Source organism: Arachis ipaensis, chromosome B9, assembly GCF_059453495.1.
Source record: "Arachis ipaensis isolate K30076 ecotype BB chromosome B9, ASM5945349v1, whole genome shotgun sequence".
Taxonomy (NCBI): domain Eukaryota; kingdom Viridiplantae; phylum Streptophyta; class Magnoliopsida; order Fabales; family Fabaceae; genus Arachis; species Arachis ipaensis.
Genome location: NC_142444.1, coordinates 21,977,067 through 22,049,155, shown reverse-complemented (window position 1 = coordinate 22,049,155; position 72,089 = coordinate 21,977,067). Strand labels below are relative to the sequence as shown.

The 72,089-nt window shown below is 36.4% G+C and overlaps 5 protein-coding genes across 5 annotated transcripts; 3 read left to right on the top strand and 2 right to left on the bottom strand.

The window, feature by feature from the left end:
* Positions 1-20,702: 20,702 nt before the first annotated feature.
* Positions 20,703-24,592, top strand: LOC148543994 (uncharacterized). Its single transcript, XM_088498811.1, has 5 exons — positions 20,703-21,473; positions 21,912-22,034; positions 22,364-22,981; positions 23,700-24,088; positions 24,346-24,592. The coding sequence occupies exons 1-5, from the start codon at positions 20,703-20,705 to the stop codon at positions 24,590-24,592; spliced, it is 2,148 nt and encodes a 715-aa protein (XP_088354937.1).
* Positions 24,593-25,311: 719 nt separating this feature from the next.
* On the top strand, positions 25,312-28,243 carry LOC107616759 (uncharacterized). The gene is made up of 2 exons (XM_016318689.3): positions 25,312-25,516; positions 27,622-28,243. Exons 1-2 carry the CDS (start codon positions 25,426-25,428, stop codon positions 28,203-28,205), a joined length of 675 nt encoding a protein of 224 aa, XP_016174175.1. The 5' UTR covers positions 25,312-25,425; the 3' UTR covers positions 28,206-28,243.
* A 15,361-nt stretch (positions 28,244-43,604) lies between these two features.
* LOC148543993 (uncharacterized) lies at positions 43,605-46,268 on the bottom strand. Its single transcript, XM_088500428.1, has one exon. It carries the CDS (start codon positions 46,266-46,268, stop codon positions 43,605-43,607), a length of 2,664 nt encoding a protein of 887 aa, XP_088356554.1.
* Positions 46,269-46,922: 654 nt separating this feature from the next.
* On the top strand, positions 46,923-51,354 carry LOC107618965 (10 kDa chaperonin 1, chloroplastic). Its single transcript, XM_016321161.3, has 7 exons — positions 46,923-47,212; positions 47,299-47,360; positions 47,453-47,503; positions 48,291-48,356; positions 48,466-48,516; positions 49,364-49,393; positions 51,096-51,354. The coding sequence occupies exons 1-7, from the start codon at positions 47,131-47,133 to the stop codon at positions 51,162-51,164; spliced, it is 411 nt and encodes a 136-aa protein (XP_016176647.1). The 5' UTR covers positions 46,923-47,130; the 3' UTR covers positions 51,165-51,354.
* A 1,482-nt stretch (positions 51,355-52,836) lies between these two features.
* LOC107618898 (TRIGALACTOSYLDIACYLGLYCEROL-like protein) lies at positions 52,837-58,211 on the bottom strand. Its single transcript, XM_016321075.3, has 5 exons — positions 57,749-58,211; positions 57,029-57,275; positions 56,303-56,675; positions 53,912-54,195; positions 52,837-53,151 (listed from the first exon to the last, which is right to left on the bottom strand). Exons 1-5 carry the CDS (start codon positions 58,018-58,020, stop codon positions 52,957-52,959), a joined length of 1,371 nt encoding a protein of 456 aa, XP_016176561.1. The 5' UTR covers positions 58,021-58,211; the 3' UTR covers positions 52,837-52,956.
* Positions 58,212-72,089: the final 13,878 nt, after the last annotated feature.

Here is a 72,089-nt window from a genome sequence, read left to right as displayed (position 1 = left end):
CACAAGAAGAACCTACAGAGTTTCTGGCACAGTTTTTACAAATTGCTGACACAGTACATGATAAGGAAGTAGATCAGGATGTCTACAGATTATTACTGTTTTCATTTGCTGTAAAAGACCAAGCCAAGAGGTGGTTAAATAACCAACCTAAGGCTAGCATAAGGACATGGAAACAGCTGACAGAAAAATTCCTGAATCAATACTTCCCTCCAAAACGGATGACACAATTAAGGCTGGACATCCAAGGCTTTAAACAAGGAGATAATGAATCTCTTTATGATGCCTGGGAGAGATACAGAGAGATGCTAAGAAAATGCCCCTCTGAAATGTTTTCAGAGTGGGTTCAGTTAGACATCTTCTATTATGGGCTTACAGAAAGAGCTCAGATCTCTTTAGATTACTCAGCTGGTGGATCTATCCACATGAGAAAGACAATTGAAGAAGCTCAAGAGCTCATTGATACAATTGCTAGAAATCAGCATCTGTACTTAAGCACTGACCCTTCCATGAAAGAAGAGGCTAAAACAGTAACTGATGAACTCAGTCCTGCAGAGCAAGCTGCTGAATTCAATCAGCAATTGGATTTTCTAACAAAGCAGTTAGCTGAATTCAAGGATAAACTACAAGAGACAAGGATGGCTAACAGAAACATGGAAGTACAATTAAAGCAAACAAGGCAGCAGCTGTCAAAACAAATAACAGAAGAATGCCAAGCAGTTCAACTAAGAAGTGGGAAAGCACTAACTACCCCACTTCAAAGCAGCAGGAAACCAAGAAATGAGCAAACCACCCAAAATCCATCTGAGGACAGTAAGAGCCCAGGGAAAAATAATTATAGCGCCAAAACACCAGAAATTTGGTGGAAGGCTGGCGCTGAACGCTCAGACCATGCTCAAGACTGGTGTTCAACGCCAGAAACAAGCAAGGATCTGGCGTTGAATGCCCAAAAGGAGCACAGTTCTGGCGTTCAGACGCCAGGAAGAACTGGAAAGCTGGCGTCTAACGCCACTCCAGCTCCTAACTCTGGCATTCAATTGCCAGTAAGGGATCAGACACACACAAGTGCTGATGACAACCCATCTAAAAAGGCTTCCTCAACCACTTCTGTAGGAAATAAACTTACAGCAACTAAGGTTGAGGAATATAAAGCCAAGATACCTTATCCTCAAAAACTCCGCAAGAGGAGCAGGATAAGCAATTTGCTCGCTTTGCAGATTATCTCAGGACTCTTGAAATAAAGATTCCATTTGCAGAGGCACTTGATCAAATACCTTCTTATGCCAAGTTCATGAAAGAGATCTTGAGTCATAAGAAGGATTGGAGAGAAACTGAAAGAGTTCTCCTCACTGAAGAATGCAGTGCAGTCATTCTGAAAAGCTTTCCTGAAAAGCTTAAAGACCCTGGGAGTTTTCTGATACCATGCACATTAGAAGGTAATTGCACCAAGACAGCTTTATGTGATCTTGGGGCAAGCATCAACCTAATACCTGCATCCACTATCAGAAAGCTTGGTTTAACTGAAGAAGTTAAACCAACCCGGATATGTCTCCAACTTGCTGATGGCTCCATTAAATATCCATCAGGCGTGATTGAAGACATGATTGTCAGAGTTGGGCCATTCGCCTTTCCCACTGACTTTGTAGTGCTGGAAATGGAGGAGCACAAGAGTGCTACTCTCATTCTAGGAAGACCCTTCCTAGCAACTAGACGAACTCTCATTGATATCCAACAGGGGGAAATAACCCTGAGAGTCAATGAGGATGAGTTTAAGTTGAATGCTGTCAAAGCCATGCATCATCTAGACACATCAAAAGACTGCATGAAAGTCGATCTTATTGACTCTTTGGTAGAAGAGATCAACATGGCTGAGAGTCTCGAATCAGAGTTGGAAGACATCCTTAAAGATGTTCAGCCTGATTTGGAGGATTCAAGGGAAATGAAAGAGCCTCTGAAATTTCCTCTGGAAGAGGAAAAACCTCCTAAACCCGAGCACAAACCATTACCACCATCCCTGAAATATGCATTTCTGGGAGAAGGTGACACTTTTCCAGTGATCATAAGCTCTGCTTTAAATCCACAGGAAGAGGAAGCACTTATTCAAGTGCTAAGGACACACAAGACAGCTCTTGGGTGATCCATAGGTGACCTTAAGGGCATAAGCCCAGCCAGATGCATGCACAAAATCTTATTAGAGGATAATGCTAAACCAGTGGTTCAACCACAGAGGCGGCTAAATCCAGCCATGAAGGAAGTGGTGCAGAAAGAGGTCACCAAATTACTGGAGGCTGGGATTATTTATCCTATTTCTGACAGCCCCTGGGTGAGCCCTGTCCAAGTTGTCCCCAAAAAGGGAGAGATGACAGTGGTTCATAATGAAAAGAATGAACTGGTTCCTACAAGAACAGTTACAGGGTGGCGCATGTGTATTGACTACAGAAGGCTCAATACAGCCACCAGAAAGGATCATTTTCCTTTACCATTCATAGACCAGATGCTAGAAAGACTGGCAGGTCATGATTATTACTTCTTTTTGGATGGCTACTCAGGATATAACCAGATTGCAGTAGATCCCCAGGATCAAGAGAAAACAGCATTCACATGTCCATCTGGAGTGTTTGCTTATAGAAGGATGCCATTTGGGCTGTGTAATGCGCCTGCAACCTTCCAGAGATGCATGCTCTCTATTTTCTCTGATATGGTGGAAAAATTTCTGGAAGTCTTCATGGATGACTTCTCAGTATATGGAGACTCATTCAGCTCCTGTCTTGATCACCTGAAACTAGTTCTGAAAAGATGCCAAGAGACCAACCTGGTTTTAAACTAGGAAAAATGTCACTTTATGGTGACTGAAGGGATTGTCCTTGGGCATAAAATTTCAAACAAGGGAATAGAGGTGGATCAAGTAAAAATAGAGGAAATTGAAAAATTACCACCCCCTGCCAATGTCAAGGCAATCAGAAGCTTTCTGGGGCATGCAGGATTCTATAGGAGGTTTATAAAGGATTTTTCAAAAATCGCAAAACCTCTGAGCAATCTGCTAGCTGCTGACACGCCATTTGTGTTTGACACAGAGTGTCTGCAGGCGTTTGAAACGCTGAAAGCCAAGCTGGTCACAGCACCAGTTATTTCTGCACCAGACTGGACATTACCATTTGAGCTAATGTGTGATGCCAGTGATCATGCCATTGGTGCAGTGCTGGGGCAGAGGCATGACAAGCTTCTGCACGTCATTTATTATGCTAGCTGCGTTTTAAATGATGCCCAGAAGAATTACACAACCACAGAAAAAGAATTACTTGCAGTGGTTTATGCCATTGACAAGTTTAGATCTTACTTGGTAGGATCAAAGGTGATTGTGTATACTGACCATGCTGCTCTCAAATATCTACTCACAAAGCAGGATTCAAAACCCAGGCTCATAAGATGGGTGTTGCTTCTGCAAGAGTTTGATATAGAAATAAGAGACAGAAAAGGGACAGAGAACCAAGTGACTGATCATCTGTCCCGGATAGAGCCAGTAGAAGGGACGTCCCTCCCCTCTCCTGAGATCTCTGAGACTTTTCCGAATGAGCATTTATTTGCCATTCAGGAAACACCATGGTTTGCAGACATTGCAAACTATAAAGCTGCAAGGTTCATACCCAAAGAGTACAACAGGAAACAAAAGAAAAAATTAGTTACTGATGCAAAGTACTACTTGTAGGATGAACCCTATCTCTTTAAGAGATGTGCAGACGGAATAATCCGGAGATGTGTACCTAGAGAAGAAGCATAGAGGATCCTATGGCATTGCCATGGATCACAATATGGAGGCCATTTCGGAGGTGAGCGAACAGCCACCAAGATCCTCCAATGTGGCTTCTATTGGCCCACACTCTATAAAGATTCCCGAGAGTTCGTACGTAACTGTGACAGTTGCCAAAGAGCTGGTAATCTGCCTCATGGTTATGGCATGCCTCAACAAGGAATCTTGGAGATTGAGTTGTTTGACGTATGGGGAATTGACTTCATGGGACCTTTTCCACCATCATACTCAAACACTTATATTCTGGTGGCCGTTGACTACGTATCAAAATGGGTAGAGGCCGTTGCCACACCTACCAATGATACTAAAACAGTGCTGAAGTTCCTCTAGAAATATATCTTCAGCAGGTTTAGGGTCCCTAGAGTACTAATCAGTGATGGGGGCACTCACTTCTGCAACAAACAGCTTTACTCTGCCATGGTCCGGTATGGGATTCGCCACAAGGTGGCGACTCCATATCATCCACAGACTAATGGACAAGCTGAAGTCTCTAACAGAGAGCTAAAAAGAATCCTAGAACGGACTGTAAGTACCCGTAGAAAGGATTGGGCAAGAAGCTTGGATGATGCTCTGTGGGCATACAGAACAGCATTCAAGACTCCTATAGGGACCTCTCCATACCAACTTGTGTATGGTAAGGCATGTCACCTGCCCGTGGAACTGGAACATAAAGTCTACCGGGCAACCAGATTCCTAAACTTTGATGCCAAATTAGCTGGAGAAAAAAGATTGCTCCAGCTAAATGAACTAGAGGAATTCAGATGCACTGCTTTCGAAAATGCCAAGCTTTGTAAAGAAAAATAAAAAAAATGGCATGACAGGAAGCTGTCATCTAGAATCTTTGAACCAGGACAAAAGGTTCTGTTGTTTAACTCTAGGCTCAGGCTATTCCCCGGGAAACTAAAGTCCCGGTGGAGGGGACCATATGTGATTACAAGTGCATCACCATATGGTTATGTGGAACTTCAAGATATTGATTCTGATAAGAAGTTCATTGTTAATGGACAGAGAATCAAGCACTATCTTGAAGGCAATGTTGAGCAAGAGTGCTCAAGGCTGAAGCTAGATTAAAAGCTCAGCAAGGTCCAGCTAAAGACAATAAAGAAGCGCTTGCTGGGAGGCAACCCAGCCATGGGGCATCACTTCCTCTAAGCATTTTGCCCTATTCTTGATTTTATTTGTTTATATGAAGTTCATTGATCCTAAGGTAAAGAGTCAATTGTATAAGTTCACAGGGTTACAGAAGGATTCTGCACGCAAAACAGAGAAAAAGAGCTCACTGGCAAGAAAACGCCAGTAAAAGTCTGTTTTGGGCGTTCAACGCCCAACAGAAGCATCCACTGGGCATTGAACGCCAATAAGGATAGCCATCTGGGCGTTGAACGCCAGAAAGAAGCTCTTTCTGGGCATTTAACACCAGATTTACAGCGTTCTGGGCGTTCAGAAAAACGCCCAGTAACAAAGGACTTCCTGGCGTTCAACGCCAGAAATAAGCAGCAGCTGGGCGTTGAACGCCCAGGAGAAGCAGCATTTGGGCGTTGAACGCCCAAAACATGCAGCGTTTGGGTGTTCAAACGCTAAGATGGTGGGGAGGAGGTAAATTCATTTTTTTTTTCATATTTTTCATTTCAATCCTAATTTTCATGTTCCAATTCATGATTTCTCGCATAAACATGTTAAGAACCCTGATTTCTAAAATCCCTAATTTCTAAAAACCATTCTTTAAAAATATTAAATGTATCTTAATCCATAAGCACAAATCCTTTTTTTTCAATCCAACTAACTCTTTTTCAAAATTTTCAAAACAAATCTCTCTCTTTTCATTCAAAAATCTTTCAACTAAGCAATATCTTTTTCAAAATCCCAAATCTATCTTCTTCAGATATCTTTCATATCTTTTCAATTTTAAATCATATCTTTTCTTATCATATTTTTTTTCTAAAAATCATATCTTCTATCTTATCTTTCTCCCTATTTTTCGAAAACCCACCCCCCTCTCCCTTTAAATATGGATTCGGCCTCCCTCCCCTCCCATCCACCATTGCACCTAGCTCTCCTTCTCTCCCTCTCCTTTCTTTTCTTTTTGCTTGAGGACAAGCAAACCTCTAAGTTTGGTGTGCTCATCCGTGATCACTAAGATCATGGCTCCTAAAGGAAAACAACCCACTCTAAGAGGCAAGAAAGAGAGTGTTTCAAAACCACTTTGGAATCAAGGTAGTTCTTAACTAAAGAACATTCAGACCATTATTACAAAATAATAGGTCTAAGATCAGTGATCCCGGAAGTCAGATTCGATCTGAAAGAAGACGAATATCCAGAGATCCAGGAGCAAATTCGAATCAGGAACTGGGAGATCCTAGCCAATCCTGAAACGAAAGTGGGAAGGAATATGGTCCAGGAGTTCTATGCTAATATGTGGCATACAGACAGGCAAAGACTATCTGGATCTGCTATCTATGACTATCAGACTGTGGTCAGAGGAAAGATTGTTCATACCCACCCTGACAAGATCAGGGAGATCTTAAAGCTACCTCAGCTGAAAGATGATCCAGACTCCTTCAATAGGAGAATGATGAGAACAGAAAAGGGCTGGATAAGATTCTAGAGGACATATGCATCCCTGGAGCCAGGTGGACCACCAGCACGAAGGGTGTTCCTAATCAACTCAAAAGAGAAGATCTCAAACCAGTCGCCAGAGGATGGCTGGATTTCATTGGGCATTCTCTGCTGCCCACTAGCAACCGTTCTGAAGTCACTATTAGAAGAGCAGCGATGATCCATTGCATCATGATGAGAAAAGAAGTGGAAGTTCATCAACTGATTTCAACTGAATTTTACAAAATTACAAATAAAAATTCCAAAGATGCCAGGTTGGCTTATCCAAACTTGATTTATATGCTCTGCAAGGACGCTGGAGTAAGGATGGGAATAACTGAATATATCTCAATTGAGCGACCAATCACCAAAGCATCAATAGAAAAACAACAAGCACAGGATGACCCCATCAAGAAGAAAACACAGGAATTTCTCCCAGAAATCCCTCAATCTAAATACTGGGAGTATCTTGAAACATCAGTTACCAAGATGCAAGAAGCTATGGAACAAATAATAAAAGAACAGAAGGAACAAAGTAGCATTCTTTGCTATTTGATTAAAGAACAGGAGGAGCAAGGGTGCGACTTAAGGGAATTGAAGCGCCAGAAATTATCTCTTGAAGGACCAAGCACCCCACAGATTAGAGGAACATCCACTCCCCAGAACAAAGGTTGTTAAATTCCAATCTTAGCCTTAACTCTGTGATAACTGTTCTTATTCTAGTTTTACCTTAGGAGTCATATAGTAGTAATTAGTATCTATATTTTTTATTTTATCTCCAATTAAGCTATAATTTAATTTTCTCATCATCATCAAACATGAATAAAATAGAAGAATTTCTTTAGAATAAGAGGCAATAATTTTCGAGTCTTTAATAAGAACATTCTAATTATTTACATGTGGTGGCAATGCTTTCTGTCTTCTAAATGAATGCTTGAACAGTGCATATGTCTTTTGAATTTGATGTTTAAGACTGTTAAATATGTTGGCTCTTGAAAGAATGATGAACATGATACATGTTATTGATAATCTGAAAAATCATAAAAATGATTCTTGAAGCAAGAAAAAGCAGCAAAGAACAAAAGCTTGCAGAAAAAAAAAGAGCAAGCAGAAAAAGCCTAAGCTCTTAAAACCAAAAGGCAAGAGCAAAAAGCCAATAGCCCTTAAAACCAAAAGGCAAGGGTAATAAAAAGGATTCAAGGCTTTGAGCATCAGTGGATAGGAGGGCTTAAAGGAATAAAATCCTGGTCTAAGCGGCTGAACCAAGCTGTCCCTAACCATGTGCTTGTGGCGTGAAGGTGTCAAATGAAAACTTGAGACTGAGCGGTTAAAGTCAAGGTCCAAAGCAAAAAGAAGAGTGTGCTTAAGAACTCTGGACACCTCTAATTGGGGACTTTAGCAAAGCTGAGTCACAATCTGAAAAGGTTCACCCAATTATGTGTCTGTGGCATTTATGTATCCGGTGGTAATACTGGAAAACAAAGTGCTTAGGGCCACGGCCAAGACTCATAAAGTAGCTGTGTTCAAGAATCATCATACTGAAAAAGGAGAATCAATAACACTATCTGAATTCTAAATTCCTATAGATGCCAATCACTCTGAGCTTCAATGGATAAAGCGAGGTGCCAAAACTGTTCGGAAGCAAAAAGCTACTAGCCCCGCTCATCTAATTAGAATCTGAGCTTCACTCAAAAACTCTGAGATATTATTGTTTCTTGACTCATTTTTATTCTATTTTATTTATCTAGTTGCTTGAGGACAAGCAACAGTTTAAGTTTGGTGTTGTGATGAGCAGGTATTTTATACGCTTTTTGGGGTTAATTTCATATAGATTTTAGTATATTTTAGTTAGTTTTTAGTTTATTCTCATTAGTTTCTGGGCAAAATTCATATTTCTGGACTTTACTATGAGTTTGTGTGTTTTTCTGTAATTTCAGGTATTATCTGGCTGAAATTGAGGGAGCTGAGCAAAAATCTGATTTAGGCTGAAAAAGGACTGCTGATGCTATTGGATTCTGACCTCCCTGCACTCAAAGTAGATTTTCTGGAGCTACAGAACTCTAAATGGCGCGCTTTCAATTGCGTTGGAAAGTAGACATCCAGGGCTTTCCAGAAATATATAATAGTCCATACTTTCCTCAAAGATAGATGACATAAACTGGCGTTCAACGCCAGTTCCATGCTGCTGTCTGGCGTTCAGCGCCAAAAACAAGTTAGGAGTTGGAGTTCAACGCCAGAATTGGATCCAAAGCTGGCGTTGAACGCCCAAAACAGCCTTATGCACGTGAGAAGCTTTAGTCTCAGCCCCAGCACACACCAAGTGGGCCCCAGAAGTGGATTTCTGCACCATCTATCATAGTTTACTCATTTTCTGTAAACCTAGGTTACTAGTTTAGTATTTAAACAACTTTTAGAGATTTATTTTGTATCTCATGACATTTCAGATCTAAACTTTGTACCTTTTTGACGGCATGAGTCTCTAAACTCCATTGTTGGGGGTGAGGAGCTCTGCTGTGCCTCGATGAGTTAATGCCAGTATTTCTGTTTTCTATTCAATCATGTTTGTTCCTATCTAAGATATTCATTTGCACCTTCTTATGATGAATGTGATAATCCGTGACACTCATCACTATTCTCACCTTATGAACGTGTGCCTGACAACCACCTCCGTTCTATATTAGATCGATTGAGTATCTCTTAGATTCCTTAATCGGAATCTCCGTGGTATAAGCTAGAATCCATTGGCAGCATCCTTGAGAATCCGAAAAGTCTAAACCTTGTCTGTGGTATTCCTAGTAGGATTCTGGGATTGGATGACTGTGACGAGCTTCAAACTCACGAGTGCTGGGCGTAATGACAGACGCAAAAGGATGGCGAATCCTATTCCGGTATGATCGAGAACCTACAGATGATTAGCCGTGCGGTGACAGCGCACCTGGACCATTTTCACTGAAAGGAAGGATGGTAGCCATTGACAACGGTGATCCTCCAACACACAGCTTGCCATAGGAGGGACGTTCGTGCGTGAAGAAGAAGATAGAGAGAAAGCAGAGATTCAAAAGGCAAAGCATCTCCAAAACTCCAACATATTCTCATTTACTGCATAACAAGTAACCTTTAATTCATGCTCTCTTGTTCATTTGCAAGTCAATTGATAACCACTAATTAATATCCTGACTAAGAGTTGCAAGATAACCATAGCTTGCTTCAAGCCAACAATCTCCGTGGGATTGACCCTTACTCACGTAAGGTATTACTTGGACGACCCAGTGCACTTGCTGGTTAGTTGTGCGGAATTACATAGTGTGAAGTAACTTTCGTGCACCAGGAGGGACGCCCCTGTTACTGGTTCTATTTGGGACAGGTGATCAGCTACTTGGTTCTCTGTCCCTTTTCTGTCTCTTATTTCTATATCAAACTCTTGCAGAAGCAACACCCATCTTATGAGTCTGGGTTTTGAATCCTGCTTTGTGAGGAGATATTTTAGAGCAGCATGGTCAGTGTACACAATCACTTTTGATCCTACTAAATAAGATCTGAACTTGTCAATTGCATAAACCACTACAAGCAACTCCTTTTCTGTTGTTGTGTAATTCTTCTACGCATCATTTAAAACACGGCTAGCATAATAAATGACATGCAGAAGCTTATTATGCCTCTGTCCCAATACTGCACCAATGGCATGGTCACTGGCATCACACATTAGTTCAAATGGTAATGTCCAGTCTGGTGCAGGAATGACTGGTGCTGTGACCAGCTTAGCTTTCAGAGTCTCAAACGCCTGCAGACACTCTGTGTCAAAGATAAATGGTGTGTCAGCAGCTAGCAGATTACTCAGAGGTTTTGCAATTTTTGAGAAATCCTTTATAAACCTCCTATAGAATCCTACATGCCCCAGAAAGCTTCGGATTGCTTTAACATTGGCAGGTGATGGTAATTTTTCAATTACCTCTACCTTAGCTTGATCCACCTCTATTCCCTTGTTTGAAATTTTGTGCCCAAGGACAATTCCTTCAGTCACCATAAAGTGACATTTTTCCCATTTTAAAACCAGGTTAGTCTCTTGGCACCTTTTCAGAACAAGTGCTAGATGGTCAAAACAGGAGCTGAATGAGTCTCCAAATACTGAGAAGTCATCCATGAAGACTTCCAGAAATTTCTCTACCATATCAGAGAAGATAGAGAGCATGCACCTCTGAAAGGTTGCAGGTTCATTGTACAGACCAAATGGCATCCTTCTGTAGGCAAATACTCCAGAAGGACATGTGAATGTTGTTTTCTCTTGGTCCTGAGGATCTACTGCAATTTGGTAGTAACCTAAATATCCATCCAAAAAGCAGTAGTATTCATGACCTGCTAGTCTCTCTAGCATCTGGTCTATGAATGGTAAAGGAAAATGATCCTTTCTGGTAGCTGTATTGAGTCTTCTGTAGTCAATACACATACGCCACCCTGTAACTGTTCTTGTAGGAACCAGTTCATTTTTTTCATTATGAACCACTGTCATGCCTCCCTTCTTGGGGACAACGTAGACAGGGCTCACCCAAGGGCTATCAGAAATAGGATAAATAATCCCAGCCTCTAGTAACTTAGTAACCTCTTTTTGCACCACCTCCTTCATGGCTGGATTCAGCCGCCTTTGTGGTTGAACCACTAGCTTAGCATCATCCTCCAATAGGATCTTGTGCATGCATCTGGCTGGGCTAATGCCCTTAAGATCACTTATGAACCACCCAAGAGCTGTCTTGTGTGTCCTTAGCACCTGAATTAGTGCTTTCTCTTCCTTTGGTTCTAAAGTAGAGCTTATGATTACTAGAAAAGTGTCATCTTCTCCCAGAAATACATATTTCAGGGATGGTGGTAGTGGTTTGAGCTCAGGTTTAGGAGGCTTCTCCTCTTCCTGAAGAGTTTTCAGAGGTTCTTCTATTTTTTCTGGTTCCTCCAGATCAGGCTGAACATCTTTAAAAATGTCCTCTAGCTCTGATTCAAGACTCTCAGTCATATTGACTTCTTCTACCAGGGAGTCAATAATGTCAGTGCTCATGCAGTCTTTTGATGTGTCTGGATGCTGCATAGCTTTGACAGCATTCAACTTGAACTCATCTTTATTGACTCTCAGAGTTATCTCCCCTTTTTAGACGTCAATGAGGGTTCGTCCAGTTGCTAGGAATGGTCTTCCTAGAATGAGAGTTGCACTCTTGTGCTCCTCCATTTCTAGCACTACAAAGTCAGTGGAAAAGGCAAATGGCCCAACCTTGACAATCATGTCCTCAATTACGCCTGATGAAATCTTAATGGAGACATCAGCAAGTTGAAGGCATATCCGGGTTGGTTTAACTTCATCAGTCAAACCAAGCTTTTTGATAGTGGATGCAGGTATTAGGTTGATACTTACCCCAAGATCACATAGAGCTGTCTTGGTACAAGCACCTTCTAATGTGCATGGTATCATAAAGCTTCCGGGATCTTTAAACTTTTCTGGTAAGCTTTTCAGAATGACTGCGCTGCATTCTTTAGTGAGGAAAAGTTTTTCAGTTTCTCTCCAATCCTTCTTATGACTTAAGATCTCTTTCATGAACTTAGCATAAGAGGGTATTTGCTCAAGTGTCTTTACAAACGAAATCTTTATTTTAAGAGTCCTGAGATTGTCTGCAAAGCGGACAAATTGTTTATCCTGTTCCGCTTGGCGGAGTTTCTGAGGATAAGGCATCTTGGCTTTGTATTCTTCAACCTTAGTTGCTGCAGGTTTATTTTCTACAGAAGTGGTTGGAGAAGCCTGCTTAAGGGGGTTGTTATCAGCACTTGCAGGTATCTGATTCCTTATTGGCGTTTGAACGCCAAAATTGGGTGCTTTTTGGGTGCTTAACGCCAGGTTGCAACCCATTTCTGGCGTTTGAACGCCAAAATTGGCTATCCTTTGGGCGTTTAACGCCAATTCTTCACCCCTTTCTGGCGTTTGAACGCCAGAATCATTCCTTTCTGGGCTCTTACTGCTCAGAGGGATTTTAAGCAGTGGCTTGGTCATTTTCTGTTAGTTGTTCCTTTTTTTGGCTTCCTGCTGCTTTGAATTAAGGCATTCAATGTCTTTCCACTCCTTAATTGAACAGCTTGGCATTCTTCTATTATCTGTTTAGATAGCTGTTGTCTTGTCTGATTCAAGTGTTTTTCCATATTCTCATTAGCATCTTTGGTTTCTTGCAGCATCTCTTTAAATTCTACTAACTGTTTTGTTATAATAAGCAATTGTTGATTGAGTTCAGCAACTTGTTCTTGAGGACTAAGTTCAGTGGATACTGCATTAGCTTCTTCTTTCATGGAGGACCCACTACTTAAGTATAGATATTGATTTCTAGCAACTGTATCATTGAGCTCTTGAGCCTCTTCAATTGTCTTTCTCATATGTATAGATCCACCAGCTGAGTGGTCTAGAGACATTTGGGCCTTTTCTGTAAGCCCATAGTAAAAGATGTCTAACTGTACCCATTCTAAAAATATTTCAGAGGGGCATTTCCTTAGCATCCCTCTGTACCTCTCCCAGGCATTATAAAAGGATTCATTATCCTCTTGTTTAAAGCCTTGGATGTCCAGCCTTAGCTGTGTCATCCTTTTTGGAGGGAAATATTGATTCAGAAATTAGTCTGATAACTGTTTCCATGTTTTTATGCTTGCTGTAGGTTGGTTGTTTAACCACCTCCTAGCTTGATCTTTTACAGCAAATGGAAACATAATAATCTGTAGACATCCTGATCTACTTCCTTATCATGTACTGTGTTAGCAATTTGTAAGAACTGTGCCAGAAACTCAATAGGTTCTTCCTGTGGAAGACCGGAATACTGGCAATTTTACTGCACCATGATAATGAGCTGAGGATTTAGCTCAAAACTGCTTGCTCTGATGGAAAGTATACAAATACTACTCCCATAGGAAGCATTAGTGGGGTTAGCATATGACCCCAGAGTCCTTCTGGACTGTTCATTTCTACTTAGGTCCATGATGGAGAAAATAAAATATTTTTGTTTTTATTTTATTTAATTAAGGATAACCGAATTCAAAAGAAAAAAATAAAATAAATAGATTGAAATAAATAAAAAAATTTGAATACTAAAATGGCTAGTTAATTAAAAAGATTTGAAAAATTTTTTATATGATTTTCGAAAATTGGAGAGAGAGAAAGTGGTTAGGGAGTTTTAAAAAAGATATGTCTTAAAATTAAAGATACTTGTAAAAATAAACAAATAAAAGAAAAGATTTGAAAAAGACATGATTTTAAAACTTGAAGATTGAAACTTTCTCAACAAGGAAACACCAAACTTAAAATTTTTCAATCAAAATAATAAAATAGTATAAGTAATTCAAAAATTATGAATAGGAAAAGAAAAAGATTTTGAAAAAATTTATAAAGGATTTTCGAAAAAATATATAAAAAAAAAGAGAATTGAAAAAGATTTAAAAAGATAAATTTTAAAATTGAAATTCTAACTTGACAAACAAGAAACTACCAAATTTTAAAAAATTTTGACTAAATCAACCTAGGTAATTCGAAAATGATAAGTAAATAAAGGAAAAGATATTTTATTGAATTTTTGAATTTAATGCGGAAAGAGAAAAATAATAAAATGACACCAAACTTAGAATTTTTAGATCAAAACAAAGAAAGCAAACAAGAAAACTTTGAATGTCAAGATGAACACCAAGAACACTTTGAAGATCAAGATGAACACCAAGAGCAAATTTTGGAAATTTTTAAGAAAATAAAAACACAAAGGACACCAAACTAAAAAAAATTTATACTTTGGACACTAATAATTCAAAAATGTACAAGACAAACAAGAAAAGACACAAAACAAGAAGAACTAAAGATCAAACAAGGAAAATAAACAAGAACAACTTGAAGATTAAGAAAGAACTAAGAACATATAATTCGAAAAATTGAAAGAAAAATGAAATCATGCAATTGACACGAAACTTAAAATATGAAACAAAACTCAAACAGAAGACTAAATTATGAGGTTATTGGTTTTTTTTAATTTTCGAAAATAATTTAGAAAAAAAATAAGGATTTTAAAATTTTAACCAAAAACAATAATAGAAGACTCAATTTTAGTGACTCTAAACCAAAAAGATAAATTTTTCCTAATCTAAGCAACAAAATAAACCGTCAGTTGTCCAAACTCGAACAATCCCCGGCAACAGCGCCAAAAACTTGGTGCACGAAATTGTGATTACACTTTTCATAACTCCGCACAACTAACCAGCAAGTGCACTGGGTCGTCCAAGTAATACCTTACGTGAGTAAGGGTCGATCCCACGGAAATTGTCGGCTTGAAGCAAGCTATGGTTATTTTGTAAATCTTAGTCAGGAGATTAATGATGAGAGTTATTGTAACTATGAAAAATAAATAACATGAAATAAAAAGTACTCGTGATTCAGTAATGAGAAACAGGCTGAGGTTCCGGAGATGCTCTGTCGTCTGAATCTCTGCTTTCCTACTGTCTTCTTCTCCAAACACGCATGGCTTCCTTCAATGGCAAGCTTTATGATCCTCTCGGATGAAAAATACCAGGTACGATCTCTGCACGGCTAATCAACTATCGGATTTCTCATCTCGGATGAAAAATACCATGTACAGCTACCGCACGGCTAATCATCTGTCGGTTCCCACTAGCGTCGGAATAGGACCCTTGTCCTTTTGCACACTGTCACTGTGCCCAACATTCACAGGTTTGAAGCTCGTCACAGGCATCTCTTCCCAGATCCTACTCGGAATACCACAGACAAGGTTTAGACTTTTCGGATCCCAGGAATGCTGCCAATTGGTTCTAGCCTATACCACGAAGGTTCTAACCTCCGGACTCGGTCCGTGGATTAGAAACCCAAGAGATACGCACTCAAGTTGTCGCCCAATGACTACGTTGAGCTCAGATAGAACGGAAGTAGTTGTCAGGCACACGTTCATAGAATTGAGAATAATGATGGGTGTCACGGATCATATCATTCTCTAGATTGAAATACGAATGAGTATCTTAGAATAGAATCAAGCGTGATTGAATAGAAAACAGTAGTAAGTGCATTAATCCATTGAAACACAGCAGAGCTCCTTACCCCCACCTATGAGGTTTAGAGACTCATGCCATAGGAAATACAATATGAAGTGTAAAATGTCATAAGTTACAAAATGAATCTTTAAAAGTAGTTTTTATACTAAACTAGTAACTTAGGTTTACAGAAAATGAGTAACTAAGTGCAGATAGTGCAGAAATCCACTTCCGGGACCCACTTGGTGCGTGTCTGGGCTGAGCTTTCAAGCTTTCACGTGCATATACCCAAGGTTGGAGTTAAACGCCACCCTGGGTGCCAAAATGGGTGTTTAACGCCAAGAATTATGCCAATTCTGGCGTTTTACGCCAGAAAGTTTTAAGCTGGCTTTGAACGTCAATTTGAGCCATCAAATCTCGAGCAAAGTATAGACTATTATATATTACTAGAAATCCCAAGATGTCTACTTTCCAACGCAATTGAGAGCGTGCCAATTGGGTCTCTGTAGCTCCAGAAAATCTACTTCGAGTGAAGGAGGATCAGAATCCAATAGCATCTGCAGTCCTTTTTCAGCTTCTGAATCAGATTTTTGCTCAAGTTCCTCAATTTCAGCCAAAAAATACCTGAAATTACAGAAAAACACACAAACTCATAGTAAAGTCCAGAAATATGATTTTTGAATAAAAACTAATAAAAAATATAGTAAAAAGTAATTAAATCATACTAAAAACTATGTAAAAACAATGCCAAAAAGGGTATAAATTATCCGCTCATCACTCACTAACATCAAATCCCAGAGGCACCCTTTGGAAGCAACGGAGCAGGATGCAGAAAAAGAAATGACGCAAAAAATACTCACCCTAGCCCGCTCAAGCAAAAGAAACTACGAAGAGGCAAACATAAATCCAGACAGCAACACTTCTTCACAAAGATAACAAAACAAAAAGAACACAACTTTGATCAAGACGAGGACATGTAGTCTTCCCAGAAAGGTTCAAACTTTTTCAAAAGAAACCCAATAAAGATCGAAACTTTGCGCAAAAAGATAGCATGCAGCAGTTATTAAAAAGCATAAAAAAAGAAAAGGTATGAAGAAAAATACCAACCTAAAAAGAGGAACAAGAAGATAACAACGGATGCGCAGCAAAGAGCACGAACGGTCCAACAGACTCTTTTGAACTCCAAAGAAAGAAAAGCTGGGGGCAAACCGAAAGCAAAGAAGGAGGAGCCAGATGAACAAAAGTCTTTCGCAAACAAGAAAGCAGAAGGAAGAAAAGAAAACGTCTCTAAATTCAAAATTGAAAGGTGGGAAGGAAACGGCAAAAGAAAATTAAAAACCCTATTAATGGGCTATTAAAGCGCTTGCACATTCCAAGGAAGCTAAACGCATCCCAAAAACACAACGCAATTAAAAGACTAGAAACGCTTCGCATTAAAGCAGAAGCAAACCTAGATTCGCCCAAAGAGGAGCTACTCATAACCAACTAAAGCAATGCTCGAGCACGACTTCCTCAAAGGGGTCGAAGTCTAAAAAACATGACCTCAAGCAGGGGCACTGTTCATACGCTGGGTCGAGCTAGGCAATCCGGGTTGGACGAAGACAATAACGACCGACCTCTTATAAAGGTTGGTCGTCACCGACCTCTTCCCAAAGAGCTCGGCTAAATTGCTATAAGGGCCCAAGCAAGCCCAAAGCAGAAGATCACAGCCCACCTAAAGGCGGCTGGCCAAAGATAGGGGGACTCACCCACAAAAGATAAGATAACTAACTTATCTCAAGGGAGGTCACTCCACACTACTATAAATACACTAGAGCACCTAGGTATAACACTCACTCTGATTCTACACAAAAAACCTGCCTAAAGCCCATGCTAACTTAAGCATCGGAGTCTCTTGCAGGTACCACTATCCTCCGGTGATCAAGGATCAGCAGCATCTCAAGATTCAGCAAGTCGGACCCAGCAGCTCTGATCACACCCAAAGATCTCATCCAAGATCGACCTTCAGTTTCAAGTAACCCTCGGAACAAATAGTGATGACGACGTGCTGATCTGTGACGACAATGTGGCTTACCAATGGCGACGGCAACTCCAAGTGGTGGCGGAGCACCCTTCTTCAATGGACCAAAAGGAAAGAGATAAGAGAGATGAGAGAGACAAGAGAGAAGAAGAGAAGAGAAAGATAGGGAGATAAAGAGAGTTTACAGAAGTGAAGGAGACGGGTTTCTTGTTTGAATTTTATTCCAAATTTACTGTCAGATTTACCGGCGGAAAAATCCGACGGTAAGGTGTTCGTCGTTGCCTAAACGACGCATTTTACTAAATCCTGTTACTGCCAAAATTTTTTTACGGTAAAATTGGTGCTAATAAAATTAATTTTTGCACCTCTATTTACCGTCAGATTTAGCAACAAACGGTAACTTATTCGAGGGACAAATTTTTACTCGTAGCTGTCGAAAAATTTACTGCTCAATTCATCGGTATCGTTCGTCGCTAAATCTGACAGTATTCAGCACATTTCTTGTTGTGAGACTAATTTCTTTTATCTCTCACAAATGCTACTCAACATGTACAACTGTTGCACTTTTAAAGTGTGTATTGTGGAGGTATTTTCTAATAAAAGTTATGGCTGAGGAAAGACATAAAAAGATGTACTAAATTGATCAAGTTGGTCCAAAGGATCAAAAGGCTAGTTATTAATCGAATTTCTTGTTAGTTCTGGCAAAAGACTTTCAAAAACATCGTAAGCTATACCAAGTGTTGAGTATGTCGTTATTTAAATGTTTGAGACTAAGCACCAATCTATCTGTTTTCTTATCAAGCTATCTCTAATCTGACTATCTATTACTCCACGTGAACTCTTTACTTTTATATTCCAAATCCATCAATCTTCCTAAGTTGATAAAAATATTAAAGTTGTCTATGGATGATGCATACTTCATTCTTCCTCCTTTTTTTTTTTGTGGTATATCAATGTTGCATTAAAATCTCTTCACACCAGGTAATGGTTTTCCATTGAAGCTAAGATGTTTAATATTGTCTCATATTATGGGTTTTATTATCTTTCTTCATTATGTAGACGACCTGCAATCATTTCCCACTTCCTTTTCTAAATTTGATCTTTCCATTTAAAGTGAATAAAGAACTCACTATAATGTTCCATCATTTTTGGCACATTAGCTCTCTATGCCAATACCAATCCACCTGAAGTCTCTATGGATTTATACATTTTATGGTATACCCTAGTTTATGACCTTGTGTTGTTATTAACAAAAAATTGCTTTTGGTTTCATAGAGAAACATTACTTCGAGAGAATTAAATATATTGATCTATTGTACGTTGTAAACTGTTAGAGATTTTGCAAAGTTCGTCAATTTTATGTCAACATCTTCATGGATCTTAGGGTGCCAATTCTAGGCTGGCACTTTCTCCCTTGTCTGCAAGCTCTTATTATTAATACATTGTTTCTTTAGTAGAGGGTCCTGTTTTCTCTCCATAGTTCTCTTTTTTTTCTATTATACCTACTGTCATTTTTTTCATTCTCTTGGTCAGTTGTTTCATTTTCACAATTTTTTCTATGATTGTATTTTTCAGAATTAAGGTTTTGACTGAAATTAAAACTAGCATTGGTGATTACTTTCACTCCCTCCAATCATTTCTCCACCCTTTCACCAGCACTAACTATTTATGTTTTTTTTTTTTAACTATTTTGATCTTATAGTTTATCTCTTCTATAGAGGTCAATGTGTGGTATTTCTCCCTCTTTCTTCAACTTCTTCTGTCGATTTTTGTTCCTCTTGATCATTCTTTTCACTAGAGTCCTAAACTTGTAAAATTATAAAGCCTTTGAATAGATTCACAAGTAATGAATTGTGTGGTTTCTCTCTTAGGCTTACTTCTATCTTTGGCATATGTTTGGGTTAATATTTTTCTTCTCTTCCTCTATCCGCTAACTAATTTGTTTTGCCTTCAACCAGCTTTCCCATATCTTCCTTTTCACCTAATCTTCCAAATATAAGTTACGGGTCCTCTTCTCATGTCCAATATGTCTTCAGTATTTGCAAATGCATCCAATTCATTCATACTTTGTAGATAATTTGAACACTTTCTTGTTTGGCCCAACAATTTTCACTTTTCAGTGTTCTCAGAGGCTTAGTAGCATTCATTAGAATCTAGACTTTAATGATGTGACTCTCCCCACCCTTTATAGTAAAAAAAAGTCCATATTCAAAATCATTCAATATTTTCTCTATCTTCTTTTCTAGTTCTTTAGTCTTATAACACATTTCTCAATTTGCACTAGATAAACCTCTTTGGAAAAGAAAAATTGAAACAAATTAGCTCCTAAATCTAGAACTTTAAATCCTTCTATCTGGTTATGGTTAGATTGATCTCATGGCTCCTTCAATCATTTTGACATAATGACCAGTGTGTTAGTATTCTTTCAATAAGGCTCTTTGTACACGCTTGTAAACATTCCTCAACAAATTTTTCCTAAAAAAAATTTTACTCTATTATCATCCTCCCTTTCACTATTTTTTATAATCATGAACATCACCAAAATTATTTCTAGCCATAATTCTGTTAAACAAAGCACTATTACTTGATAAGTACTAGGATCTAATTTGAAAATCGGAAGAATTTACTCTATCTAGACAATTCTAATAAAATACTATAAAATTGATAATAATAATAGTAAATATTAAAACACTTTTTAAGAATAAATAAATAAATTAAAGTTTTTTTTATTTAAATAACTAATGTTAATATTAGCATAAGCTAGGTTATTCACTACAGTTAATTAGAGTAATTATATTTAATTAGAATCCACTTACTTTTTTGTGCTTGTATATATACCACTAGCAAGAATTTGACTCAATACAATTAATTCATTTTCTTTTCCCAATTTTTCAATCCCTCTCATCTTCTAACATGGTATCAGAAGACATTTCCTTCTATATTCTTCCGCAAATTTTATTCTCTTCTGGAACTTTCCTTCTCCTTCTTCTTTCTTTTCTCTTCTCATAAACTCACACAACAGAGTTTGATGAGAGCCTGATTACTTCACCGATTTGTGATTGTCTACAGAGAAAGCAAGAAGCTTCGATCAACGAGTTTAAAGAAGACGTTCTGAATCTTTCTACCCTAAGATTCATTGATCCTACAATGGCAGATTCATTTGCACTCTCCGCGGCAGATCAACTGGGTTTGATCCTTGTCACTCAGCAACTCACTGAAAAAAACTACCACTCTTAGAGTCGCGCCATGAAGAAAGCCCTAAATGCCAAGAGAAAGCTTGGATTTATCAGCAGCACAATTCCAAGGCCAGATCCAGTTGCAGATCCTGATCAATTTGAAAATTGGCAATGTGTCAATGATATAGTGAGCACTTGGATCCTCAATTTAGTTTCGAAGGAAATTGCAACCTCACTAGTTTATGTAGATTCTGCTAAGGAACTCTGCCATGATCTCAAAGAAAGGTTCGAACATGGTAATGGACCTAGAATTTTTGAGCTAAAAAGGGAACTCACGAACCTAAAGCAAGGTGCCATGACTGTGTCTCAGTATTTCACCAGGATCAAAATGTTGTGGGAAGAGCTCAGTTCCTATCGTCCAATGCCATGTAATTGCGGTGATTCCCACTCAATGCACGACTTTCTTCAATCTAAATACGTACACTATTTTCTCATGGGTCTTGATGAATCTTTTGCACAAATTTGTGCTCAAATTATGCTTATGGAACCCCTACCAGCCATCAACAAGGTTCTCTCTCTTGTAGTTCAAGAAGAGAGGCACATGTCAATTGACGTTTCCTCCTCCTCAAATCAGGTAGCTTTCTTGGCAAAGAATAATCAACCTCAACAACTGCTCCATGGACGAGGCAGAGGACAGCAGAAGAAGGACAGACCTATGTGCTCCCACTGTGGATTTCTTGGCCACACAGTGGAAAAATACTACAAGATCCATGGCTTCCCTCCTGGGTATGGCAGAGGACGTGGAACCAAGCCATCGGTTCATCATGTTGCAGCCTCAGAGGTACAGTCCACCCTAAACCTGGACTAGAACCAGATACAGCAATTGATTACGTTACTCAACAATCAGTAGATCCAAGATTTACCAGCAGCTGATTCCACTAATGTGGCCATACCTACAGGTATAGTCCTCAACTTATCACTTTCAAGAAATCAAATGCCTCAAAATTGTTGGATCCTTGACAGTGGAGCGACAATTCACATAACTTGTGACTTGAACCTCTTTTCCAATTTTCATACCTCTAAACATTTTTCAGTAACCCTCCCAAATAATTATGTTTTCACAGCAAATTATGTAGGTACCATGATTATCAGTCCTGAAATCACATTGAATAATGTTCTATATGTACCTGAATTTGATGTTAATCTACTATCGATTTTCTCTTTTCTAAGAAACACACAAATCACAATCACATTTGGCCATAACTTCTTTGACATTCAGGACCCCAGTTTACTGAGGAAGATTGGGAAGGGCGACTTAAGCAATGGACTTTACATCTTGAAGCCTGAGCCACCTTCCAAGATCACTGCACTAGTTTTGGTTCCAATACCTGACATTGTTAAAGTCAACTTCTGTCAATCTGAGCTTTGGCATTTTAAATTAGGCCATGCATCTAATAAAATCTTACAAAGTTTATCCTTGTTCAATAAATCCTTTTCCAATTCTGTTTGTTCAGCTTGTCCCTTAGAAAAATTCAAAAAGCTTCCTTTTGAGTCACATAACAACATGTATCCGAATGCATTTGATTTAGTTCATTGTGATGTTTGGAGACCTTACCATGTGCCAACATATAATGGTTACAAATATTTTTTTAGTATTATTGATGACTGCACCAGATTTTGTCGGATTTATTTTTTGTATAACAAAAGTGAAATGCAAGTTACTTCATACAGTTTTATGCATTAATTGAAACCCAATTCAATACCAAAATCAAATGCATTCGATCACACAATGCAAAAGAGTTGGCCATTACTGGCTTCTTGTATGAAAAGGGAGTCCTCCACCAGTTTTCCTGCCCATACAGGCTTCAGCAGAACGTAGTGATTGAAAGAAAGCACCAGCACATCCTTAATGTAGCTAGAGCACTCTATTTCCAATCCAAGGTCCCTATCTGGCTGTGGGGAGAGTGTGTCGCCACGGCAGTATTTCTGATTAATAGGACACCATCGAAACTGCTCAACTTCAAGTCACCATTTGAGATCTTGTTCAACAAACAACCGGCATATGAGAGGTTAAGAGTCTTTGGCTGCCTGGCATATGTAGCTACTAATTCAATTGGAAGACCGAAATTTAATGCTCGAGCTGATCCATCAGTGTTCATTAGCTACCCAATAGGTTATAAGGGATACAAACTGTACAATTTGAAATCAAAGCAATTTTTCGTATCTACAGACATTTTCCATGAATCCATTCTTCCATTCACCAACAAATTAAACCCTGACATTGATTCTAATCTATTCAATAACACAGTACTCCCAAGACCTACTCCGGATCCAGACCCCACCCCTTATGTGCAACCACTCCTCGATAATACAGCTACTGAAACCTTACCACCTCCGTGCCAAAATAGTACCATACCTGAGCCCCCCAACCTCTTAGAAGGTCCACCAAACCCCATCAAACCCTCACTATCTTCGAGACTATGTCCATCACACCAACACTCCATATCCAACTTCCAACTAACTCAGCCACCACAGACTTAACCATGCTTATCAAGTCACCATTGCCAATGTGACCAAAATACCTGAACCACATTTCTATCACCAGGCCGTGAGACATGAGCAGTGTAGACAGGCTGTGACCAAAATACCTGAACCTTGGCAACTAGTCCCTCTACCACCCAATAAACACACTATCGGCTGCAAATGGGTATACAAGGTAAAATTAAAAGCTGATGGCACTCTCGATAGGTATAAGGCCCGTTTGGTTGCAAAAGGCTATACACAATAGGCAGGGATCGATTTCAAACACACCTTTAACTCGGTGGAGAAAATCACCACAGTCAGGATTCTCTTGAGCATAGCAGCCGCCAAGAATTGGAATCTTCTGCAACTGGACATAAACAACGCTTTTCTTAATGGAGAATTATTCGAAGAGGTTTACATGGAAGTCCCGCTTGGGCATCCACAGAGAAATCAGGGTTTAGTATGCAAATTAACCAAATCACTCTATGGTTTGAGGCAAGCCTCACGTCAATGGTTCACTAAATTCTGTACAACACTATTCCAGCATGGATTCACACAGTGTAAAAGTGATTACTCCCTGTTTTCATTTGGTAACGCTCCGTCAACCATTTTTCTCTTGGTCTATGTCGATGACATCATCATAGTTGGACCCGACAATGACAGCATCAAAAGAGTTGAAGCGAAACTGAAGGCAGTCTTCAAGCTCAAAGTTCTCAATGACTTAAAATTCTTCCTTGGTTTGGAGTTGGCAAAATCCAGCAAGGAAATTTTTTTGTCCCAGTGTAAATACACCATTTCACTACTAAAGGACACTAATTTCTTAGGTTGCAAACCTACTTCCTCTCCCATGGATACAAATTTGAAGCTTTGCGTAGGTGAAGGGGAGACCTTGGCTGACCCGTCTGCTTATCACAAACTCATTGGCAAATTGATGTACCTAACAATCTCCTGACCGGACGTAGCCTTTGCTGTCACCAAACTAGCACAGCTCATGTCTAACCCTCGTGTCCCTCATCTTAATGAAGTTCACCAAATTCTTTGGTACCTTAAGTCGGTTCCGGCATAAGGCATTTTATTTCCAGCAACAAACAAGTTTAATCTGTCTGTTTACGCTGATGCTGATTGGGGAAGCTGCCTTGATACAAGGCATTCCACAACTAGTTACTGTACCTTCTTTGGTGATTCTTTAGTGTCCTGGAAGAGCAACAACAAGCAGTAGTCTCCAGAAGTTCCACGGAAGCTGAATACAAGGCTATTGCGAATGCATCTTGTGAAATTGTGTGGCTGCTTGGATTGCTCAGGCTTTTTCACATCGATCTCGATTCAGCCATACTTTTCTGTGATAATATTTCAGCGATTCACATGGCCACTAACCCTGCTCTACATGAGCGGTCTAAGCATATCAAAATGGATTGCCATTTCATTCGTGAAAGGTAGCATCCGGTACAGTGAAGCTCGTGCACATCTCCAGCAAGCACAAAGTAGCAGATATTTTAACAAAGACACTTTCTCCACCTCAGTTTAGATTTTTAATGGCCAAGCTCAGTTTAGATTTTTAATGGCCAAACTGGGCCTACATGATATCTATGCTCCACCTTGAAGGGAGATATTAGCACAAACTAAGTTATTCACTACAGTTAATTACAATAATTATATTTAATTAGAATCCACTTACTGTTTTGTGCTTGTATATATACCACCAGCAAGAATTTGACTCAATACAATTAATTTTTTTTCCAATTTTTCAATCCCTCTCATCTTCTAACAGTTAATGCAGTTGATACACTAAAAATGCTTTTTTTTTTGAATAAAAATTTTTATTTAAATATTCTTAAACCTAACTTTCAACTCTAAAATGTTTGTTTTTATTTCTTTTAAAGTATTTTTTAATTTAATAGATCAAATATTAATTTATTATAAATTTAAATTATATTTAAAAATTTACTATAATCAATAAATTACTATATACATGAAAGAGAATTCGAATTCATAATATGAATTGATTGTTAGAGCAAATGAAGTTGGTTTAGTGGTTGCCTGCATAATCACAGCAATAATCTAGTAAAGTTGGACCCAGCGGACTAAATTCCATTTGCTTGTTGAAAGTGGATGGCATTTCCTGAAAAAATGTGCAAAGTGACAGAGTAGAAAACGGCTATATGGGGACCACCTTCTACTCATCAACTTGTGTGCCTTCACTGCCCTCTCTATCTTCTCCATTTACACCCTCTTTTTCTCTTTCCCTTTCTCCTTAGCTAGGGCTTTGCGAAATGATGGAGATCAAGCTCAGTTGCTGCCACTTCCACTTCTTGTGTTATCTTCTTGCGGCTTCTCTGGTTTTCTCCCACGCCCACAACCATGGTAATGTTTCGTCAATGTGCATTTAATGAGCTTCTTTTCTATGGTTTTGGTGTTCTGATTAGTACCTCCCATATCTCTGGAAAGTGTTGATCTGTTTATTATCCTGGATCATAAGGCCATGTTGTTGAGGGAATTCAGTGATGTTTTGCATAAGTGGCATTATGAGTTCAGTTAGATCTTAATTGCATTCCTTTACTCAGAAACTTGCTCTTGTTCAAATAGGTTTGCCACATTTAAGTGCTTGTTTCTGATGCTAGCTATTAATGAGGATTCCAAGTGAGGGTTTAATATCATGTTTTTTGTAGCATGTACAAGGAAGAAACAGAGAAAATGACGTTCTTTGCTTCTCAATTTCGGACATTGGAAATTTAGCTTTATATTGTTGAACTAGAGCATCCTATGTTTTTTTTGTTTACCAAAGATAGGAGACTTCCGCAACCTCTTAAATGAGTATGGGGAGACTACCATTTGAGCTATAACTCATTGGTTAGAGCATCCTATGTTGGCGTAAACTTTTATGTTTATGCTATTTTTTTTAGGTTTAATTACTCTAATCCCTATAGTTTCGCAAAATTTTCAATTAGGTTTCTATATTTTTTTTTCCTTTTAATTTGGTCCCTGCACCAAATTTTTTTTTCAATTAGGTCCCTGTTAACAGTAATTGGTTTTTAATTATATAAGGACCCAACTAAAAAAAATTTGGTGCAAGAATCCAAATAAAAGCAAAGAAAGGTATAGAGACCCAATTTAAAAAAAAAAATATGGTGCAATGACTCAATTAAAAGAAAAAAAAAATATAGGACCAATAGAGTAATTAAATTTTTTTTTTATCAAGAGAAATCCTAAGTGAAAAAGTTATTTTTGTAACTTAGTTTAACCAAATCTTATTTCTTCTTTTTCTTATGCATGCCCTCCTTCTTCAACTAGTTTTTAACGTGCCAATAAGCTATTGGACTAACTTGGTTGAATTCGATTACCAAAATAATTTGGTCATGTAGCATCACCGTTTTATTAATAATCCATCTGTATCTTCAAAGATTCAGTGCCTTCCTGGTTGTTTATATTTGAAAGGCATAAAAATTAAACCAATGCCAAGTTGTTACATATCTCGTGTTTAATATATTAGCCATTTCCATCTTTTATTGCTTCTTGAAGAAGTAGGTCATTTAAATTCTGAATAATTTTATGAAAATTTTCTTCTATCCAACAAGAGGGTTGGTAATATCCTAAAGTATACTTCAACACAAGGGAAGAAAAAGTTCTTTAACAAGAGGATTAGTAATATTGATCATTTCTATATTTCCCAAGTGCTAATTAATTGATAAATATCAGGCTTCAGCTAGAAAGATCAATAAGTCCTTAAAATTGCAAATGATATCAATTATCATTGCATCTGCTTCAAGGACTGGTATCAAGAACAAAGGAATATGTAGGGAATGTGCTTTATTGGTTGGGAATTCCTGAGCAATGTGCTGAGGAACCTTAAAAAAATTGGGGAAGAATGTGTGTGAAAATCTTGTAGGTACAATGAGGAAGAGTTAAGGCTCTTCAGCTCTCTCAAGTCTTTTACAAAATGGTCAATAACTCTCTAACTAATTCACTTCCTATTTATTCATTTTCCTTCTGTAACTAGCCTTATCGCCAAAATCCTCTGGAATTGTTAGTTAGCGTGAGAGCTCTAACAGAAAATAACTACTCTAACACTGCAGTAACTAACCAGAAACTAATTTTATCAAGACTAGCTAATCCCTCTAGCAATCTAACTGATAAATTAATCATGGCATCTTATTCAGCAATATGGCTCTTAGTAATTAAATTTGAACTCTTAACACATGAACAAAATAATGGCATACACTGAGATAAGGTGAGAAAACAATGATGTTTATATTAGAAATAAGTTTGGTTATTTGCTGTTATAGTATTATTTTGCACAATTTGCTGAAACATTAAGTTGTTTTCTAAGTTATTTGCTGTTATAGTATTATACTGCATTGAAGCTCAGGACTTAATCATGCAGATATAAACATCTCTCTCTGTATGCACTTTGAATTATAGAACCCCGATCTCATATCTGAAATCAGCTAATTGTTTTCACTTACATGCAGGAAATCCGGCGAACGATATTGTCGACATTATAAACAAGAACCGTACAGATCAAAAGCTTCCTCACCTGAATGACAGTCCTGGTCTAGGGTGCATGGCCTTACAATACATTGAATTATGCAAAGGAAATTGCACTGGCAACAATGTAGTGAACTGCAAGCCTTCGGAAGATGACTTCACCGAAGTCTTCGCCCCCAATTGTGGCGTAGAGCTGCCAACTTTCGGCACCATAACCGGACACGTAATTGGTTGTCAAAAGAAGTATGTTGAGCCATCAATAGCATTTTCCCAAGTTCTTGTGAAAGATAAGAGTTCTTTGTCTATTTTGAAGAACAAATCACACACTGAGGTTGGAGTGGGGCTGGTTGGAGTCCATAAAGGACCTTTCTTTTGGTGTGTTTTATTTAGCAATGGACAGACAAACTCTACATTTGTGCTTGAAAATCGTGGTGAAGGTATCAAGCAAAGGAGTGGGTGCTATAGTGGAAGTAGTGCTCCATGCAGTGGAGCACAGAAAAGTGGTTTTGCACCATCTAGCATATTCTCCATGTCTTATGTACTTATTTTGCTTTTTACATTTTTGTGATCGAGGTATCTTCTTGAAATTATTTTGTTTATTCTGTTCATTTTTCTTATTTATAATTTAGTCCTTCTATTTCACTCACTATTATTTTTGTATAAGTCCACTGACCTGATCTCTGACTCCTAAAATATTATTGGTAATATTATTTCTAACTAAAAATATTAGCACAATATGAGTTTATATCTTAGAGTCCTGCATTATACTAAAATATGAGTTGTTATGGAAGTATTGTCCATATTTATAAAACTGTGGGAAAAAACATACTTCTCACAAAAAGCCACAGCATCAAAGCCTTGATCATACACACTTCCTAATTTGGAAGTCTTACGTTTCTTAGACTTCAGCTCGGGAAAAAGGAGGCGCGAGGAAAATTGTTTGGTTACCAGAGTCGGTAGGAAGAGTAAGAAGAGGAGGAGTAGAATCTAGAAGTGTCTTAACTGATAAAGAAGGACCTAAGTCCGACTTGGAGAGAGGGGAAGGTCACCCAATTCATTGACCCCCTTCAGTTGAATAACTCCGACAACAGCATTCTTTTTAGCAAAAGCAATTTATTATTAATTTTGTTCTAACTTGGAGAGAGAGGGAAGGTCACCCAATTTATTTTATTTTAATTTTATTCTAAAAAATTTTTATTTGCATCAAATATATTTTCGGTAGTTAATTTTTTAAAAAATTTAGAATTAATTTAACAACAATTTTACAAAAATAACTTTTAACACATGCAATTTAGACATAGTTATCATGTATTATTGCTGGCTTAATCCTAAATTTTTTAAAAATTTAATTGTTAGAGTATATTTGATGCAAATAAAAAATTGAGGACAAAATTAAAATACAATAAAATATAGGAGTATTTTTAAAATTTTTAATAAATTTCAGAGACTAAAAATATATTTTACTATAAAAACAATAATTTCATATGTAAAAAAATATTGAATATAAAAGCACTAACCACATATAAAATCAAAATTAAAAAAAAAAATACAAGAGCTGCATTGCGACGTATAACAAATCTATTACAAAAGAAATAAAACTCCTATTCTTCTAAAATAAATCTATTCCAGTTGTAACTAACTCCCATGACCAATTTATTGACTCTTTTAGCTAAATTCCTATTATGTGCAAATAACTCAAAAAAAATTTTTATAAAGTCTATAAAAAAAAGCACCCTTTCTATAAGGATATCATCATAGACATCATATAAGGAACTTGAAAAATATTCAACGGTAGATGCATATATAGTGAATAATTTTATCTTTATTTAAAATCTCTATCAACTTACATAAACTTCAGAAGCTAGAGTAAATCTCCAAAATGGTCCCTCAGATTGAGCCCGTGCACCAATGTTACCCCTGACTTTCAAAATGCTCTATTTACACCCTTCAGATTGAGCTCCGTATAAAATCCTGGTCCCTCCACCCAATTCCGACGTGACTCAGCAGCCGGAGCACTGAGCTGGCGGTTTATGGTCCACGTAGGCAGCCTTTAACGGCTAGCTGATGTGGAGTATCAATCAAAGAATCCCCGAATTCCCCGAATTAGTCCCTGGTAGCAATTAGAAACCCTAAATTTGTTCTTTCCTCTTCCTCTGTGAATTAGTTCATCGTCCAGGTCAAGCTCTTCGGCTTCTACCCTGTGCTGGGTCTGAATGTTGTTCGATTTCCCTTTTTCTCTGTGAATTATTTCTTCGTCCTCTCCCGCCATAAGTGACAGTCACGCTTCTCGAAGGTCGAATTGCTCATCTGCAACCGAAAACTGGAAGGGGAACAATGTGCGTAGCCGGCGTTTAGCAGTTCCAGAGTGATGTGGTTGTGGGTGCAGGCCTGTCCTTCGGTGGTCAGGGATGGAGAGTCATCCTAATAAGCCGTTCTTCGGGTGTCCAAATTATAACGTGAGTGCATTTACTCGCTGAAATTTCTAGTGTTGGTTAGTTGAGGTAGTTGTTTGATAAGGTTGATGCATATTTGCAAACCAGTGGAAAGAATTGGTGTGGGTTATTTGTTTAGGCAGATTCTGTACAGGATGAGGTGCCGCTGAAGTCTGATGAAGATGATGAGCATGGTGGGATGAAGATGAACATTGCATGGAAGGTGGGCAAACTAGAAGCAGATCTGAGAAATGTAAAATTGATGGTCCAAGTACTTAGTTTAGGGGTATTCGTGTTATTTGTGTTTGTGTTGATGTTACTGTTAAAGGTTTGATTAGGCTCAGAACTGAAATCCAGAACCAGTGTAATCCAATTTATGAACAATGTAATTGACATTAGATTGTTTTTGATATATTGAATGAGTACTTGGTCTTGTTTTTGTAAACATAATTGAACACTCAATTATCTTATGGATAAGCAAGAATAGCGAAAGCTTACATAAGGCATAATTCATAACTGAATGACAATAACACTAGTTCATATAAAATTCTGCAATAATGCATTGATCACAATAACAAGCAAAAAAATACTGAGCATTGTTACAGCTAGATTCCAGCAACTTAGTTAGTATTTAGAAGTTGCAGAGGTGTCTATGAGTCACAATCACTATGACCAAACAAAAAAGACAAAGATAATTGTTTCACAAAATATCACAAACTATCAGAATTTCAACCTAAAGCTATGAACATAATCACTTTTTTCTTAGTGGTTTGAACCCTGGGGTGGGCACAAACTTGAGGAAGTTGGCCAGTCGTGCTGCAGTTGCCTCACTAGCTCCCTCCATTGGATTGAATGATGCAGGGGCAGTTGGAGTAGGTGAACTTCTTTTAAGTGGCAGTTTCCCAAGTCTTGTAGGTGTATTCCTCTTTTGTTCATGCTCCTGCAATGCAGACAGTAATAAGGCCTAGAAAATAAGATGGTTGTCAAATAATAAAAACACATTACATGAAGCATTATTAAACAAAATACCTTTTGGGAGTTTTCGGCTTCAGAGTATGAGGGTTGAGACAAATCAATCTCAACCTGCTAGACATCCACTTCCACAAGAGTGGCAGGAGCAGGGGCAGATGCAGTAGCAGACGTTGTTGCAGTTCCAGAGCCTGTAGCAGTAGCAGAGGCACTTGCAGTTTGAGGTGCATTAGAAGTAGATGTTGTAGCTGACGCAGAGGCAGTTGCAGTGACATTCTGAGCAGCAGCCTTGGTTTCTGGGTGTTCTTGGCCTTCTTTTTAAGTTTTTGTTCAATCAGCACCTTAACAAATGCTTTAACCCCTTCCTCCCTAGGTCGACTCACATTAGTAGTAGGATTCTTTTCATCATTTGGCCTAGCACCATCGTGTGGGGCAGTTGCAACATTTTCCTTAGCTTGCGTCCCAAGGTCCCTTACTTGATCATCAATGTATACCATAACCTCCTTCCCTTCTATTAGTTCAGGTGACGAAACCTCATGTTCAATGTAGATATCAACAAGAACCGCATTCTATGAACCCATCTCACACATCTCTCTTAGGTCTGCATCACTGTTTAACTTCCTCAATCCCTCCCCTATGCTCTTTCCAGGTACAAGCCACCAAACTTCCTTCATTCTATCATAACCTAGATCCTTATAATAGTTTCTCAGGTAAAATACATCCAGCCTATCCACCTCAACATCACCAAGGCAGTTTCTGTTGTCCAGACAGTAACCAATCTTTCCATCCACACCATTTTCAAAACTTCCTCTAGTACTTCATCCACCTGCGATATAAGTAAACAAATAAATTAAACACATGCAACACTAACTTCTGACCATAAGTAGAGAACCGTATCATTAGAGGAAGCAGCCCTTCTTGGATACATAAAAAAAACAGAGCAACCCAAACCCCATGCTAACATCGTAACCACAAAAAATCTAACAACATAGAAATCTAAACAAAACACCAAACGAAGATGAAATCTCCTTCATCAACACATCACGTGAAGAGCCATCAATGAAAACACAAAAAGAAAAAATTTAAACTTCAACTACACACTGTATTTCTAACCTTGTTGTAGCTGACGATGACGATACCCTCTGCTTCAACAACTTCGTACCTGTAGTGTCCTTCCTTCGCCTTCCAATGAACTCAGTCAAGCACTAAGCAGAAGGTGCCCTAATGTCACAGCATTCTCTGGACGAAACAGAGAAGAAAAGTTTGAAGAGAAGTAGGAGAAAGACTAACGAGTGATCAACTCTCTCCCCAAGCAACCTTTCAATTCCCCTCCATTAGAAAACGACGTCGTCCTGATTCATTAACACCCTCCAAGCAAAACGGCATCATTTAAGGGTGTCTACGTGGACCATAAACCGCCAGCTCAGCGCTCCGGCTGCTGAGTCACGCCGGAATTGGGTGGAGGGACCAGGATTTCGCACGGAGCTCAATCTGAAGGGTGTAAATAGAGCATTTTGAAAGTCAGGAATAACATTGGTGCACGGGCTCAATCTAAGGGACCATTTTAGGGGGATTTACTCTCAGAAGCTATAGCATTAAAAACTACAATATATAGAGTAAACATATACTATTTCTTTACAATACATAAACCAAAACACTCAAAAGCTAACAACAAAAATCTCACTATATACACAAGTGTTATAAAATAAATAAATTAAAAAAAAGAATAAATATAAAATAAAAGGTATAAATAAATAATTCTAGTATTAATGTTTAGTAATATTATAATCTTAATAGAGATGACTAATATATATGAAAGATACAAATTTATTTATTGCATATATTAAAAAGAGAAAGATTAGTATTGACAATATAAATAGAGAAAATTATTGTTATTATTGATTATGTATATTCTGTCTCAACTACGCTACCCTATTTATATACATATAAGGGTCACCTTTTTCAAACTTAATTAATTGTAATCACTCTTAATATCCTAAGTAACATAAAGAAATGGGCATCCACCTCATATCCACCTCACACTTATCACAACACTCCCCTTAGATGACCATTTAAAATTATACATCGTTAAACCTTACTAAAGAAAAACTCAATGAAAAAAATTTTAGTGAAGGAAAAATAGTACAAAATCCTTTAGTGATGGAGATTGGCTCATTAAAAACCTTGTCAAGAAAAATTCAATGAAAAAAAACTTGACCAAGGGAAAAAGAGTACAATCTCCCCCTCTTATCGCCATCATCTAATATCTCAAAATCGGTGCATCCCAATTTGATGTATGAATTTTTCAAAGGATGATTTTGGGAGTGACTTTGTAAATAAATCTGCCAGATTATCACTTGAGCGGATTTGTTGAACATCAATTGTCCCTTGATTTTAAAGATCATAAGTGAAGAAGAATTTGGGAGAAATATGCTTTGTTCTATCACCTTTGATGTATCCACCTTTAAGTTGAGCAATGCATACTGTATTATCTTCAAATAGGACAGTTGGAGCTATCTTATGATCAATTAGTCCACATGATGACAAAATATATTGGATCAAACTCCTGAGCCAAAAACACTCGCGAATTGCTTCATGAATCACTAGTATTTCGGCATGATTAGAGGATGCTGCCGCTATCATCTGTTTCGTGGACTTCCATGATATAGCTGTACCACCATATGTGAATAGGTATCCTGTTTGAGATCTCCCTTTATATGGATCAGATAAGTATCCAGCATATGCATAGCCAACTAATTGTGACTTGGATTCATATGAATAAAACAAACCCATATCAACTGTTGCTTGAAGATATCGAAAGATTTGTTTGATTCTATTCCAATGCCTTCTGGTTGAAGAGGAACTATACATTGCTAGTAAATTCATGGCAAATGATATATCAGGTCATGTATTATTAGCAAGATACATTAGCGCTCTAATGTCACTAAGATATGGTACTTCAGAACCAAGGATATCTTCATTTTTTTTCTTTAGGACGGAATTGATCATTTTTCACATCCAAAGACTTTACGATCATTGGGGTACTTAATGGATGTGACTTATCCATATAAAATCTCTTCAAGATCTTTTCTGTGTATGTTGTTTGATGAATGAAGATCTCATTTTTTGTATGCTCGATCTGCAGGTCGAGACAAAATTTAGTCTTTTCAATATTTTTTATCTCAAACTCTTCTTTTAGAGTTTTTATAATTATTGAAATTTCTTCAAGAGTTCCAATGATATTTAAATCATCAACGTACACATCAATTATAATGAATCCAGATGCAGATTTCTTTATGAAAATACATGGATAGATATTATCATTCTTGAATATGTTTTTGGCCAGATACTCAGTAAGACGATTATACCATATTCGTCTAAATTGCTTTAGACCATATAAAGATCTTTGTAATTTAACTGAGTATAACCCCTGCAAATATTCATTAGATTATTTAGACATCTTTAGTCCTTCAAGGACTTTCATATAGATATCACGATCTAATGATCCGTATAAATAGGTTGTTACCACATTCATTAAATGCACGTGTAGTTTATGATATGCGGATAAACTGACCAAATAACACAATGTTATTGCATTCACTACAAGGAAATATGTTTCTTCATAATCTATACCAAACCTTTGTGAAAAACCTTGTGCCACTAGTCGAGTTTTGTAGGGTACAATTTCATTTTTCTCATTTTGTTTTCTCACAAATACCCATCTGTATCCAACAAGTTTTACATCTTCTGGTGTACGGACTATAGGTCTAAAGACTTCACATTTTGCAAGTGAGTCTAACTCAGCCTTCATAGCTTCTTTCCATTTTGGCCAATCATTCTTTTGTTGACATTCTTCGACTATTCTTGGCTCAAGATCCTTACTTTCATGTGTGATATTTAATGCCACATTATATGCAAATATTTCATTGACAATTGTCTTATTTCGGTCCTATTTTTCCTCCTATAAAAACATAATTTATCGAGATCTGATCATTTTTAAAATTTTCAGGCACCTGAATGTCTTCTGACGTTAAAATTATATTAGAATTTTGGACAACTACAGGTGTTTTTACTATGTCTTTTTCAACAGGAATAGCATTTATCTCTTTTCTTTTTCAAGAATTTTTGTCTTTGGAACTGACAGGTCTTCTACGCTTCTGGCATGAATTTGTTTCGGTGGCTATTTGTCCGATTGGAATATCAATTCGAATTAGAGCATTTTCAGCTGGTATATACGATTTAGTTATCCTTTTCATATCAAAAAATGCATCAGGCAATTTATTTGCTATTCTTTGCAAATGTATAATCTTTTGAACTTCTAGTTCATATTGCGCTGATCGATGATCTAAATGCATTAAGGATGATGCATTCCAATTAAGTTTCTTTTTAGGAAGCTTATTCTCTCCCCTTAATATTGGAAATTTTAATTTATCAAAATGACAGTCTGCAAATCGGGCTTTAAATATATCTCTAGCTTGTATCTCAAGATACCTCACTATAAAGGAAGAATCCTATCCAACATATATCCCCAATTTTCTTTGGAGTGCCATTTTGGTGCGATTAGGTGGTTCAATGGGAACATATATCGCACACCCGAATATTCTTAAATGGAAAACATTTAGTTGCTGGCCAAAAGCTAATTGCATAGGAGAGAACCGATGGTAACTTGTTGGCTTCAAACGAATAAGTGCTGCGGCATGTAAAATAGCATGCCCCCAAGCCGATGTTGGAAGATTTGTTCTCATAAGTAAGGGTCTAGCAATTAATTGGAGGCATTTAATAAGTGATTTTGCTAACTCATTTTGTGTGTGAACATGAGCTATTGGATGTTCAGCGCTTATTCCGTTAGCCATACAATAAGCATCAAAGGCCTGGGAAGTAAATTCACCAGCATTATGAAGACGAATTGCTTTGATTGGATTTTCTAGAAACCGTTCTTTTAATCAAATAATTTGAGCAAGTAATCTCGCAAACGCCATGTTGTGAGAAGACAATAAGCACACATGTGACCATCTCGAAGATACGTCTATTATGACCATAAAATATCTAAAAGATCCATATGGTGGATTAATAGGTCCACATATCGACTTGAATCCTTTCTAGGAATTCAGGAGACTCAAATCCAATCTTTAATGGTAATAGCCTTAAAATTAGCTTTCCTTGAGAACATGCAGCACAACAAAATTCACTAGATTTAAGAATCTTCTGTTTTTTAGTGAATGTCCATAGGAGTTTTCAATAATTCTCTGCATCATGTTTGTTCCTGGATGACCCAATCGATCATGACAAGTTATGAATTCATTTGGGTTAGTAAACTTCTTGTTTATAATGGCATGTGATTCAATTGCACTAATTTTGGTATAATATAACCCAGATGAAAGTGAGGGTAACTTTTCTAATATAACCTTTTTATTTGAATCATGAGTTGTGATATATAAGTACTCATGATTTCCCTCATTCATTGTTTCAATATGATATCTATTTCGGCGAATATCTTTGAAACTTAACAAGTTCCTTAGAGACTTGGTAGATAATAGTGCATTATTTATTATGAATTTTATTCCTCCAGAAAACAAAATTATAACTCTTCTGGAACCTTCTATCATATTTCCTGAGCCAATAATAGTATTAACATAGTATTCTTTTAGTACAAGATGAATAAAATATATATCATTTTTAAGAATGGTGTTTGCACTATCCATAAGGCAAACATCTTTACTATATGTCCTTGCCATTTTCTTCAAAGACAAATAATAATAAAATGAGTAGAAATATTTGCACAGTAAAATTATTTTCTTGACTGAAAATATTTTTTTTAAGAAGTATAGTATATACTAAAAATTTTATTATTATCTTGGCACATTCAGTAATTTTAGAATTCATAAAGATTTTATTATTATTTATATATATCGTACTTGAAATTCAAATGCATAGAAAATAAAACTTAACAAAAAATTTTACATGATTTATTTACATGAATACTTAACAAACCCACATATTAAACTATTTCATCATTGATCAAATGACCAATATTACCTTCAGGATCCTCAAAGAAATCAGATACAACATAATGAGTGGTGTAATTTTTAGCATCATTTGAAACAAAATTCGTTTCCTTTCCTTTGTCGCCCTTTTTCAAAGATACTTCATAAAGATTGACTAGGTGCCTTGAGGTACGACAGGTTCGTGACCAATGGCCCTTTCCACCACAACGGAAATATTTATCCTCTGTTGATTTATTTTGTCCATTGTTTCTTTCTTTATCCCACTTCTGATGAGATCTTTTCTTGTGAACATAATTTTTCTTCCTTCTATAATTTTTTGTTACCAAAACATTGCCATTTACCTCTTTTGTGGTAATGATTTGCTGTATTTGCTTCAGGAAATGGGGCGGCGTCAGCTATGCGCACTTCATGATTTTTTAAGAGCAACTCATTCTTGCGTTCAGCAACAAGAAGGCAAGAAATTAATTCAAAATATTTTTTAAATCCTTTTTCTTGATATTGCTGCTGCAGGAGGATATTCGAGACATAGAAAGTTGAGAAAGTTTTCTCTAACATATCATTATCAGTAATCTTTTTCCCACATAATTTCATTCATGAGGTGATTCGAAACATTGTTGAATTGTATTCATTTATGGATTTAAAATCTTGGAGACGTAAATGCGTCCACTCATATCAGACTTGAGGAAGTATCACCGTCTTTTGATGGTTATACCTTTTTTCAAGGTCTTTTCACAAATCTACAGGATCTTTTAATGTGAGATATTCATTTTTCAATCCTTCATCAAGATGACGACGAAGAAATATCATGTCTTTGGATTTATCCTTTTGGGATGCATTATTTTCTGCCTTAATGGTATCTCCAAGATCCATTGAATTAAGATGGATTTCAGCATCTAGTATCCATGATAAGCAGTTGTTTCTAGATATATCAAGAGCATTAAATTTAAGATGAGAGAGGTTCGACATAATAAAAATTTGTTACTTAAGTTTTCCTAAAAATTTGATTAGAGTCTCGTGCTGATGACGTGTTTTAAAATAAATAAATAAGAAAGATGAATAAATATAAAATAAAAGGTATACATAGATAACTCTAGTATTAGTGTTTACTAATATTATAATCTTAATAGAGATGACTAATATATATGAAAGATACGAATTTATTTGTTGTATATATAAAAAAGAGAGAGATTATTATTGACAATATAAAGAGAGAGAATTATTGTTATTATTGATTGTATGTATTCTGTTTCAACTACGCTATCCTATTATATATATATATATATATATATATATATATATATATATATATATATATATATATAAGGGGTCACCTTTTCAAATTTAATTAATTGTAATCTCTCTTGATATCTTGAGTAACATAAAAAAATGGACATCCACCTAACACTTATCACAACAACAAGTAGAATTCGCCCAACAAATAAAAAATTTATTTGCAGCCTTTGCATTACCCTACTTAATCATTCATAAACTTATATAATTATCGATATAGTCTTATGTCTCCCAAAGAAAAGATCCAAAAGCAACAGCTTCTAATACCAGTTTCTTGAGAGTTGAGAATGAGGTCAAAGTAACATCATCACTCTCAATTTACTGTTAAAAACAAGTTGAAAGGTATTTAATTACTGACAACAGGATAAAAAATAAAAAAATCTCATAATTAACAAATAAAAAATAACAAATAAAATTAAATCAGAAATTAAATTTCATTATTTAAAATTTAAATTCTATTGAATTTTGATTTTATTTCAACAAGTAACAACTTTTTTAATTTGACCAATAAAAATATAATCAAATCTCTAAAATAAGAAAAACCAAAATAAATAAACGTAATGTATTTAAAATAATTCACTGAAAAGAGAGAAGTTAGTGACGCCAAGAAAAGGAGAGTGAAGCGTTATGCAGTGAAGAGAAGAAAGTGAGAAGTGAGGAGTAATGGTGCGATTGAACAAGAGGATAGTGAAGCGTTGCGCCGAGAAAAGAAGAAATCGTGCGATTAAAGAAAAGAAGAGGAATGACGTGATGAAAAAATTGGGTTGGTTCTATTTTAGCGCGTTGTGTATTTATTGTATTCGTATCCGTATGCACTATTTTACTTTATTTGTATATAATGACTAAAATTAGTGGTTGAAATTAATATACAAATAATATTTTTTTATTGTTTTAGTAATTAATCAATTTAAAACAATGAATTAACAAAATCAAAATTTTTTTAAAAAAAATATATGTTCTATACATAAATATATTACTTTATTATAAAGTAATGTTATATGATGAAGTTTTTTTTAATCAAATTCAATCAAATTAATTTAATAATTTATTAATATAATAAAAATTATTTAGATAAATATGTATATGAATTAATGTTTTAAATAAGATAAAAGTTAAAATATATTAAATGTTTATTAAAATATAATAAAATTTGATTGTGAATTTAATTCTAAAAATTTTTAATTACCTAAAATTTTTGTTTATTATATTCAATTCGATCTTAGTTAAACTTAGAAGAATGTTTGAACTTCTGAAATTTTAGATTCAATGACCAAATGTTAGTTTGAATTGGCTTATTTGAGGGCAAAACACTACAATAAGCCAACATCAATCCAAATTTACCTATATGAGCCAAACTGAAAATCGATACAGCAATGAGCCATATCATATTTTTATGTAATTCGAACTAGGGTAGTTCGAACTTCATTCTCAAATAATTCGAACCAGACCAGTTCGAATTTCGAAGAAAAAATTGAATGTAAATCGAACCAGACTGGTTCGAACTACCTATGCAAGTAATTCGAACCACTCCAGTTCGAATTAGGGGGAAATGTGTTCTTCATGTAATTCGAACCACCCTGGTTCGAATTACGCTTAAGCAAGGTTGGTAGTAATTCGAACCACCCTGGTTCGAATTACTAGGGAATTGGCTATATAAGGAGTTCGAATCAGGCTCATTCGAACCATTCTCACCTTCCCCTGCCCCACCAAATCTCAGAGAAAACGACCCAGATTCTGTGCGCGAAAGACCTGAACGCAATATTCTGCTCATGGAAGACGATCCGGCGCGGTTATATCGCTTGGACGGAGTCGCCCATATAGCTGGGGTCATCAACGAAGAGGTTAGTACGGAAATAACTTTGTTTTACCGGTACATGTGAGTTTGTGGTTTGGCATGCGAGTAAGATATTGGTTTAGTTGGTGGTTTATTTTAGTGGTTTATGTTAGTGATTTCTGTAAATGGTTTATGTTAGTGGTTTTTGTAAGTGATTTATGTTGGTGGTTTATCTTAGTAGTTTATCTTAGTGGTTTATCTTAGTGGTTTAGGTATGTGGTTTATGTTAGCGGTTTACGTTAACGGTTTACGTTTGTGGTTTTTGTTAGCGGTTTATGTTGGTGGTTTATGTTAGCGGTTTATCTTAGTGGTTTATGTTAGTGGTTTATGTTAGTGGTTTATGTTAGTGGTTTATGTTAGTGGTTTATGTATGTGGTTTATGTATGTGGTTTATGTAAGCGGTTTACGTTAACGGTTTACGTTAGTGGTTTTTGTTAGTGGTTTATGTTGGTGGTTTATCTTAGTGGTTTATGTTAGTGTTTTATGTTAGTGGATTATGTTACTGGTTTATGTATGTGGTTTATGTAAGCGGTTTACGTTAACGGTTTACGTTAAGGGTTTCTAGTAGTGGTTTATGTAGGCAGTTTAGTTGTGGTTTTATAATGTTAGATCTTTCATGTCAGTAGCCTATGGGGGTTTCTAATTTAAGTTTCTTATGCAAATTGTTCTCGTTCTTGGTATTTTTAAGCGTCTATACATAGTAAGATTTTTTGGTTTATCAATTATCGTGTTGGTTATGTTTGTCACCGGTAATTAAGCTGGTTCTAAGAATGCGGCTCATTTCTTCCGCAGCCTCAGCGATGCATCAGGAGCATGCGGCGGCAGCAGGGCATGGTCCTGGATGACAGATACGTTCCGTACCTGCAGATGGCTGGTCTTTACCATCTTGCAAGGTTGAACGATAGATGGTTCCGGTTGGACGAGGCCCTTGTGAGTGTGTTTGTTGAGCGATGGCGTCCGGAGACTCACACGTTTCACATGCTGTTCGGAGAGTGCACTATCACACTGCAGGACGTGGCATACCAGCTGGGTTTGCCAGTGGACGGGCATTACGTCAGCGGCTGCCTATCAGAGTTCCATATATACATCGAGGGTGGCCGTCCAGCCTGGGTTTGGTTCGAGGAGTTGTTTGGAGTGGTACCTCCTCCTAGCCAGGTTCAGAAGTACGCGGTCAACTGCAGCTGGTTTCAGGAGACGTTTGGTGAGTGCCCGGAGGGAGCTGATGAGGATACGGTGCGTCGTTATGCCCGTGCGTACATCATGATGTTGTTGGGCACGCAGCTTTTTGCGGACAAGTCGGGTAACCGCGTTCACATCAGATGGCTTCCGTTTGTAGCTAGGCTGGAGGAGATGGGGAGCTACAGCTGGGGTTCTGCAGCACTGGCATGGTTGTACCGGTGCATGTGCCGTGTGGCGAACAGAAATGTTATCAAGCTAGCAGGCCCACTTCAGCTACTTCAGTCATGGATTTTCTGGCGATTTCCTCGGTTTAGGCCTGCAGGATTTGAGACGTTTAGCTGGCCACTGGCCTCGAGGTACTTCCCTAATCTTTGTCTATTTCAATTTACTATTGGATACCCTAAGCACACATATAAGTAGCGGTAACACATGTGCATGTTGCAGGTGGTCAGGTTACATCCCTTCCAGTAGCGAGAAGGGCCCTAGAGTTCAGACTTGGAGGCTATGGATAGACCGGTTGCAGGATAGAGAGGTCAGTATGTAACTTAATAAGTTTTTTTCTTTAACCACAATTTACGAGTTGGCATCACGAGTTGCCCTGACATTGTATCGTTCTGCGTGCAGTTTATCTGGATGCCGTATAGTAGCCCTGACGTACTTCAGGTCCTGCATCCCGAGGTTTTGGAGCCTCGACATATGGTGTTGTGGCGGTCTGTTACATCGCTTATCTACTTTGCCGTCATAGAGTGGCATCAGGTAGACAGAGTTCTTCCCCAGTTTGGAGGGGTGCAGCCCCGTCCACAGGCCGCCCTGAACATCGACTTTCTGATGTCGAAGGACGGCAGAGGCGGCGATCGATGGTTCCCGTCCCATTTGCAGAAGTGGCATCAGTATTGGGAGGACCGTACGCAGAGCGTGCTGAGATTCGATGTTGTCGCTGACCCTGGTCCGTCGCATCTGTTCTTGGATTGGTGGAGGCAGCACGGGAAGAGGTTTTTGTCTCCGGATCCGCAGTTGGGCGATCCGAGAGCCGCTGCTATTCCTGTTGAGGCCTCACAGCGGGGAGCTGGGCAAGTACCTGAGATGGATCGGCCTGACGACGTGCCGGATAGGAGGCGGGTTGATAGGAGAGCTCGCGTGGGCACACGTCGTAGCCAGCGTGACTGGGGTTGGCTTGAGCGTGCTATGGAGGCTGGCGAAGAGGCCGGCCCCGCTAGGGGTCGACGACGACATCATCCTGGCAGAGGTAGAGGGCGTGCTGCGGTTCATGCCGCTGCACCTGACCCTCAGGACGATGACGATGATCAGCATGGGCCTGAGGGCGGGGATGATGCAGGGGCGGCCTCAGTTGCTGGTGGTAGTACCCAGGATGGGGTTCACGGAGGTGAGTGGTATGGGTCCGGGATGGGTGACGGGGCTGAGCCTAGTGACGCTGGACTTGGGTCCGGTCCTTTTGGACATTACTTTGTTGGAGTACCCACCGACGACCAGCCTCAGCAGGACGGTACTCCATGGGTTATTCCCGGATCACAGTGGCAGGACTTCCTTGGGGCAGATACGCTCGATCCGGACTTCGGCAGTCCACGGTTTCTGGCGGAGATTTCGGCTATCATGCAGGAGGACGAGCCGGGCAGGAGGCGTCCTCAGACCCCTGCCACGCAGGCACCCTTAGATGTTGATCTGAACGAGCCTGCTACGACTCCTGTTGGTGACCAGTTTGCTTTGGGAGGTACCCCACATTCCGCTTACACCGCTGCATCACAGTCTATCGCCGGGCCGTCTGTCGCACCACTCCATTTTACGCCACCTGCTCAGCCTACCCCTCATGAGGACGCAGATGAGATAGAGGATGAGGAGCCGTTCATCCGCAGAGGTCAGAGGCCACGGGTTCCCCGTCGTTGTGGGACAGGCTCCCACTTGTTTAGATGATTTACATTTCATGTATTTTGGACGTTAGGGTTCACTCATGTATTTTAGATTATTTACTTTAGTTCTATTTTTCCTTGTTGTATGCTCATTTTATTGTACTTAAAAATCTGTTATTTACCTAGTGGATTAGTGACTATGTATCATCATTGAATCATACGAGACTATAGTTATCAACTTTTGCAGTCATGGGATTTCTAACCAAATTCAAATTCAGATGCAACTTTTTCATTACTAGAAGGTAAAAGGATAAACAGATAACACAAATTATCTTAAATAACAAGTAACATGAAAAATAAAATCAATAAACACTAACAATAACAAGATCGCTACTACTGGCCCCCCGTGTGAGACGGTCCTCCAAGCTGTGGGCAACTCCTGCGGGTGTGTCCGGGTTGGCGACAAAGGCCACACCTCTTTGGCCGGTTCGGATCTGCCTCGTCCATGTTCGTCCGTATCCTAGTGGATCTCGGACGACCCTCTCTTGCCCGCCTCTTGGCAGGGTCCGGGATCACGGTTGGCCCGTTGTAAGGTGGCCAGAATCCCTCCGGTATCGGCGGTGTGAATCCCATCTGGTACACACGGAACACTGAACTAATCTGATACACGCTGTGAACATAAGAGGACCAGGTAACCCGTGAGTAGGCGCAACATGCAAGTGCGTGCTGGCACGGGAAATGAAGTGCCTGGAAGTACCCGCAGTCACAGGTCCTGGAGGCAAGCGATACTCTGTAGGTACCCAATGAGAAAGAGCCCGTCGGGGTGGTCTCGGCTACGGTGAACTCGGAGTTATCCCGGTCATACAAAGTCACCGTGAAGCACCTCGAATTCTTCAAGTTGGCCTCTATACACTTCACCAAGTACTGACTGAATTGCTGTCCGGTTCCCATCTGGGCCTCAGCCTCTCTACCCTTGCGAACAAAGAGTTCCGCAAGCCTTCCATATGTTGCCTTCACCAAAGAGCAAACAGGGAGGTTTCTTACACCCTTTAGGATTGAGTTCACACACTCCGAGATATTCGTCGTCATGTGACCGAATCTCCGTCCGTCGTCACGATGCTGAGTCCATAAGGAATAATCAATCCGGTTCGCCCACTCACACATCGCCGGGTCTTCAGACCGAAGAATATCAAACCAGTAATCAAACTCAACCTCGGTCTTGGCATATGCGGCATTCACTAGAAGCCTACGTGCATCCTTGCCCTTGAAGGTAAGGGCAAAATTAGCCGCTACGTGTCGAATGCAGAATGCACGGTATGCAGATGGAGGTAACCAACCCCCGTCCGGAGCCTCAAGCGCAGCCTTTATGCCGTTATGCCTGTCCGATATAACCAGAAGACCGGGCTGCGGTGTCACGTGCTGTCTAAGGTGGGAGAGAAAGAATGACCAAGACTCTGCATTCTCACCTTCTACCAGTGCGAATGCAACGGGTAGAATGTTGGAGTTCCCGTCCTGTGCAATCGCGATGAGCAAAGTACCCCCGTACTTCCCATACAGATGGGTCCCATCAATGCTAACTAAAGGCTTGCAATGGCGAAATGCCTGGATGAGCGGTGGAAACGTCCAGAAAAGTCTGTGAAAAAAAGCTTGAGACTCGTCTACTTGTCCACTAACTCGAACGGGGCTCGTCCGTAGGATTGCAACAGTACCGGGCATCGTCATTTGGACTCCCAAAACCCACCTGGGGAGCTCGTTGTATGACTCATCCCAGTCACCATATACGAGGGCAATTGCCTTCTGCTTCGCCATCCAGACCCTCCTGTAAGTCGGCCTAAACCCGAAGTGTGCTGCCGTCGCATTTAGGAGCACCTTGATGCTGACGGATGCATCGGCCCTAACCATTGGCATAACGAACGCGGAAATCACATGATAATCCAAGCTCCTGTGGTCACTCGAGATGGAGGTCGCAAGACAAGTGTGAGGTCCATTGTACCGCTTCACCTCCCAAATGCCCTTGCGCTTCCGCAGGCTCAGTCGAATCAACCATGTGCACCCATTCCCAAACTCAGAACACTTGCCCACATAACGGCGATGATCAGACTCCACAACCTTGTACTGTACCCCTCGCCGGATGCTGTAAGTCTTCACACTTAATAGGGCCTCGTCTTTATCCTGAAACTGCTGACCAACCTGGAATTCTGTCAAACCAGCAGTCCCTTCAGCATCTCTAGCTCCGAATCCAACAGAGTGCCCTGATACACCCTCTTGCCTCATGGCATCTAGGTCCAAAGAGGAAAAATGTGGTGGATACTGCTGTGTGCCAGAACTAGAACCACCGACTACCAATGCAGCCTCAGTCGCTCCAACCTCGTCGCCGCTGTCATCCTCAATCATATCCGGCTCGACGTCGTCCTCCTCTACATCACCCAACACTCCGTCACCGACGCCAACCGGTGGAACTCCCTGTAAAGCGTTCGGCAGTATATCAACTGATCCTACCACATCGCCTACTCCATCATTCAGATCAACAGCAAAAGACGGGGAGGCGACTGCTTCGACCGCTGGCTCGTACACAGGGACGGACGAAGAAGCAACGGCAGGCCTTGAACTCGAACCGGCTGCCGCTGCTTCAGTGGTGGCATTCCGGTTCGAACCCCCTGAGCTGGATACCACATCAACCAACTTTGCCAACAACTCTGGTGTCCTAACCTCGGGAAACTGCCTCCGACATAGAAACATGACTTGCAGGTCCTCATCACTACCAATCGTGAAGCAATCATACTTCACCGTATCCTGCAAGACAGTGATTGGAATGCGATAGAAAAACTTCTTCACTCGCTTCGCACCTTCCAGACCGAGTTTCATCAGCACGGATCTAACAAGATCATCATAGCTCGTCGTTGGTTTCACCACGATACAGAGAGGATCCTTATCTGTGAACTTCACACCGGAGCGAGTTTTTCTCTTAATGGATCCTCTATGGTGAACCAAAACCCCAAAACTCTCCTCACTAGCCATATTACACCCTCTATGAGAGCAACTCACGTTTAGAACCATATATATACTGCACTGTCTACCACTAATTCGAACCGGACTGGTTCGAATTCAAATTGTGTAATTCGAACTAGCCTGGTTCGAATTACTTGATGCAGCTTCTCCCTATATAATTCGAACCAGTGTGGTTCGAATTATGTGATATGTTTTCTTCCCAAGTAATTCGAACCACCCTGGTTCGATTTACTTGAACAAATTTCCCTCTTCATAATTCGAACCACTCTGGTTCGAATTACTAATGAATTGAGTTCGAACCACACTGGTTCGAATTATATAAATATAGGGTTTGGCTCATTGCAGAAACGAATTTCAGTTTGGCTCATTTAAGTAATTTTCAACTTCCCATGGTTTATTCTGGTTTTTTGCCCCTTATTTGAGTGAGAAAAATATTTTTTATCAAAAATAAAATATTTGTATTAAATTTTAAATATATTTAGATACATCTTTTAAAAATATTTTTAAAAAAATAAATTATTTACTTTTTTTAAAGCCAATAATACTTTACTTTAAAATTTTTTTTTAATATTTTAAAATTTTTTTAAAAGAATCTATCTAATTATAAAATAATTTTTATTTATTTAAAAAAATTTTAAAAAATAAAAAAATAAGTACTTTTGAAAAAAGCCCATCTAAACCTGCCAAGTACAGTTTTCAAACGAACATTCTAGGAGTTTCACGCTTAGAACACTTCTGGCATTCTCTTTCTATCGTTACATCGTGTGAAATCTTTTGGCTTTTGTGGTGGTAGGCAAGAATTAAAAGGGTTTATCCCTAATCCACACTTTTCTGCTTCTTCTCTCTAAACAGTAAACACCGAGTTCTTTCTCTCTTTCTCTTTCTCTTTCTCTTTCACTTTCACTTATCCATGGCATCCACATTTGTCACTTTGCCAACCCCCTTCCTACACAGAACCACTTCATTCTCTTCCTCCAACAACACATTCCCAGGTACTTTATTTTCCTACACCTTCATTTATGCTTCCCAATTTCTTCATCTTACGCAATTTTGTTAACCCTATCTGCTGATTCTGCAGTTTTGAAAAGGCACTCTTTCAAAGTCAATGCACTAGTTTCCAACAAATGGGAACCAACTAAGGTTTTTGTTATATATATATACTTCGAAAGTTTAGTCATTTCCATCTGAGTTTTGGTGAAATTTATTCTATTTTCTTTTATTTTCTTTTACAGGTTGTGCCTCAGGCTGATAGAGTCCTTATTCGTTTGGAGGCACTACCAGATGTAAGCTTTAAACTTGCATTACAAACTTTTTTTTTTAACCTGTGACATTGTTTATTATTATCCAGTAAGAACATTCAAAACTAGGGTTCCAAAAAAATAAAGCCATCAGGCGGTGCAAGATTCAATTCATGAATTTACTCTCTGACAAGTGTTGAAGTTTATAGTTTCTACACTCTTTGATGCTAAAAGAGTGGGCAAGGACCAGCAGGGTGTTTCATCTTTGCTCTATGATATAGTATGCAAGTAAAGGACAGTACAGTATTTTTAGTTTTGTGATTTTGCCTGTTTTTGAAGGGGTTTTTATTTTTTATTCTCTTATTGTTGCTATAGTTTTTGCAAAGCCTGCACCTTTAATTGCTCACTTGATTGGGGGTCTTTATTTCCTGTTATTTGCCGAGACAGTCTTTGTATTCTTTTCCCCTTGTGCAAGTCTATCTTTTAGATAAATAATTAGTTAAATGACCTTTTCTTCTTGAAGCATTAATTTTGTATACTTCAATGATTGTTTGTTCAATATGTTGTTGGAATAACAATATAAAGGATGAGCAGTCTGAGTGCAAATTAGGGCTGTTTAATGTTTATTCAGCTGGAAGGATGTGACACAAAGCAATTTTAATAAAGACTATAACTAAGCTGCTAGGTTTCTGTTGAGTTTTAAATTAGTTAAATATCATTTTTTGCTACTGGTTTGCTATAAAGAATATATACTGCAATTAACAGGTATACAAGTGTAGGATACATTTTCCATGTTACATGTCTGATGTGTGACCATGTCTTTTTGGTATAGAAAACTGCTGGTGGAGTTTTGTTGCCCAAGTCCGCTGTTAAATTCGAGCGATATCTGATGGGAGAAGTAAGTAGAGATAGATGCATTTGGTGTTTTAGCTCCCTAAACATGATGACTGTAGAATTCTGTGTTCTAAATCAGACTTCTTTTTTCTTTTTGAATTTTTCTCTTTCAGATCCTCTCTGTTGGTGCTGAGGCAGGAGAAGAAGTAAAAGCTGGATCAAAGGTACATGATCAGTTGCTGTGAAAGAGATTATGTAGAATTGTAGATATCTAAAAGAGAAAATGAAATATCTCAATAAATTCTTGATATTTCATTTCAATAATTTTAGTACTAAATAAAAGTATCCTATTCCAATGATATAAGCTAAACACCCTTGATATTTCTTTATTCAGATAATAATTTGACTTAAAAGAACCCCAAATTTATTTAGTATTACTAATGATAATCTGAAAAAAAGGAAATATTGCCATAACTTACCTTGAATTAAATGTTATGGTTAAATGATTGTTGACTGTTTTCTGATTCGTTTTCATGTATGATTTTAGATATTCATATAATTTAATTTGCATAACTTATGACTGTAATAGGGCTCCGAGGTAACTTAGGGTATGCTTGAATTAGTGGTTTGCGGTGGAGCGAAATGGGACTCAATTGAATATAATAAGCTGTCATTGTTTGGATTGGTTATTTTATGATTGTGATAGAATAGATTCCATCAAGTATTCGAGTTCCTCCAGAAAACCTATATTTCATTTTTTTTTTTCAATTTGGTTGCCTTAGAGTAGAAGCCCATTTTATCCACAATAACGTGTGGAATAATATCTTTACTCTTATGGGGTCTATTCCACTCCTTTAAAGTTTAAACCCATTCTACTCCACTGTCTTACCTACCATAAATCCGAAACAGGCTAAAGAGCTGAATAGGAATATTGTTTATGACAAAAGTAGATCTGACTTCTATATTGTTGCTTTTTTCTCAGACAAGAATAATAGCAAAAGAAAGAAAAGAAGTGTTAGTTTAAACTTGTTAGGATTCTTCCAAATATAAACTAATTTTATTCTTTTGCAGGTTTTGTTTACTGACATGAATGCTTATGAGGTATGTGCCACATAAATATTTGCTCTTAAAATTATACATTAGTTGTCAGATGATGACTTAATTGCTTGTTTATATTTGACCTGTATGCTTAGAGCACAGATTTAGGTAGATCAGTCATGAGGGGTGCAAGTGCTATCTATTCTTGGGATAATTGACATAACTTCCTGTTTTCAGGAAAATGTTTTAAAATTGCACTTTATTATTAGGATAATGTTGTCAAATATATGATTAAACTGTGTTCTGGAAATTAGAGAACTGTATTTTCACTATCTTTATATAATTCTGATTTTTTTTTTTCACATTATTATAGAACTGTTATACAATGGTTTTTAATGTATGGTAGGTTCAATTGGGGGAATATAAATAAGGTGGGAATTTTTATGGATTAGCTTTGTAGGAATTTACACATCACACTTATCCATGAAGATTTCTATGCAATTTTTATTGCAAGTGAAACATGCCTTGGGTGATGATTTTTGTACACTGGACAGAACATCTTTGCCCATTTTATCCCGAAACGCTGTTCCAACGGCCCATATACATTTTGTTCGATAGAGTGTGTGTGTGCTCTGTCGGGATGGGTTGTTTCTCCCGGTTGTACGAATAGTCGAATCATATGTTTAGTGTATCATCTTGTGCCTGTTTCCAGTTATTATAAATTAGTGACACATTGTGGTTACTTCCTTTTGAGTTGGTGAGTAGTAGTGTACATAGTGCTTATTTGGGCGTCATTAAATCGATAAAAAAAAAATATTTTTTTCAAAAAAAAAAAGATCTTTTTTTATTTTTTAGTGTGTTTGGCAAATTTCTAATAGTAAAAGTAAAACACTAGAAAAATAAAAAATATCTTTTTTGAGAAGTTATAATTTATCTTTTTTTTAAAAGATTTTTTTTTCTTAAAAATAAAAAAGATGTTTTTCACATAATAAATGAACAAAAAAGTATTTTTATCTTATTTTATCCAAACATAATTGATAAACAAAGAGATCTTTTTACATGAGATATCTAAACATAAAATTACTTTTACTTTTATAAAAAATCTTTTTAAAAAAAATCATTAAAAAAGATCTTTTCTGAAAATGACGTCCAAACAAGCCCATAGGCTGCGTTTGCTTCTGAAAACGGGCCAGGACAGGACAAGACATTGAGAACAGGACAGGACAAGATACTGATGGACAGAGACACAAAATTTTGTGTTCTTGTATTCTGTTTGGTGATAAACTAGAACAAATTATGAAAATCCAATTTATTTTCATTTTTTTCATTCAAAAAATTTGAGATGAAAAATATAATAATAAAAAATATAATTATGAAAAATTAACAAGAATAATGAAAGAAAAATAAAAAATAAGTTGTTTTCCTTGTTAGTGTCTCGGTGTCTTTCCTGTTAGGATGGACACAAAATACACTAATTCAGTGTCTTTGGACACATTGTCTCTGTCTGTGTCTCTTCTATCAAACACAATTTTGTGTCTCTGTGTCCTGTCCCAGTGTTCTGTCTCCGTAAACAAACGCAGCTATAGTGATGCATCGATGAAACAAACTCATGCAGTTCAAATATGCGTAATTGCAATTTGTGGTAGTTGTTGGTTAGGTCTACAGGAAAATTGATAGCATTTCAATTGCATTTGTTGTCATCAATGGAATATTGGTTGGTCTAGTTATTAATAGAATATTGTTGGTTGGTGTAACTATCTGTCAGGTTGATTTGGGGACTGACGAAAAGCACTGCTTCTGTAAAGCAAGCGACCTGTTGGCCGTGGTTGAGTAGCTTACTACGAAGGAGCAACCTTCCGCCATAATATTTATGGGAAATGTATTGCCTAGAATGGTTTAACTTTTCAAATTCTTAGTTGTTAAATTTTGTTATTTATAATAATTTGCAGTGATTATTTGACTAGGGATATTTTTTGAGAGTAAAAATAAAAATTTTTAATAATGAATGCCTTTGGTGCCCGGTATAGGTTGGAGTTAACATTCTGTAATCTCTAGTCTCTATTCTTAGCGGTAATTTTACCTGTACGATATAAATTGTCTAGTATCTGGATGTTTTTTGCTACATATAAGTAAACTACGAAAATAGTGTTTCAAAGTTTATAGCTAAAGATAGATTGATAAAAGGTTTTAAAAATTAGATTTTGATGAAATTTTTATAAATATGATTAGAAAAATAACATTATTTCATCCTTGAAATTTGGCATTTTTACGTTAATAAATATATTTTGTAATTTCTTTTTGTAAAATATGATTATTAATTGTGTTTTAATCTTTTTGAAAATTTTAAAATTAAACTAAAGTTCATGTATGTTCATGCTGTGTTATTTCGAGAATGGATTTTTTCAATTTTTTTCATAAATTAGTTTGCAAAATAATAAGAAACCATTGTGCTCCACTGTTCTGTTCCCACCTTCTAGCTTTTGTATCATTGTATCTATTTTCAATTTTTATTTTTAAAACTAAATGAAGTATTGCTGTGCAGCCTGGGTGCTCCCTTGCCATTTTCTAGTCGAACTTAATTCTTATTTTAGTTCTCTCTCTCAATCTCTCTGATAATTTACTTCATTAACTTTCTCATACATGAAACACTCATCTGAATTTTCATAATCTTCTCTTTCAATCTCTAATGGAAATCTTTCAATCAATGAAGATATCAAGTAATATTTTCATAGAGATTAGATTTTTTATTTGTATGTTCATCCGTTTTGAGTACTTTTGTTATGTTCATAAGATTTGATATTTTTTGTTGGTAGTCTTACGTTCATCTGTTTTGAATACTTCTTATTTTTGGGACAATGCATTTTAGTTATTATAAAGTTAAAACCCCAAATAAATCCCGCATCAAATTTAATTAATCCCACTTAAATACTAAGAACAATTAAGCTCAAAAACTTACAATCAAATCCATGTTAGTTGATACATGAAGCCAACAAATTAAATGGTAATAAAATAATTGAGTACTTTTAATGTTAGAAAAAATTCATTTTAGCCATTTTGTTTATTAAAGTTAAAACAAAAATACCATAATACAATGCAAGTTGAAGTATTTGTTATTAGCACAAACTATCCGTGGAACTAATAGTGCCAAATAGGTGATATGCACAATGCAACTCAACAAAATGTCAATACAGAATCCACAAATCAAAGCATACATCCACTCTCTTGTTAAAACTCAATAAAACCAATAATCAAAACCCCTACACAAACTGAAATAAATCTAAAAAGGTGTCATGTAATTTCTTGCTGCAGGTTTCTTCCTCTCATCCTATCTTGAGTATTTGAAAATGTTGCTTGGAGAGAGTGGATTCGGTTGTTTAACAAATACGATTTTAGTGAATCCACATGTTTATAGTGGTGTTAAAATTGTGTCAAAATATAAGGGTGTATGTGGGACTGTTCAGCAAAATTCAGCAGCAACCTTTCTTAAACATGTTCAAGCCCAAAACTTGCAAGAAGATTAAAAACAATGCATTGAATGAATCAATTCAACATTTTGCAATATCAAATTAAAGAGGTTGAATACATGCAACAGCTTTTCTACCCAAAAAGAACCGCGATACACTATCCTAAAACTCAAGCAGACGCAACTCAACCATTCCCTCTTTCCGTTTTGGAGAAAACCAAGCAACGATCTTTCCCGATGGCAAAGACTTGAAGGAGTAATTTATGCTGCAGATGAAGTCCTCTATTGGACCACCTTTCCCAAGCATAGACATGAGTGAAACTCGGGAATCAGCACGAAAGACAAACGGCCCTGCAATCTACACACAAAAATAGAACAAGCTATAATCCTGCGTCTAGCTTTTAGCTACTTGCATTTGTAGAAGGTGGAACTCACCTATTACTCTTCATCCTCGTGCAAAATGCTATGTAATTACAGCTAGTTTGAGGATAGAAGATATTCAAACTAAAGTAGGCACGTATACACTTGATCTTGTAATATAACATCAGACAAACCTTTTTGAAATTCCTAGTAGGTACAATTAACTACAAGGAGCAGATGAACTGATAGGGTCCTAAGTAACAAGCCATAACTCTAGACAAAGTACTCAAATCCAAACATTAATAATTTTGTCTATATCTTTTTCTTAGCCTCCTCTGCCACTTGTTGGACTACCCTGTTTCCATGCCTACTATCCTTATTTGATCTTTTAAACATCTTCACATATTCTCTAACTACCTGAGTAAATACTCTCTATAATCTTGTCTAGAATACATGCCACCCTAACATTCTTTCTAACACGTTCATTTCTAATGGTATATTGTCTAGTATGTCCAATCATCAAGTGAAATATTATCATCTCCTGCAACATTAACTAACATATATTGTATGACTACTATCTGTGTTAATGGAGAACACCTGAAGTACTACTCCATTTCATGCAGTTAGCTCGAATCAAATGGTTTACATTTTGGTTTAATTTTCAGTCCACATATGTAAACCGCATAACTTGTAGTATGACATAGGCTCCAATTTTCACTCCTAATAAGAATTTGTACCATCTGCAAATAAAATTGTACCTGCTGTTGGAAGATTAAATTAAGACGGGGTGAGGCTGCTGCTTGTTCATTAACATCCCTCTTGAATCCACTAAAAACCTTCTTTGCAAACGCAGAAGCTGAAGGTATATCTAGACGAGCATCTACTTTGGTAAAGTCCCGAAAATCTTTTGTGAATTTTCCTTGCTGATAAGAATAGCAAACTGAACCAAATAAATCCGCACTAAAACGAGATCTATTGACTTCTCTTGAATCAGTGCCAACAATGTTCTCCGGGTTCCAAATCCAAGAAGCACAGGAGCCACCTACAATGTAGTTGGAAATATTAACAAAACAAAAATAATTGCCGCAAACTCTCAGCAGTCAGCCACCAACTGGTCACCGATGGAAAATGGAAAAAATTTATTGGCTTGAATAAGCAAATCAAGGGAAATTTATAAAACCAGTGACATTATCATCATGAATGAATGTGACTCCATATTAATGTCCTCAAAGATTCAATTTATAGATAAGTGATTGCATAATTTAGCCTTTTTGACCTCAATGAGAATGTTAATTAATGCCCTGTTTGTTTCTTAATGCTGGAGTTTTGAATTTGTAGGAATTACATAGTTACAAGAATTTGTTTGCAAGCCAACTGTCCTATGCTGGTGTTTTGTTTCCTAATGTCCTATGTTATTAAACATGAGAATATGTGCTTGTCCTGGGTATCTTTACTCATAGTGAATCTCAATGCAGAGTAGCCAACCTCAAAAATACTATAGTGGGACAAAGGATTGCAGAATGTCTGCTATTTCAGAAAATATAAAAAGGAAGTAATGTACAGAATTGACAGAATACATAAACATGCAAAACAATATGATATTGCCCTGGTGTTATTTGGCACAATCAACAACACTTCCTTTAATAACAGAAAAACTGCCTGAAAGGCACAGTAGAAACTCACCTCAATGAAGAAGCAATGGCTTACTTTTAGAAAGGTATTGGGTAGTACTCGTGCTGCCTAAGCACCTTATGCACAATGTTATGTACCCTGAGAAGATGAGCCAAGGTAAAGGTTCGAAAGCAGCAAAGATGGGACCCAAGCCACAATTAAGGAGAATTCCACCTCTACCGTTTAGTTATAGCAGAAAGAAAAAAAAAAGAAATGGGAGGAAAAACTAATAATTAGGGATCTACTGATATTGTAACCGATATGCCACATGGCACAGGTAGTGGGAGGGTGTGAGATCCTATGATGATTCTGTTAGAAGAGAATAGCATGGGTCATATAGGGGAGAGCGAGAACTAGAATGTTAGGGTGGAAAAAAGTAAGGATAGGCTCTTACTAGGAGGGAGGCTGACCCTATAATTTTTGCCATTGCCATTCTCCATTTTCTTCATTAAGATTCAGTTTACTAGGAGGGAGGCTGACCCTATAATTTTTGCCATTGCCATTCTCCATTTTCTCCATTAAGATTCAGTTTACTACAACAGGGAAGGAGTGATACCACACTGGTTCACTCTCATTTTCATGTTTTTCTCTTATTTCCCTCGTGTTCTTTGTTAGCTTTTGGTACCTGTTGTTACACAAACTTTTTGGCCCCTCTTAATATATTGGGACAAATCATCTAAGACAAAAAAAATGCTACAATCTTTCCTTCAATAGCTGCTACCCCTATTTTCTCTCTATCGCATTTATTTGTGTTAAGTGTCATTTATGTCCACTCATCCACTAATACCATCCTCTTCTCTGAACTACTTCAATTGTGCTTCTATTTGCTCACTACCATGAGAACGCCACATTTCTTAAGGCTATGCAGTAAAGTTTTCCTTTAATCTTGATAGGAACCTTTCTAATATATAACATAACACCTGAAGCATTTGCCTATTTCATCCACCCAACTCGAGTACTATGGTTTGATGTGCAAAATATCCAAGATGCTACACAGTTTGACTGGTTGCACAAAGCACTTCATACACTCTATTATACATCTAGTTATAAGAAAGTCATATGCTTCTAAAGCTTTATTCCATATATCAATATTATTTAATACATCTCTATTTCCAAAGAAAACATTCAAATATACTAAATAAATGAAGCAATGAAAATAGTAAATACATGTCTATGAAGATTAATGATACATATATATGAACGAAAATCTACTAATTATTGTTAGAATATCATAAATTTATCTTCTGAAAATAGGATAGATGGCAGTGGGATGTCATGGATGACACTGAATGTTTGGGACAAGGACAAGGGGAAAAGGAGAGAGAGCATGTTAGGGACTATTGTCTTGTCCCCAAGAATAGATTGTTTCAGATCAATTGATAAATCATATCGCAACACGAAATATTGGTTGAAAGAAAGATAAATCCGCATACAGATTCTTATCTGAAACGAAGTTAGCATCTGTATAGAGAAATTACCCATAGTTCCAGATATTGCTGCATGAGGTTCCGCAAGACGAGAATCATATGGAGTACTCTTCTTCTTGTTGTCCCAGATATCTTCCTCCGAGTCTGCCTTTTCCCTCCAAAAGTCCCTGCTCATCTCATAAGTAGCGGCAGCCTTTGCACATAACCCCGGCAGTAGAGAAAGTGGTGGACTGCCATCAGTTGCATTGACTGAACTAGGATTACCACCATTTTTATGTATCCCAATGTGGTAACGTATTCCCGACTCAGACACAAGGGATGATAGATCAGCAGATATAGACTCAGGGACGTCCCAATATTTTCCTTTGTGGTCAACAAACAATTGAGGCCATGCTGCCTCAAATGTAAGATCATGTTCAGGAAGCTGCATGGAACAGTGTCACTTGAGGTGTTTTGTTATACACTAAAGCAGAATAATAGGATTAACAAAGCAAATGATAACACAAAAAGAGTGCAATCGCAACCGAACACTCAGAAGAATTTACATACATAGACAAATAATTTACTTTACAATTACCACATAGTTTGCATATTCCAACTTCCAATGTTAGCAGTTGAACATATATTTTGGTTTTAGAATGGAGGAAAAGAGGTCCATGATGGAATCTAAACAAATCATATTCAACATTTTGAGAATATAAATAAACTCTTAACATGTTTTATTAACTCTTCACATCAGAAAAATGAAAATCAATGACAAGTATTTACATTCCGCACCTTGTGATAAACCATCAATTTCTGGCGACGTCCTTTCTCACCATGAGCCTCTGCAGAAAACGATACGGACGTTGAGGAAGTTAAAGCAAACTCTGAATGTATCCCAAGTGAAAACATTGACTTGTTAATGAAATGCCTTGTGACATCCTTGACTATGGAGATGTCGAATTCATCAATATTAGAAATCTCATTTTTTATTTCAGCAATCAGCTTTCTAGGACGAAACTGTCCAGTCACCCCCAGCCACCTACATCAACAATAATTATGTAAAATCTGAATGAAACTATGAATCTACTGAAGTGTTAGGATAAATATTCTATACATAAAGAACTAGGCCTAAAAAGATTATGGCCATTGAGTCTCAACACATCATCTAGGGTAACAATGTAACAACCAAAAAGAAAGAAAAAGAACAACTATAAGGGATACTCAACAGACCCTTGTGTCCCGAAACAACCTAAGTGAATTCTTTAACCTGTCTCTCTATTGTCTCCCTCTACATACAAAACTTCCATCTACTTGCTGTGTGGACGTCAATTACTTGTTCTAAAAATGTCGGGAACCATATCTCGCAAAAACTAAATAGCTGATGCATATCTCAACACACCTCACACAAGAGCTCTATGGGCTTGAAGCATGGACAATGTGGAAACTCAACTTAACTACACCACCTGAAAATGGCAGTGACTCGTAATACATAAGAGATACGGTTAGAATTACCAGGTTGGAGAAGCAAATCTGAAGAGGAGAGAGTGAAGAGAGAAAGAACCCAAATCCCTAGGAGAAGTGGGAGAGAAAGAAGGGAGAACCCAAAGAGGGGAGTTGGCACGGATGAAGGAGAGTTGAAGAGGGCGAAGGAGCCTGCTTGCAACGGAACCGTCAACGGGAAAGGGGTCTCCAGGGATGGACCTCGCACACCCATCGAATGTTTGAGGGGATGCCACGTTCAAGTCAAAGAATGCAGAGTCAATGGCTGTCCTTAACTTCGCCATTGGAAAGTGTAACAACTCTGCAGGCTTCGAGTTGGAGCTGAGGCGGGTTTTGTCTTTGGGGTTTAACCTTTCTCCTGCTTATCCACAATTCACTTGCATCAAGAGACAAAATAAAAAATTACAAAAATAAATTCATTCAATAAATGGATTTTTTTCAAATAGAAAATACTATCAATCTATGAAGTTACGACACTTTCTTGACTTTCTTCATTTGCTGTCTTTATATATGGAACAAATTTCGAACACAACGCTCTTTAATATTCGTTCTATATTTAATAGTGTTTTAATAAAAAATAAAAAAAAATTTGTAGACATTTTTAGACACACCTAAATACGAGATAATACTCAATTTGGTCTCTAAAATTACACGCGAGTCTCAATTTAGTCCCTAAAGTTTCAATTGCCTCTATTTAGTCTCTAAATTTTGTAAACATAACTCATGTTAGTCCTTGAAACAATTTTCAACGTACAAACCTTAACGAAACACTGTCGTGACAACCGGATGCCACACTAAACTTTGTAAAATGATGTCGTTTTGGTTTTGGCACTCAAATAACCTAAAAACAACATCCTAAATGGTGTTTATTAAAATTTTACTTAACAAAATAAGTAATACGATGTCGTTTTTGAGCTATTTAAATGTCAAAACCAAAACTGCATCATTTTACAAGTTTTAACGTGACATGTGATAGTCTACAACAGCACTCTATTAACGTTTTTATACTAAAAATGGTCTCAGGGACTAATATGAGGCACGTTTATAAATTTTGGGGACTAAATAGAGACAATTGAAACCTCAGGGACTAAATTAAGACTCGCGTGTAAGTTTAGGGACCAAATTGAATATTATCTCACCTAAATACCATTACCATTAAGTATGTCCAACCTTATTCTTAACATATATTTTAAAATGAGTTTAAAAATAGTATATACTAATATTTTTACCCATAATAATATTACGAGAATATAATTTTTTTAAAGATAAAATATATTTTTTGCCCCTAAAGTTTGGCAAAAGTTTCAAAAATACCCCTAAGTTTTATTTTATTTCAATTTTGTCCCAGAAGTTTTTGATTTGCATCAAATATGCTCTCGACGGCTAAATTTTCAAAAAATTTAAGACCAATTTAATAATAATGCATGAAAATTATGCTTGATTTGTTTGTATTGAGGGTTGTTCTTATGAAATTGTTGTTGAATTGGTCTTAAATTTTTTGAAAAATTAGCCGTCAGCGGTATATTTGATGCAAATCGAAAACTTATGGGATAAAATTGAAACAAAATAAAACTTTAGGGTATTTTTTAAACTTTTATCAAACTTTAGGGACAAAAAATATATTTTACCATTTTTTTTAAATTACAGTTCACTTTGTCCTGACAGTATAAATTATGCATGACACAAAAGATTTATAAAATCAAACTACTTTTACAAAAAAAGTCGTAAGTTGACAAAAATTTTCGATTAAGAAGACCAATGTCTCTAGATAAAAAATCAAATAATAAGATTTTTAGTTATTATTTTTATATGAAAAAAATCTAATTTTTTAATAATAATTAATTTTAATTCACTATCTAAAATTTGAAACAATTTAACGTGTATACTTTTATATTTAATTAGGTGTTAAGTCTGTTGTACAAATAGAAATAATTAATTTTTATACTTATTATTTAAAAATAATATTTTTTTTCTCTATGTATATAAAAATATAATTAGATATTAGCATAAAAAAATTATATTGATAGTTATAAAATTAACTAAAAATTATTTTTTTAAAATAATTAAATCTTGATTCTAACTTTTAATTATAACATTAGTATTCTCTCCAAATTATATGTAATAAATATTTGAAAGAAGTGAAATAAAAATATAGATTAAAAAGATAAACGTTGAAAATTTAAAACTAAATAAAAAACTAAAAAATATATATAATAATACTAATATTTTTTATTTGAATTATATTATTTTGTTAATTTTTTTCTGTAGAACAAAAAGGAAGAAAAAATAGAGAATGAGAGAAAAAAGAGAAAAAAAATGAAGAGAGTGAGAGTTTGTTAATTTTGGAAGAAAAATTTTTATTTTAATTGTAATAAAAAAATATCAGATGACATATTTTGATTTGTCAAATTACTAATATAAAATATAAATTATATATAGAATGAAAATAATAGAGAGAAATAGAAGAATAGAGAGATAGATGAGAGAATTTAGGAATGAAGTTTATTAATTTTGGAAGAGAATATTTTCTCTCAATTTTAAGAAGAAAGTGTCATGTGACACATTTGGTTATTAAATTAGATAGTAATATATGATACATAATATAGATATATTTTAATTTTAATACAATTAAAGAATGTCATGTTGCATATTTTGATTGTCAAATTCGTAATTAGTCATAAATAATGATATATAAAAGAGATAGAGTGGTTGAAGAAATGAAAGAGATAGAAAAAAGAAGAGGAAGGAGGGGAGAACTTTTTAATTTTGGAGGGAAAAATTTGATTTCAATTGCAACGAGAGAGTGACATGTGACACATTTTTGTTGTAAAATTAGTAGGAAGACTAAAAAATTCTTTAATTTTGGAGGAAAATATTTGATTTCAATTACAATGAGAGAGTGACATGTGACACATTTTGATTGTAAAATTAGTAAGGAGAATGGGAGAATTTCTTAGTTTTAGAGGAAAAGATTTTATTTCAATTGCAATGAAAAAGTGACATGTGACACATTTTGGTTGTAAGATTAGTAGGGGTAGCAAAACGGGTCGAGCCCGTCGAGCCGATCCGTTAAACCCGCTAAAAAAGGCGGGTCGGGTTAGGATTTTGAACCCGCCAAACCCACACTGCCAAATTGGCGGGTTTTGGCGGGCTTGTCCACTGGGCCAAAGATTTTTATTTTTTATTTTTTTATTAAATAAAAGAGTAATTACTATTATAAAATTAATAATTATAGAATTTTTAAACACTTTTTTTTCATTTTTTGTTTTTATTCTTCTTTTAGTTATTAACTTTATTTATTTTATTTTACAATTTCGTATATATGCTCAAATTATGTGACTTATTTTTTAAAATAAAGATGATTCTATTGACAAATATTATTTTGAACAATTTTATTGAAGTTAAAAATAAAAAATAGTAAAAAAATTATATTATAATTTGACTATTTTTTATTTGTATTTGATTTTTTAATTATTATTTTTTGGTTAATTTTAATGCATTTTATTTAAAAAAAAAAAAAAGAAGCGAGCTAGCCCGCCAACCCGCCAATCCGCCATAAAGCGGGGCGGGTTAGCATTTTTAACCCATTTTAGTTGGCGGGACGGGCCGGTTCACCCCGTTTATGGGTCGGGCCTGGGCAGGGGCGGGTTGGGGCGAGCCGGCCCGCTTTGTCACCCCTAAAGATTAGTAATATATAATAGATATAATAGATATAATAGATAATATATAATAGATTATTAATTATTAAAATAAAAAATATTTTAAATACTTTATATAATTAAAAAAAGACATTAAAAATAATTAAAAAATTAATTTATATTTTAATATAAATAAAATATCAAAATATCATTACAATTTATTTAAAAAATATTTTGTATTTTATATATATGCCATGCCCTATGTCTTATAAGAATTTTAAATTTGCGTGTCTACGTGTCGTGTGTTATGTCCCATGTCTGTGTCAATATTCATGCATCTTCATAGCTATCGATATACTAAAATTCAACTACAAAATAAATTATTTTATATTTATATTATTTCACATATCTTTAATATCTATTTATCTATCTATTAATATATAATAGGAGAATAATAGCGAGTTAGTTGCTCGACAAGTGTTTGCTTTCATTGAGTGACAAGTGGCAACAAAACAAAAATAAAAAATAAAAAGGTAAAAAACCAAAGTTCCATGAGACCGTGAATAAAAAAAAGGGAAAGTACGAGGAGCCAATGAAATATTTATACAATGTGTACAATAGAGGTTTGGGGAATATTAGAGATATAATCATTAGTGTTACCCTTTCCCATCAGCTGAAGCTTTTGGGATGAGTGGTATCATGCATGGTATTAGAACGCTAGATCCGAAAGATCAAGAGTTCGATCCTTGGTGTACTCCAAAATCAGTTTAAGCTTTTGAAAAGATGTTTATTATCGCTAGTATACATATTGTACAAATAGTCCATTGTCTCCCTAGCGGGATCCATAAAAAAAGCATTCGGCAGAGTTTTTGATAAAATTCAAATTCAAAATCATTTTACTATAGTGGTATATGATTCACGGTGTGAGAAAGAGAGAAAGACAGAACGATAAGAGGAGAGAGAAATAAAGACAAAATGTTACAGAGAAGAAGAAAACATGAGAGTGAAGAAAGGAAACACGACAGAAAAAGGAGAAGAGGGTGGCGAACAAAGGTGGAGGTAACAGATAAGGAGGCTAGATCGAGAGAGAAGGGAAGAGGAGACAGGAATATATATTACAAGTTTGAACAAAACCTATTAGGTCCCATCTCACAGATCCATTTCAACTCTTCAATGTCAGTATTTAATTTGATCACTTCTTGTTCAATGCGTTGATTTTCTGATTAATCAAATCATATATTAGAATTAATTATGCAGATTCATCCTCTCTCCATCTTTACTACTCTCTGGCTGAAGGAATAAACTGCAACATCATTTGTGATGTTTTGTTCTTTTTTTTTTTTTATTTTGGAAGATTTCTGTGGTTCTTTGTTTCTAGCTTTGAGTATTTCGTGCAATTGGAAGCTTTGATCTTCGGGGTATTGAGAGTGTTGGTTCATAAAAGATAAGAGGAACGAGAAGTCAGTGGAGGGTGAGAACAAGATCAAGTATAAAATGAAGACTGTGAATTGCAAGTTCTGGAGAAAACTTATGCTGGTAAGTGAAAGCTTTTTAGCCATTTTTTAACAATTTTGTACTACTTTTTATTTTTTGGTTTTTCCACGATTTAGGTGGATTGAGAAAGTTCTATTTTGAACATTCTTTCTTGATTTACTACCATACCTATTATTCATTTGTTCAGTTTTAAGTCTCTTATATATGATAAATATGTGATACAATGATTTAGGGCTTATTCTTATGGAAAAAAGGAGAAGAGAATAGATCCATTTATTCGGTTTCAAGTCTTTCCTGTTTTTTTTTTATTTTGTTTTGAGTTTTTTTTCATGATTGTTTTTATGAATAGATGGAGTGTCATTTGTGCATATGAATACTGTAAATACAATGTTGAGTGTGATGTTATGATTCATTTATATGTTGAAGATTATTTTTTAGTAAAGTACTTTGCTTTAGTTAGGACTTTCGGTGTAATTGTGGAATCATTTCCAAACTTTAGTCTTTGTTGTTCAATTTTTAAGCTGTAGATATATTTGGTTTAGACTGTTCTCATGCTGTTGTTATAGAACGTCAACGAAATCACTTAGATTTTCATGCTAAAAATACAGTAAAGAAGAAAAAATGCTTAGTTCACAGGTTATTTTTTTCTGGAGGATATCAGCAGGTCAGGTTTTTTTTATATCAAGAAAATTTTCTCTTCTATTTATGCCAATGTTTCATTTTAATCCACTGTGAAGTATTCTCACTACATTTTTGTAGATAGTGGTGTCAATTTTTTTGGTGGGTATATTTATAGATCTAAGAATATGAACAGGTTTGGCTCAGGAATTGGAAAAAGGATTCAAGGCCTGTTTGCTATTATATCAGATTTCAATAAATTAAGCGTCTCTTATGTATGAGTGTTTCATCTAATATTGCTATGTAAGACTTTGAACTGACATATATATAGCAAAAATTGTTGTATTCTTTGAAATTGTGATTGATTCAGAGTAAAAGAACTTTGGTTTTGAGAATATTGACGCAATCAACATATGTTATTCATATTTTTCAAATTTTTTATTTTTTTTATTGCTTGATGTGATGTTGGTTTTATTCTCCCATGAATTGACTACTTTTTAGATTAACTTTTAATGTAAACATTAAATTGTTTTGCAGTGTCTGTTGAGGGCCCTTAAAAAGGAGAATCCGAAGTTACTAAGAGTACCTCCAATGGTGAGTTCCTCTTTGACTTTTTTCTGACATATAAGAACTCTAACCATTGGAGGAGAGAAGGAGTGAGTTCCCACACAAGGATCAAGGTAAGGGAGTCCCTCTAAGCAGGGACTCAAATTAACCAATAACAATTTACCATTTGGCAAGTTATTATAAAAAAATAATAATATAAAATCTGAAATAATTAAATAATTAAATAATAATTAAATTAGTAATAATTATAATAAAAATTATATTTTTATTTAATTAATAATTTATATTAATTATTTAAATAATAATTAATTAAATAATTAATTAGATTAAATAATTAAGTTTTTATTTAATTAATTATTTATATTATAATTAATATTGAATATTATTTATATTATTATATTAAATTATAATTAATTAAATTTACTTACATTAAAAAATAAATTTAATTTTTATACCTTATAAAATAATTTTTAGTTGAGTTGGTTATTTTTATTTTTAAAATTTAAAATGCTAATGATATTATTAAAATTAGCAGTTGTAAACACAAAACTATAAATTAGTATAATCTCGAATTATATATTGTGTATTATTATTATATATGAATTTATTTAATATTAATATCTTTTAATAATGAATTATTTTTAAATTTATAAATTTAAATAATATTATTGAAAAAAATTAATTATATTAATTTTAAGTATTTTAATTAATTAATTAAGTGGGACCACAATAGAGACTAAAGTTAGTTCCTCCTAATGGAGAATAGAGAGATGCTTTGAGTTCCTATTTATTGTTTATGACACAAAAGCTGATGTGGAGTTACTTTTTGTGACAGGTGGGCCATAAACATGAACTGGGATGAGTTCCCTACTGGAGATGGTCTAATGGTTACCTCTGCAGTGTTTTTTCTCGTTCACCCAACAATAAAATTAAATGGTACTAATATAGTATTAAATGATTTATTAATGAGGTTCATTTCATTTTTAATTGATTTTTACTACAGAATGTTAATTCTTAGATTATATAAAACTAATTACAAAACCTTTTTCTTCACCTCCTCATATGTCAAATAAAAACAGTGATGGAACGGCGGCCCCATGCGCGGTACAACTTGCCGGTGATTGCAGCAGCAACGGCAGCGGCGCTGGTGGCTCTGGACAGCAAGGCCGACGATGACGGCGAGCTTGCAGCAGCAGACATGATGACTCTCTCTCTCTCTCTCTCTCTCTCTCTCTCTCTCTCTCTCTCTCTCTCTCTCTCTCTCCAACTCGACGACGATGGTGACGATGGCATCCAGCCCCACCGGTGCCGTCTTCCTCTCTCTCTTTTCTCTTCTTCTTCCTTCCTTCCCTCTCTGTGCGCATCTCTTCTCTTTTCTTTCTTTCTTTGTTTTATGCGAGTATGAGGGGGTAAGGAGTGAGTGTGTTATGTTAATATTTTGGGTAATTTTATAGTTTTAATAAAATTAGGGGATAGGTAATAATTAAAAATCAACTTTTTTTATCTTTAAGATTACCTTAAGAATACCATTTTATTTATCAACTTTCCGATTGATTTTTCAAATAAGTACTTTAATTTAAAATTAGAAATAATCTATTTAATTTTTAGTTTAAAAACTTAGGTTTAAAATCTCCAAATTCAAATTTGAATCACATAAAATTTTTATTATTTTGTAATTACTAAAACTTTAAATATCAAATATAAAAATTATCTAATAATTATAAAATTAGATTAAAAAAAAATCCTTAATTTAATTCAAACTTAATTCATCAAAACTTGCTTTAGTTATATTTAATAAAATAATTTTTGAAAATTGAGTCTTGATCGAATAAAATAGATCAAGGCTGGTTCATAATCTAACTTCAAAAAATCTGAGTCTTACATCACCTGTTCCAATCATTTTGCTTTCGACATAAAATAACAATGCAAGTCACTTCATTAACAATACTCCACCTTGACTTGCTTTGTCACTTGTCTTTAATTTCTGCAAATATTAACCAAGTTCAAGCAATGCTTAAACTTGTCAATCGACAATGATTTGGTCGTCATGTCAGTTGGATTCTCAATTTTAACTATTTACTGAATTGCAATAGTACAATTGTTAATACTTTCTCTGACAAAGTGAAGTTGGACGTCAATGTGCTTAGTCCTTTCATGATAAACTGGGTTCTTAGTCAAGTAGATAGCACTTTGACTATCACAAGATACAATTAGTACATCTGAATTTAACCCAAGACTATCCAAAAGACCTCGCATCCAAATACTTTCTTTAGCAGCCTCAGTCAAGGCCATATACTTAGTTTAAGTTGTCGATAATGCTACTGTAGATTACAGTACTACTTTCCAGCTAATAGTACATGCAAAGACTGTAAAGATATGACCTGTTAATGACCTTCTTTTATCTAGGTCACCAGCATAATCAGAATCAACATAGCCAACAACTCCTTATTTTCTCTTACCTTCAAACACCAGACATATATCAGTGAAACTTCTCAAGTACCGCATGTTCCATTTGACAACTTCCTAATATACCTTTTTAGAATTGCTCATAAAACTGCTTACAACACTTACAGCTTGTGAAATATCCGGTTTAGTGCACACATGGCATACATAAGACTGACAACAACATTAAGTATGGTATATGAGACGTGCTCCACGTCCTTTTTGGTTTTCGGACAATCCTTGGAGGATAGCTTAAAGTGAGCAGCTAAACGGAGTACCAACTGGTTTAACCTGATCCATATTGATGCGTTGTATTACTTTTGTAATATAATTTTGTTGCATCAACCATAGCCTGCTACGATGCCTTTCCCTATGAATTTCCATTCCCAAAATTTTCCTTGCTACACCTAGGTCTTTCATCTCAAATTCCTTTTCTAACTGAGTTATCAACATGCTAATTTCAACTTTATTATTAGCTGCTATTAGCATATCATCAACATATATTAACAGATAAATTCTTGAACCATCTAGAAGCTCCTTAGAGATATGCAATTATCATATTGCTTTTTGTTGTAACCAATACTGATCATGAATTCATCAAACCTCTTATTCCACTATCTTTGAGATTGCTTCAACCCATATAATGACTTCTTCAACAAACAAACATGGTCTTTCTTCTCAAGATCAGTGAACTCTTCTGGTTGACTTATGTAAATTGTTTCCTCTAGCTCACCATGTAACAACATCGTTTTTACATCAAGTCACTCTAGCTCCAGGTCAAACATACTTACAGTAGCTAATAGGACTCGAATAGAGCTATGCTTTGCAACAGGAGAGAATACTTCGTTGAAGTTGATACCTCCTTTTGAGTAAAGCCCTTTACTACTAGTCTTGCATTGAACCTTGGGTGATCAACTCCAGGAATTCCTTCCTTTCTTTTGAAGACACATTTGCATCCAATCACTCTTCTTCCTTTTGAAAGATCTACTAGCTCTCATGTCAGATTTTTATGAAAAGACTCAATCTACTCTTTCCTTGTGGCTAGCCACTACTTTGACTCCATGTTGTGAATTGCTTCATGATGGGAGTTTGGTTCATTTCCTACCACGTCATCTACCATAGCCAGTGCAAAAGCTATAGGATGTGCCTCCGCTGAGTCAAATGCACAAGAAGCTGAATCTTGATATCTTTTTGGCTTTTGAACTTGTCACTTCTCTCTGCCAGTAGCAAAACTATATAGTTCTACTTTTCTGATTTCTTTACCAGTAACTCTATCATCAGATTTATTTTCTTGTTCTTCTTCAAGTTGAGTAGTTTTTGAAGTGTTGGGCTGAATTTCTTCTTCTTCTTGCTTCATCTTTCCACTGTCAACTTCTAGCTCCACTTGCTTCTGGACACAATAATCTATTTCTGCCTTATCTATTTTAAATTTCTGCATTTGATTTATTATGGTCGCCTTATCAAAAGTGACATATCTGCTGACAATGATTTTGGGGAGAGCTTGTCTTTTCTGTACACCACAGTCTATAGCCTTTCACTCCTCGTGCATACCCTAGAAATATGCACATAGGGATGGCAACAGGTAAGGGTCCCCGCCCTCGTCCCCGTTTAGGAAAATTTCCCCCGTCTCTGCCCCATCCCCGTCACGGGTCCCTATTTATTTTTCTCCACAGGGGAGGCAAATACCTGCGGATATCTGTAGATATTAAACTTTAAAAATAAAAAAATATAACCATAATAAAATTTCATACATTTCAACTAAAATGTATCAAATTAAACACATTCAAACACATTTAACATTATCAAATCCAATTCACTCATTATTTGACTAAATCTCCAACAAATACTAAAATAAAACAAAATAGAAAAATTTTCAACATAACAATATTATTTGACTTGCAATAGTTACATATAGCTTTTTACTTGCCATCAATTTTTTGTCTTTTGAAATGATTCCACACAACAGAAGTTAGTTTTCTTTTATTTCCACAGCCATCACCAGGAAATTGTTGAGTTGAGCATTCAGTTTGTGATTATGCTGCTTGAGTTGGTATTGGTACTTCTAAACCAACATTAGCTTCCTTTAAGACTCGACCATTGCTGGCAGCGATGCCACTGCACCTTGTGTTTCACTTTCACTTGTGAATGGAAGGTTCTTAAGCATTGATATTCTCATGGCTATACATGATAAGAACTGAAACAGAATAAAACAGTCCATATATAAAAAACAACAAACTCAATCATCATTAAAGAAATTCTAAGATCTATTAACAACAACATAATAACGGCACCCAGAGTCTCAGATTTTCACATTAACTCCAACTACCAACAACACTTAGAAAATAAAATTTAAGATTCATAACAACATAATAATAAGACAAGGTGCAGTAATAGTTTCAGAAGAAGAGGAAGATGAACCTGGAGATGGGAATAGGTTTAACGATGTGAGGGAGACGGGAAAACTTCGGTGACAGCCACAGGAGAGGTTCAGCAACAGCGATGCGAGACCTTCCGTCACGAAAGGAATGGATGGCAATGGCACTAGTTGATGGGAGACCGTCAGCATTGACGAAGCTTGCACGAGAGAGTTGAGATTTTAGTGACAGAGGATGGCAAGTTGATGACGGCAACAACTTGTTGGACTCGGCGATAAAAAGGTTAGACTCGGCGATGGAGGGGGCAAAAAGGAGGGGGAGACTAGAAAAGCCAGAGCATGGCGTGGTTAGAGAGTGGGGGTTGGGAGAGAGGGGTAGAGGAGAGAGTGAGAGGATGTGTGCCGTTTGAGAGAGCGGGGAATTAGGCCTTAAGATTTTTTGCATCTTATATGTGTGTGTGTTTGAAGGGTGTTGATGTAATTTCACTCTAGCGAGGATTTAGCGGGTCCCTATGGGGCGGGTACCTCAATCCTCGCCCTCGTCTCTATTTATTTGTGGGGATTTTGCAGGTTTCTATTTTCCTCATCGCGAAAATTCCCGCAGGTTCGGATTTTTCGCCATCCCTATATGCACTTTCTTGCCCTCGCCTCAAGTTTACCATCACTTACATGGGAATATGTAGGGCAACCAAATATTTTTAGATTAGAATAATTAATGGGTCAACCGGACCATACCTCTTGTGGAATTTTCAGATCAATTGCAGTTGATGCAGATCGATTAATCAGGTATGCAATTGTATTGACCGCCTCATCCCAAAATGATTTAGGAAGACCATCATTGATTTGCATGCATCGTGCATGCTCTATAAGTGTTCTGTTTATTCGTTCTTTAACTCTGTTTTGTTGTGGTATTCCTGATACAGTATGGTTCCTCATTATACCATTATCTCTGTAGAACTCTACAAAATTTTTACTGCAAAATTCTTTGCTATTGTCAGTTCTCAGTCGCTTGACTGATCACTCGGTTAGCTTCTTGACCATGGCTTTCCATTAATTGTATCTTCCAAACACTTCATATTTTTTCTTCAGGAAACAGACCCAAACTTTTCTGGATCAATCATCGATCAGTGTGAGAAAATAGCAAACTCCACCCAAACTTTATTCTGAGTGAATGTACTCTAATATTCCATTGCTATTGTGCTTTCTAGTGCTAAACTCTACTCGTTTCTGTTTTTCAAAGACACCGTTTTCATAGAAACTAGTTTGCAATTCTTTAAGCCTTTTAACAAGTATCTGTCAGTAAGTATGGACATTCCTTTCTCACTCATGTGACCAAGACTCATGTGCCACAATCGTGTAGCATCATTATCATTCTTTTCAAGGAATAGAACAACAACAATTTCACTTACTGTACTTTTTCGTAATATGCAAATCCTCTGTGTAACTTTCCTTTCATCACCACCATCAAACATTTGAATACCTTCAAGAAATATCCTTTGCATATAACTTCGTAACCATTTTCAACTATGGCGCTCAATGAGATTAGATTTCTGCCCAGTTTCTGGTACGTGCCATGCATGGGGCAATATACTGGTCCCATCATCTGATTTAATTCTAGCTTGTCCTTCACCTACTGCTGGAATTAATCGGTTATCTCCTAGTTGGACACTTCCATCCCTAATTTTGTAGGAAATAAAAATATCTTTACTAGGCGTCATGTGAAATGATGAATTAGAATCCAAGATTCACCCGTCTCCAAAGTTACTAGTGAATATGATTAGAGCAGAACCAGTATCACTATCTTTTAGAACTATCAATTATTATGTTTGCAAAATTTTTTATTTCTCCTTTCTTTGTGAAAAATTTCTTCTAATGTGTCCTCGTTTGTGACAATAAAAATACTTTATAGATTTGTGTTTTCAAGACTTTGACTTTGATCGATTCATGCTTGAGTTTGTGGACCCTCTTTTTTTACTGTGACCTCTCGTTATAAATAACCTATTGGCAGAATTGTTTGCAGTGAATTTAGATACTAGTTTCTGATACTTTTTTGTCAACAGTGCATCTTTAATATTTGATACTGTGATTTCAGATCTACCATATAACATGGTATCACAGAAATTATTATATGTCGGAGGTAATGACGTCAACAAGATCATAGCTTGATCAACATCTTTGACTTTTATTCCAGCTGCATCAAAATCGAATATCATCAGAGTAAAGTCATCTATGTGAACTCTTATATATTTATCTCCTATGATTCAACTTGTTAGAAAGGTCTTGATAGAATATTTTTTATCCAAGGCCTTCCACAATAAATCAGCAGTTTTTTTCATCCGTTACCTCTCGTAACACGTTGTCTGCCAAACATAAATAGATTGTACTTCTTGCTTTTGCCATGTTATCAACTTTTTTATCATTAGATAATGCCTTCGACAATTTGTTATTCCGTCCAACACCTTCGCTATATCTTGCTGATCTAGCAAAGCTTGCATCTTTAATTTTCATAATTAGAAGTCATTGAAATAGTCAAATTTTTCGCTTCAAATTTTTTGGACCAACATCTTATATTAAAATAAAATACTTTTTCTTATGTGAAAGATCAGACAAAACTACAATCATAGAACATATAAAAAATTAAACCTTTTTTCTAAAACCAAGTAGCTCTGCTACCCTTGTTAAGAATAAGTTAGAGTCTGAGCAAAAGCAAGTCAAATAATTTTACTTGAAAAGTGACAAAATTAATATGCCAACAAAATAGATCAAAAAAGAAAAAGAGTAATACTGATATTTTAACATGAAACAATTTTCTTGATGAACGGACAAAAAATCACAGGCCAACACTTCGAAAAATATCCACTGTATTAAAAATAGTTACAATATAGTGTGCTACAGTAAAACATTCTTGTACTACAATTAGTAATATATAGTGAGTACTAGAAACTAAAAAGTATAATTAATTCTAATATGTATCATTCACAACTCTCAAAATTTTATCACATACTCTCTATAATATTACACTCACTACTTTACAAGAAAACTCACTTACAAAATAAAAAACACAAATAAAACTATCAAAGAAATAAAATGCTTTGTTTTTGCTTATTTTGTGTTTTATTACTTGATGCAATAAGCCTTACTTTAATTTATGCTCTATTTATAACTGAAGTTAATGAAACACGGTCACTTTTTATTTTAATATTTTAAATATTAATATCTT

Excerpts from the sequence above, each read along its gene's own strand:
- LOC107616759 (XM_016318689.3), top strand. The coding sequence starts at position 25,426 with ATGATGGAGATCAAGCTCAGTTGCTGCCACTTCCACTTCTTGTGTTAT. Across the intron at positions 25,517-27,621 it reads CTCCCACGCCCACAACCATG|GAAATCCGGCGAACGATATT; the intron begins GTAATGTTTCGT and ends ACTTACATGCAG.
- LOC148543994 (XM_088498811.1), top strand. The coding sequence starts at position 20,703 with ATGAAGAAAGCCCTAAATGCCAAGAGAAAGCTTGGATTTATCAGCAGC. Across the intron at positions 21,474-21,911 it reads ATCATGTTGCAGCCTCAGAG|GACCCCAGTTTACTGAGGAA; the intron begins GTACAGTCCACC and ends TTTGACATTCAG. Across the intron at positions 24,089-24,345 it reads AAACTCATTGGCAAATTGAT|TGTCCTGGAAGAGCAACAAC; the intron begins GTACCTAACAAT and ends GTGATTCTTTAG.
- LOC148543993 (XM_088500428.1), bottom strand. The coding sequence starts at position 46,268 with ATGGTTCTAAACGTGAGTTGCTCTCATAGAGGGTGTAATATGGCTAGT.
- LOC107618965 (XM_016321161.3), top strand. The coding sequence starts at position 47,131 with ATGGCATCCACATTTGTCACTTTGCCAACCCCCTTCCTACACAGAACC. Across the intron at positions 48,357-48,465 it reads AGCGATATCTGATGGGAGAA|ATCCTCTCTGTTGGTGCTGA; the intron begins GTAAGTAGAGAT and ends TTTCTCTTTCAG. Across the intron at positions 48,517-49,363 it reads AAGTAAAAGCTGGATCAAAG|GTTTTGTTTACTGACATGAA; the intron begins GTACATGATCAG and ends ATTCTTTTGCAG.
- LOC107618898 (XM_016321075.3), bottom strand. The coding sequence starts at position 58,020 with ATGGCGAAGTTAAGGACAGCCATTGACTCTGCATTCTTTGACTTGAAC. Across the intron at positions 57,276-57,748 it reads AGATTTGCTTCTCCAACCTG|GTGGCTGGGGGTGACTGGAC; the intron begins GTAATTCTAACC and ends TTGTTGATGTAG. Across the intron at positions 56,676-57,028 it reads AATTGATGGTTTATCACAAG|CTTCCTGAACATGATCTTAC; the intron begins GTGCGGAATGTA and ends TGTTCCATGCAG.